The sequence below is a fragment of the Haliaeetus leucocephalus genome, unplaced genomic scaffold, assembly GCF_000737465.1.
Source record: "Haliaeetus leucocephalus isolate CR32 unplaced genomic scaffold, Haliaeetus_leucocephalus-4.0 Scaffold932, whole genome shotgun sequence".
Taxonomy (NCBI): Eukaryota; Metazoa; Chordata; class Aves; order Accipitriformes; family Accipitridae; genus Haliaeetus; species Haliaeetus leucocephalus.
This window is the reverse complement of record NW_010973368.1, coordinates 7764034-7836122: the sequence shown is the minus strand read 5'-3', so window position 1 is coordinate 7836122 and position 72089 is coordinate 7764034.

Genomic DNA, 72089 nt, shown 5'->3' with positions numbered 1-72089 from the left:
CTTTTCCGAAGTAGTAAAAATCATAAAGTAATAATATAAGCCGGAAGCTTTTACTGTGATCATGTCTGGCCTCCCACATAATACATTCTAGGAGATTTCACCAAGCCATTCTTATCAATTCCTAATGAAGTAACAGAGGCAAAATTGGCATCTTTCCTCTTACTTAGTAAGTCAGTGGCACACTTGCAAATGCAGCTCAGACTTGGACTTCCAGCACTGTTCTTAGTGCAAGAACAAATTCTTATGTGATAGGATAAATGAGGAAGAGAAGCTATCGCACCAAAGGTTTTGACACCAAGCTTTTTTTGCAGTACATTAGCTGCAATGATGAAAGTTACTTCTGGTGGAGAAAAAAAAAAAGCCCACATGAAAACAAAACCAAAAGGAGGGAGCAAGAGAAAAGAAGAAAGAATAGGCAGCTAGGAAGAGCAGTGATGGGATCTCCACACAGAATTCCTCCTCATGGTGGAAAGATGATTGAACACAAGAACAAGTTGCCCAAAGAGGTTGTGAAGTCCCCATGTTTGGAGATACTCAAAACTTAACAGGCCACGATCCTGAGTAGTCTGCTGGAGCTGATCCTGCTTTGAGCAGGGGGTTGGACTAGATCATGTCCAGAGGCCCCTTCCCATCTCAGCTACTCTGTGATTCTGCTACAAATGTTAGGGCACTGAAGGCACTGTGCAACTGATTTAGTGTGTTTCAAAGCTATCAGAAAAAATCACTGCCATTTCACTGGGAATACAGTGCAGATTAGTCATTTAAAGAGATCTCCTAAAGTGAGTTAATCTTTTCTCCCAAACTTCCTATTCATGAGACAAAGAGGCATACAAGAACACCAAATTGTATGGAAAACTCTAATAACAGGGATTCCTACTCTTGAATCTATGAAAACCCAACACTTTACTTCATTTTTGGGTGTCTTGCCTCTGCTTCTCTGCCACTACATCCCGATATGTAGCATGGTCATGTTCATCATTGTCGAATAAACCTCTGTTGTCATTACTTAACGAAAATAGCAGCTTAGCCTACAAGTAACAGTCATTACTAATCTATATAGTTATATAACTTATACCTAGATTCTTAGCTCAGTAATCAAACAATTTGAAATGTATTTAATTTCTGTGCATGTTAAGGGCACAACAAATGATCATATAGATACTGAACGGGAACTTTAGTTTCTCTTGTTATCTGCCATAACCTTTCTGCAGGTTAATGTAAACAAATCTGTTACATATAGATCAGTAGTAATCTGAGAATATTAACATTGTCCAGTTTCAGAAAGGTGTTGGAAAACTTAAGTTTGTAATGTATACAAGGTTCTTAAAAGTAATAGGAACACATTGTATTGTTTTTGAGTCACAGTAGAAAAAGGAAATTTTATTATTAGGGTTGTTATTTTACACTACTTGCAAATTTAGGTTGAATTCTGCCAACAGTTGTCCTTCCCTCTGTTCTCAGAAAAGAAGCCAGGGAGGACTCAGTTCAGAAAACTGATAGATATTCTGCCATCATGCACTATGCCAAGGCTGACAGCATGCCCTCGGCTGTACTGGTTTATTCCCCCGCTGGAGTAAATTCGCGCACACTCTTCTCACCTCTCTGGAGTGTGTGCTGTTATCGCATTGTGATAAAGCATTGGACATAAAAAAATACATGGACTTATTCTATCCTGATGAGATTCTTCATTTTATATGAGTAGTTGAACTTTCACTAGATTCATTAGAAAGTGATTAAGAAAGGACAAAAAAAGTGTTTTATACAAACAGCTCTGCCTATAGGGATTGAAAGTGACCTAAGTGTATTGCATCAGCCCAGTAATCACACGTGTTTATAATTCAGAAGCTTTCTTTGAATTCCTTACCTAAATCATGCAGAGAATGGATGTGACCATGGATATCTCATCTTGCAGGTGAATATCTGATTCACTACAAGGTATTCTGCAGGCCTTTAACCCCAAAGTATTCCTCTGAAGCTCTTCCACCTTCCATAGGCACTTGTGAGATGAATGAGAGTATGCTAGAATTTCCCCAGTTTTCAAGAGATGCTGCTGTTTGTCTTGCAGACAACTTATACATTCTAAATTCATATCATATAGATGGTTAGGTTTACAGGCGATTTAAAGCTTTGGGTTCCTTTCAGTTCTTGCTCTGTGGGAATGTATTCTTAATGGCTAATTTTCTTGAAGTTATGGTTCCCTAACACCAGTGTCCTTGTTTCAGCTGGGATAGAGTTAATTTTCTTTCTAGTAGCTGGTATAGTGCTGTGTTTTGGGTTCAGTATGAGAAGAATGTTGGTAACACACTGATGTTTTCAGTTGTTGCTGAGTAGTGTTTAGTCTAAAGTCAAGGATCTTGCTGCTTCTCATGCCCAGCCAGCAAGAAGGCTGGAGGGGCACAAGAAGTTGGGAGGTGACACAGCCAGGGCAGCTGACCCAAACTGGCCAACGGGGTATTCCGTACCATGTGATGTCACATCTGGTATATAAACTGGGGGGACTAACTGGCCTGGGATGATCACTCCTCGGAAACTAACTTGGCATCTGTTGGCAAGTGGTGAGCAATTGCATTGTACATCACTTGTTTTGTATATTGTGTTTAAAGATAATCAAGAATCATAATCTGGTTTTGTTACTAGCCTGAAGTTATGGAAAACATACTATGTGTAACAGGCCAAACTGAGATACCTTTATTTCTAATGGATTCTATTTTTCCTGGAAAATGCCTCAAACCCACGAAATTCAATGCCAGGGGACTAAAAAAATTGTCTATACAGACAAGGCATCAGTTGGTTTTGTCAATGGCTACCTGCAGCATTCCAATTCTCATAAACAGCAAACACCACAAACCTTAGAAGACATGACAGCAGCCCCAGGTGCAACTTCCTTTGCCAAATTACTCTGCTCAAATTGACAAACTACTTTAGGAAAGGATAGTAATTATCTTTAGAAACACTGCAACATGGGAGAAGCTTGATTTAATTTAATCAGTAGCACTGTAATTTAAGTTATGATGCATGCTTTAATTATTCAAAGCACAAACGTTCTTCTCAGAAAACTTTAATTAGGGATCCAGTCATTGGGAAAACCTAGTCATATATGAGTTTCCTTTCCACAGTCTCTGTGAATATTAGGTTGGGTTTTTTTCCTGAGAATTTTAACTAATTCTGTTTTGCTAATGATTAAGTCCAGCTATGTTAGAATTGTATGACTGATAGAATAATCATATACTTATAGTTAATTATACATTAAATTTACAAATTCATACAATTATATCATTACAGTTTTTGCAACTACTTTTGGCCCAGTTCCTGATATTTACTCTGTTACTCCTTCCTGTCCCAATCATGGAATTTCATATTAATATAAGACTCTTATTTGCAACACTGATTAAATCAGTTAATCACTTATCCCTACCACCTAAAAAAAGTCACATTGCATAAATGGTTCATGTAAAGTAATAAGAACAAAACTACCCCTGAAACAATATTGCTAAAAGCATGATTTTGAAGTCATTCCTAAAACCAGGCAAGATAAGTAAGCTAACAGCAGCACTAGATTAGTGATCATTACAGTGCTTCACATTTACATAACACTTCTAAATATTTCATAATATATACATGACTAAATTAAACCTCAAATGCTTCCAAGAGACAAAGGAATAAATTACACTCACCTTGGAACTGTATGTTCTAAGACAGAGAAATGTTAAATCACTGACTGAAGCTAATATTTAAAACAGGGTGCGGGGGGAATCCCAGAAGTCATGCTCTTGAGCCTTGATCAAACTAGTAGTACTGCTAGAACAATACTAAAAAGATACAAATTAAACCCCAGAGTTGAGTTTCTGTTTGATTTTGTGTAACATCTTTTAGTGGAACTGTCTTTAATTTTAGGTCATCCTATTCCTGGTAAACACCCACCCCGCACACTCTCCATGTAAAATATTACAAAAATAACCAGGCATAAAGAAGATTCCTTGCTTCAAATCCAGTCAGTTTTGAATCTTATAGAATCACTTTGCTGCTTTGGGGTTTCTTTGCTGTTGGTTTTAAGAGAGCAACTACAGTGGTTTTCATATTATAAAATACATTGCCATTATTGTTAACAAGGACACTAAGCTACACTGTGTTACATGGAAACAGTCTTTGAGTTCTGATAAAATATATCAACTCAGAACATGATCAGCGCTGTTGATCTCTGCGTACATCTGCAGCTTACAGTATGTGTACATCTGTTTCTTACAGTAATAGGCCATAGTTTCATATACTTTAAGAAGAATTGTGTCCTCTTCTCATGCTGTTCCACCTTTGTGCATAGAAGCTGTCTTAGTTACAACTAAATTTTGCTCCATCATCACCCCTCCCAGCCCCAAAAGGATGGCAAAGATTGGGATGGAGTATTTTAGCACCACTAGCTCCTTAACATGTGAGTGATCCTATGGTTTTAGTTATGAATTTCTCATTAAAATCAGTGGGAGTCTCAGCTGTCCAGAATGTCTGGGTTTTAACAAGATCTAATATAGCTTTAACAATTAAAGATATCCTGAAAAGTTTAGCACAGTGATCAATGCATGTAGAGCGTCTTTGCTGCTCACTCTTTGATGTCCTCTCTGCAGTCATTGAACATGACATTTCTTCCTCAAGGCAATCATTAAGATGATATTTAAAAGTCATTTCAAGAATCTGTCTCTTTGACTTGTTTCCCTTTGGATTTCACAAACAAAACCAGACACTATTCATATTCCATATAGGCTGATTATAACCACGGAAAATCATACTTATTCTAGGAAGCAGCCATGGTAAATACACTTAATCTGAATCACAGGCAAATTAATGTCCTTGCATGATGTTAAGCCCCAGTGCTGGAATGACACTGTCTCTTGTGTCTTACGAGATATTAGGACTGAACGTCTAGCTACTGGCTTTATAGAAAAGGATACATCTCCACCTGTAAGACCGTAATAGTGGGGTCTTGGAGGGGTTAGCTCAGGTGTCCTGGGTTACTATCATATTTAGTACTACCTTCCATCTTTCCAAGCCTCCTGTGGTTCACACATGTGAAGCATTTTGGTACACAGTGTTGCCACAAAAAAGGTTCTCTATTCACAGCCCAGCAAGTGAAATGATCTGTTTCTATAAAATGTGTCAGTCTCTTTGGATAAAATATAGTTCGTAAGTATCCTCTTCAAGTCTATTTCTGAGTGCTGGATAAATAGGGGACATTGTGATATTCCTCCTAACACTTTTGTGCAATCAACCCCTCCTGCACTGCATATTCTATCAGCACCTTGTAATGACTGGAGATATATAATCAGACCTCATAAATGAGGCATGCGGCTGCATCATCTATAATGAAACATATTCTTTCTTATAGCAAAGCAGGGTGCATCTGGCTTCTGTATTTGAGCAATAGCATCAATCCACCCAGTGTACATTCAGTCCTTGCTGATGTACATTCCTGTTAAACAACATTTCTTTTAATTCTTGGGCAAATGATGACTCAAATGAACTCAATACATCTACAAATCATTTCAATGGGTGGCTGCAAAAAGGCATAGAATGTTATGTTAACTAGAGGAAGTGTCATCTAAAATGAGAGGCTGCTGTGTAAAGTTTATTTAGTGAGTGCATGATGATCACATCAGCCAGGATATTACAATGTTGGAAGCAATTACTAATTATGGTACACAAGATTCAAAAGTAAAAGCAATTTGAACTGCACAGAGGAGGATAAAACAAGCTCATAAACAAACAGCTTTCCTAAAAATATTCTAATGTGAATTATGGTGTGGCTTTTGTTGTCCCCTCCTCCAAATATATAATTTGTGTGTTCATAAAGGACATTAAAAGTCACAAAATAATGAGTGGGTGTTAAAAATAGAGTAGAGAGACCAGGATACAAAGAATGCATATAAATTCCTGAAGACAATTAGCCAAATGTCTTGTTTTAAAGCTGTCATCTAGAAATTTGTATTATTGCTAAAAACTGAGTTTCTTTTTTTTGCAACCTCTCTCTCCAAATATGCAGTAGAAGTTATGCGTAATCAGATTTTCAAATGGTATATGTCTATGTTGTGTCACAAAGAAGATCAGCTCTTAACATTTTATAAAAATATTTTTCACTTTGGGTTCATATTACACTAGTAGAGGATGACACCATCGGCTGTGGTTGTTACAGCCTAATAATTTGTGACACACTAGGTCTGCAAACATTTGGGGGACAGGCTTATAAAGACATCTACAGTCACCCTAGATGAGCCCATCCTTAAGTCCAAACTCCTCTTATAATGCTGATGACATGAGCACCTACTTGTTATGGGTTTCAGTCACCTCCAAGGAATGTCAGGAGGAAACAACTCAGGTTTGTGCTACCTGTAGTGCAAGTGATCACCAGTTGACATGCAGTGCAAATGAAATTAGAACTCAATGCCTTGCCAGGATATATGACTGCAAAGTCCATCACAGTAAAGCCCTACCACATTTAAGGTAAAGTTAGACAGAATCTGTGGGCCAGCTGAGCTCCAGAACCAAGTTTGCATCTCCAGCAGAACCAAAGCACTAGTCACTTCATGAAGCATTATGTACAGCTATCTCACAGAAAGCTGAAATAAGGCCCAACGGATGCAGATTTACACTGTGTTATCTTAGTTTTTCTGCTCCTTAACTTAGAAGCATGTTGCTCAAATGTATATACTTTTGATAGACAAGTACTATAATATATCAGAAGACTGAGGTGACAAGCACCTGTGATTTTACCATCTTCTCCCCTAAAAAAGCTTGTGATCTTCATTCCTGTCTCCTTGTCTCTAAAGTACTAAGTATTTACGTAATATATTTATGATTTTCTTCTTCGTGTTTTTCTTCTTTCCTACCTTTGCAGCTCAGTGTCTTATTCTCAATATTTCCGTCTGGTCAGAATATTTCTGACTGATTCTTTAACATTGCATCTGTTGTATTCAAACCCTCCCCCAACTTCTCCTCTTTCTGTTTATGAAGTTAGTTTTCTGTGCTTATATGACAAAGTTCTTCGGATTTATAACCGCAAGTACAATGAAGTAAAACAGAAGTTAAAAGACTCTGAAATTATAGATAAATGACCCTGTAGGTTAAAAATTCTAGTGTCTGTAATGACCTGCCAGTCATGTACTCGCTGTGCAGGCAATGTGTGTAAAGAATATAGAGCTAAAAAGCTTTTCACATAAGCCTAAAAGAAACATAAACTTATTTTATGCATAGCTAAGATAATTTTAAACTCATCTTCTAGAAGAATAAATGTCAAAACACACCCAGCAAAATTCAAAATGTTGCCCTCTTTACCCCTGATGTATACCAAAGCCTTTGACTTTGTGTAGAAATGATCTGGGAATCCACAGATAGTCAACCCTTGCATCTTAGCTTGCAGGATACTAGCATCTGACTAGGTGGCAGTAACTTCATAACCTGCCTGAACTCAATCATCAGAGCATGTCTGGCTGTGCCCTAAGCATATGCAGGAGAGCAAAGTATTTAATGTCTGTAATTTGCAGGCAAAGCAAAGAGGCTATAAAGGCTGTGCAAGGTCAAAACAAACCTAAGCTCCTTGGAATGTTAACAGATTTTAATTTAAAATAAATAAATAATGTTGTTTATTTTCCCTGTGAGTTTTATTTTTAGTATGATGACATCTGGTTGATTTCAAGCTATTTGGACTTAATATCCAAGTCCTGAGTACTGTATATACTTATAAGATATAACACAAGGTGAAAGTTAACATGAGGAGCCCTGTAAAGCATCTTTCTCAAGGAAGGTGCTACTCTGTCAGAAGCTTATTCTCATATTACATTTTCCAAGAATTTTTAATTAAAAAAAGTTGCAAATATTTTAAACTCAATTTATATACACTTTAAATTTACCCCTACATGGGTCTTTTTTAGCTTAAAAAAGTACCTGAAATCCTTTAATCTGAAAATATTGGGACATTTAAAAAAGTTTTAATTTTGCAACAGATTGAATGGAAGTGATGTTTCAACATCTTATCCATTTTTTCTTATGTTTCAACCCACTTTTAAAAATATCTTTTAAATGTATAAGATTGAATATGCTGCAGCCATTTTACCTCACATATAGGCTTACATCTAAATGACAGTAGAAAAAAAATCTGTTATGTAGAATAAACTATTATTAAAAATCTTTCTATTGCCCAAAGAAAATGCAAACATTGCATTATGCTGAATATATTCAGTTTGATGTCAGAGGAACTGGGCTGGCAATATAACCTGACAATCTGGCAATGATTTAAAAATTGTCGGAAATAAAGTTTTGAAGCCTTGTGGAAAATCTTCAGCAAGTGCACATCATTTCAGTGAGTTGTCATGGGATTTACATTCTGAAAGTTCTCTTTCATCAGAGATTATTTATCCATATTCTGAGAAGTGGTAGGATCCATAAAAAAACAGGGATATCACCTCAACCTTCAGGTTGATGGAATGTTTTTACCAGGCTTGGACTTGGCTCTGGCATCTCTCTTTATCCAGCTAATCTGAAAGCACCTGACTTAAAATCTATGCCTCACACCCTTCTACTTAACTATTACCTCATAAACAAAAGTAAACAGACGTGAGATGCCCATTTTGCATCTTTCTGCTTAGTCTTCAGGATAACTGAAACAGACAAATGTTGCGTATTTCTGTTTCATTACTGGAGAAAATGAACTGTAGGGGTCTTTTGTTTTCAAGAATTCTCAAGGTTAAGTTCCAGTGCTGCCCAAATCAAGTATCCTTTAATTTCATCCCCTGATAGGGATTATTGCAGAAGAAGTAACAACTATGAAGGCAAATGTTAGAATAAAAGAGAACAAATAAATTATGGACTGAGAGGAACTATATAGAGAATAAAATAATATAGATTATTTTTCACTCAGAACTAAAACAGCTTCTAGAAATAAATGAATACTGAAAGACACATTTTTCTGAGAGCAATAACAGCAGAAAGGCATCCTTTCCTCCCCTGTAGACCACATACTGAGAACATTCTGGTTACTATTTTATCAGGATCCTTTGACCACATTTCTAAATACACTTAAGTAAGATGATTTCTCATTTGCACTCCCACCCACAGTCCATGGTATATGCATTTCCTCCAGACTGTTAAAATTGTCCTCAGCCATTGAGCTTCATTCACTTTGATATCCAAACACAATAAACATATCAAGAATCAGTAAATATTTTAACAGAATCTGGATTAATGTTAATAAAATAGTACATTATACCTATGTATGTAACTTTACATATTTTGTCCTTTTATGCTTCTAGTCATGCTTCTTTTCTTTAATTATTTAAATGAGTAGAGATGTAAATCTACTGTGCAAAGCCTCACCTAGGGGCTGTGCTTTGACAGCTAGTGGACCAGAGTTCAAGTACTAATTCAGTTTTTCTGTTTCCCCAAGCATTATTTTTACACAATTTCATGTTCTTACAGCAGATTCTAGTACTATAGGCTATCAAATAAGGTACTTTCTGCATGACGACAGTTAGGCCTTCTAGATAGAGAAACAAAGGGGCATAGAGATCTAATGGAGTACCTTGCCCTCTAATGAAGTGCCTTTTTGTCCACATAGAATGGCACAGCATGGTTGTAAATGGAGATTTGGATACCTCTTAGGTCTGCCAGTTAGAGGTTTAGGAAAAACAAAACCAAAACTCCCCCACCCAATATTTTTCTTTCTTTTTTTGCTGCTTAATAAGATTTAAGTGAAATTGAAATATAATGCAAATTATGTTTGCAGTGTTGGGGAGGGCACAGACAATAGAAACTCCAAGGGTCCAATAAAGACAAAGAAGATACAATTCCAAGAGCTAAGGGCAGACCCATAATATAATACTGGTTCTATTGTACATACTATTTTTAAGCTGAACAGTCAAAATAGCTGTAAATTAAATTATTGGGAAAGCAAGGAAAAAGGTTTTATAAGGATGAAAGAACTCTAGAAAACAAACACTAAAGAAATTGACACCTTCTGTGGAACTTTATTGAATTTTTCGTGGATGTCAAGGTAAAAATATAGTGTTTTCCCAAGTCAGTATTTTTGTTTATGTAGTGTGTCAACTTCTTTCTTCTCTTTCCTTAATTTTCTTCCATTTGTCTACAACAATGCTAATTCACTGATTTAAATGTGAGAGAATTCCAGATCTCACTCAAACTTGATCAAATATAATAAATGGTTCACCACAGCGCATTTGTTTAATACGCTTATGCACAGCCAATTGTCTTCACTTACAATGCAACATTATCACATTAAACTTAGCAAGGATCATATGCTTTGCCTGCTCTTTGGATAAAGTGTGCAACACTGACTTCAGTACTTTTTACACCATACAGTGTATCTAACATGTTATAATTTACTGAGCATAGAGTAGGAAATAAAGCAAGAAAAACCTCAGTATTTTTTTCTGATAGCTTTAGCTCTTGAGTGAATTGTGTGTAGACCGCATCCTGTTATGTAGATAGGGAACTCCAGCATTATTTTAAATAAGTCCATAAAAACACACTTAGATTTCTAATATGATGACTCAGAGAACTGACAAATATGGAGATTTTAAACTCTAGGTCACCTGGCTCAAATCCCACTTTGGCTGGTGGTGAGTGAAAGTCATCACTACCCATATGCAAACAGTGATGGTGGTCTTTGTCCAGTAGTCATTCCAGTAGTTATTTCTGTCACATAAAGGGGAAAATAAAAACCTCCACTGTGAAAGCTAAGGTCTAAGCATGTGGCAAGTGAGTTAGTGTTTACTCCTCAGATCATTTCTGTAGGATGCTCTAAAGTTATGCCACTGATGAATGAGTTTTCTCTTACTTCAGAAGAAAATGAAGATTCAAAAAAAACATATCCAGGTTTATCTTACCAATAGTTCTCTCTCCTATTAAATGTCTTAAAGCATATGCCTTTTCAAAATTAATTCAACCACTATTACTAAACAGAGTCTATGACTGGATTATAAAAATGCCAATCAGATAGTATACAAATATATTCTAACATCATTTTTTTTAAAAAATAAAAAATACAGAAATACGGGTACCTACCTGCTATCATGCCATGCTTGGGTTTCAGTTAGCAAATATACAGTTGAATGTTATTAGAATCAAGCAGTTGCATGGTCACAAAATGCATGCAATTATTTGGCAATTCATTAGCACAAACTAATGCAGATGTGATTAATTCAACAAGTGTAATCATTTTGTACAGGTGAAGACTTTGAAAATTTGACTGGAAGTCAGTGACACATCAGATTTGATGAGTTGTATGTCTAGGGAAAGCAGACCACTCTTGCAAATAGCCCATAGGCATATGCCACACCATGAGATTAAGAATGTTGCCACAAAAGAATCAAATTAATCAGCAAAATCTCCTAAATTTCTGTGAGGCAAACACCCATTGATGGAATATTCCTGCTTTTGCTTTTCAGTAAATGCCAGATGTAAATACAATTGTATATTAGCTAGATTTAAAGGTGTCAATGAAAAGGCAAGACAAGGCAGGGCAGAAGTTTGACCCACCGACCCAAAACATGCTCCATTGTGTCATTGTGTGCCACTTGTAAATCTGAGCTGTGTGTGTCCAGATCAGTTTACCTACAGGGTGAATGCAATAAAAGTTTAGGTGGTGTCTTAACAAAATTATGCATCTATGAAGAATTGTGACAGAAATGCCAGAAAAGTCTACCAAGAAATAGTAGGAATAACAGAGGCAATCAGAGAAAATATTGAGAATCTGATCCAAAAGGAAAGGGTAAAAAGCAAACCTTCCAAGTATGAAACATTGCATGAGAAAGCACCAGAAACAAATAAGTTTAAAAAGCCTTGTGCTGTGTGATTTCTGTTGCACTGAAATTTGACCCATTGTCCTAAAACATCTCCCATCGTGAGCTACTTCAGTCATAAATCTGAGCTGTGTGTCCAGGTAGGCTAAACTCAATTGCAAACACAAATGTAAACATTTGTATCTGACTCTTCTTAGAACTCTGTAATGAGCATGGTATGCTTAGGCAGAATTTATGTACAAAGTATTTCAGGATTCTTCACCTTTCTGAAATAGGTAATGAGTTATTTTCTATTCTATGCAAAGGAGACTGCTTTGTGGTTTCTCATCAATGCTTCAGAACAGGAAAGAACAAAACTAATCCAAATCTAAAATTTAGACAATTTATGTTGTAAACAACTATTAGCAATTTTTAATAGAAAATACAAAATACACTCCTTTATGCTCCCAATAAGTTTTTGAAAGAGTGTTAAAAACTGTAGAGGTAGTTATTTGTAGATACAAACTTCTATTTGCAAAATGAGTTGAAAATTAAAGAATTGATCATCCTCTTACAATTCAGTAATAAGGTTTTTCTTTTTTTCTTTTTTTATAATGCTTTTTATTACATGGGATATTTAATTCAGCATGTTTCATTGCATAAAAAATCAGAAAGCAATTCTGAAAACAAATATATGAGCTTTCTAAATGCCAGAGTTTGGCTAATTTTTACCTAGGGATACTAATTTTTTGTAAAAATAACTTGAAAAGATATTTTTGTCTTGTTCCTGTCACTCTTTGAAGTGTTTTGTAATCTGAGTGGTTATTAATATCTCTCATTAATCTTGGATGAATTAGGGAGCCAGGATCTTTGAGGCTGAAGTCAATTATGTATAAAAAGAGTCCATTATTTACAGCACCATTATGTCCCCAGTTCATCTATTACACAAATCTATTCCTATCATCTGGAAATTACCCATCCTTATTAACTAACATTTCTGGATAAATTAAAAAATTATGACTGAGGTAAATCTATCCCACTCTGCAGAACTAGATAGGAGTCCAGTTTATTTAATTTCTCATGCTTTTGAGTCTCTTTGAGAGGATGTGATTTTCAATAGTAGTAGAGGAAAAATCTCTACATATGAATGGCAAAAGTAGATTCAAATATTTGCTTTCATCTTGCAAAAGAAGAGGTGTCCTTGAGAGCCTTATGAGCCTATTCTGTGATGTTATTATGACTTAATAGCAAAATTTTAAAGCAGAAGAACCAGCCTAAAATTAATTTGTATAGTTTGGATAGTTATTCTGTTTATTTTTAGCCCCTGCTTGAGCTGTGAAACAACAGGACATTGATCAAAACAGTGTCATAAAATTCACAAAAGCTGCTTGGCAAATTGCCTTTATTTTAATTACTCAGCATAATAAAGACAGGAGTACTGAGCAATTCTCTTGACCAATACTTTGACTTTCTTTCATTTTCTTTTCTAGTGGAATTTTATGTTCCATTTTCTTAAATTTTAGTTTTATCTCCTAACAGCTGCAACTACAATTATCTGTTTTTATAACTATATGAAGTTACAGTATGGAAATATGGGGAAAGCAGTGGGAAGGAGAGATATGTACGTTTTTAGACGGTGATCATCTTTGGGAGGTGGGGAGCAACAAATTAGCAAATTCTTTCCTTTGGTAATTCTTAACCTTAAAATGGGTTTATCTAGCATCAGAAAAACCTGTATCAGATCAAATGAAGAATATTTTCTGCATAAAAGATGATCATGCCCCTCAAAAGATTGGACAAATTTCACATATACTTTAGCATACAGTATTCACTGATGAAAATAAAATATTATCACTTAATCTTTACGTTGTGTCTGTTCTTTGCTTTCTGTCCCAGGTTTTTTCCCCCCTTTTCAGTTCATTGAGTAGCCTTCTTTGCATTCATTGCCAGAGTCAAAGATTTCCCTAACTTTATTTTTTTTGCCACAACCAATTAGGTGAAGTTGCATTGCCTCCTCTGCTGTCTTCAATTCTGTGTCACAGACTGCAAATCAAAACACAGAGAAGATCTGCATTGGTCTGGCTTCAAGTAGAACTTGAGAGATAGACAATAAGTCAACAATCATTACAAATATAGAGACTTATCTTCTGGTGTCAGACCATCCCAGCATTTCAAAACTCTTCCTCAGTTCTTCATCTAATTAACTCTTGAAACATTAAACAATTATGAAATATGTTTTTTCTTAAGAATTTAATCTAGCTTCTTCAGAAAGGTTCTTGATCTTTGGAAATTCTGTAGATTTATGCTTTGTAATAGTACAGTGCCAGCATTGTCTATCATTTATGAAAAAAAAAACCAAACCAAAACAAACAGGATTCATTCATTGCGACTTTTGATGGGCAGCTCATTGTACGTAATGCCAGTCTTTGCTTGTAAAATAGAAAGAGTTAATTTCAGGGAACAAGAGAAATTATATTACAGGGTCTGAAGCTTGTATTTAATTTATGGTGAATTGTTCATGCAGAGAAATGGATTTTACAATGAAATGAGAGATTCCAAACCTTTCAGCTGTTTAATAAACCTTATAAATAGAAGAGATGGGTTGGGATTGAACTTCTCAGCCCACCTGCCTACTTGCACATATGGCTGAAATACTCTTGGGTAACAGAGGATAAAATAACCTCTTTCCTGTTCCTATAAACTAGGATACTCATGAACAGGAATGATAGACAGGCCAATCAACCAGGCAAATGAACACTGGTGGTGGGATATTTCAGGAGACATGTCTTTGGTGCACTTTCCAGTTCAAGTAAAACATTTTCTGAGAGACAGAACATATGACCTACAGTTTTGTATTTGTGGATTTTTATTCCTGATTCTGGCCATAATTTTTTATGGTCCTGCTCCAGTATTTAACCTATATTTGGTCTTCCATGAATGAAAAAAGATACCACACTGACAAGTTTAGGAATGAAATATGCAACAACTATCATTGCAACAAATATTCTCACCAGGTCAGTGTGCTTCTCCTCTCCTCAACCCCCAAAAGAATGGTTTGTAAGATGACAAACCAGAGTTTGGCCTTAGCCATTCCATTTTCACCCTTTGTACTATGTAGTGAATGCAACAGCTTCAACTATCAGCTGATTATAGTAAACCTTGTCCATTAATAAACAGCCTTATTAAACCATACGCTCCTGAAGATGAAAGTGTAAACTTAGGTCCCAAATCAGTCATTTGAAAGGGTTTATTAATTTCCTTTCATCCTTTTCTAGGCTTTTAAATTCTTTCTACAACCTTTTTAACTTTTCATTTTACAGTATAAAGCTTACAAAATCAGACTCAGTAGAGAGCAATTTTGAAATGTAACACAGTTTTTCTTTTGTTTTCCTACATGTTTTTCCTCTTGCCTGGGATTATTTACTCTAAACCTTTTCAAGCTATCTGGGATTTTCAACAATATAACACTGTTTGGAACTATCCTAGGTGACTGGCTACTGTGAACACTAAATATCAAAATTGTTATTATGAAATATTACCAGCCATTATTCGCATTGTTTCTTTTTTAGCAGTATACTTGGTGTTTTCTGATTTCTTCCACTCTCAAGCTAGCAACTGGATATTGAGCAGAAACTTGAAAAAGGAATTGCTGAAATTATGGAAACTGCTGATATGATAGTCACTGGTCTGTGTTTTTTCTACAGTCTCATAGTGAAGGAAAAAATATCCAGTTTCCAACAAGCAAAAAGTACTTCAGTTTGTACATTGTCCTTTGTAAAGGACAGCAAATTTTCAAGCAAAACACCTTAAGTACATATGAACTTTAAAGCTATTGGACTCTTCCCTTGGACTCTTGCTATCCTGCTGATGGATCTGAAGCACACCAACTAATTTTTCACATGAAACAAAACCACTCGTCATTATTTTTCACTATTAAAAAGAATTTTATAAACATAAGATGAATTTCAGTTACCTTATATTTGTTTCTCTAATTTCTAATTAACAAGTCCTACAATGTTAATTGATGCCATGTTACAAACAGCAAGGTAACTCCAGTGATAGTTGAATATCAAGGATACTGAATTGTAATTGTGTATTTTCAAAAAGTGTGATGAAATGTTACAGTTTTAAAATAAAATTATATAATTTTGAATATACATTATATATTTATATATAAAATCATGGCTTGGGAAAACTTTTGGGTCTCTTTCATCCAACTCCTTTAAGGACTTTGGAAAGAGACATGTAGTTATGATTTGGTTTGAAGGCCACAACCTATTTAAGTTGTCATATCCCTTTAAAAAGCTAGCACTTTCTATGTTGACCAGTGGCATTAGCATTATATTATAGTGATCCATACAAAGAGCACAGATTGTGGCCAGCTGACCTGAGGAAAGTTCATGAGAATGTTTTGACTTTCATTCTCTCTCTCTCTTGCTCTCCCTCTTTTATTACTGATTATGCAAACCAGCCTAAAAGGTCAGTCCTCCCTGACACAATTACTGGGCTCTTTTTATAGAGTCTGTCTTCTACCATCAATTAAAGAAAATGACAGGACCATACAAAGAAGTCAAAAATACATAGCTGTCATTGGCTGTTCTAGCACTTAGGATTACTTTTCATAAATAAAAGAACAGTCTACTCCCCAAAAAAGAGAAAAGGTGACTCAGTAACTAATAAGTCTTTTAGTTATATTATAAATTATTGTTGAGCCTAAAATATACACAATCTAATGTTGTTAAAAATAAATAGCTGATCTTAAAGTTAAGTGAACTCATCATTGCCACTATCTGGGATGTAATGGCACAAGAATGAGTTGGTACGTCTGGTCTTCCAAGGCTCAGCACAAAATATATGAACAAAGAGTTACTTCCTCCTTTAATAGCTGAAGTATCTTGACTTGACACTATGAGACAAACTCTCTATCTTATAAAAACCTAAATCTAATGAGACTGATATTTTTTCTCCCTGTGAAGGGTGTGTTCAATTCTCATTTTAGCATGGATAAAATAGTTTGTAGACATAGAATTTATTATGTATTCAATCACAGATATCATCCGGTTCCCCAAAGTAAAAGTAATTTAAGCATCTTTCCTAGAACATCACATTCAGGTTCATCTCAACTTCACCATGTATGAAAATGAAATACTCAGCAATTATCCAGTTCACCACAACCTTCATTGTAGATGTCCTATTTGAAACCAGAGACAATGAATATATCTTAAACGTGAAATCCATATCAACCAGTGGATAGGTAATTCAATAGCATTGTCCTTTCAGGGAACTATACAAAATACTTACTGCTAACTATAATAAGTACAGTAGTTCTCCACTGAAACCACTGCAGATTAGAAAATACATGATAAAATACTTCATAGTGATTGATAAATTTTTTGCGTGTTTGTCACATCACTTCCATGAGAAAGAAGCATCTGATCCTGACTTGCTTTGAATGCCCAGATAACAAGGAGTATACTGAGGATGTACTTGCTTGAAAAAAATGGTTTCTTTTGAGGTTGTCGTTTCATAAGCCTGTGTCTTGGCATCAGAGGGCTGTTCAGAGATGTGGTTTGTTGGAGGTTTTCTCTGTTTTTTTTGTTGGTTTTTTTTTCTTCCTAATCTTCCTCTACAGAGCAATAACTTTAATCTTTGATATGTGACATTTTAAAAGATATAGCTCTTAAAAGATGTAGATGTTCTTTGTGCTAAAGTCTCTCAAAGACATCAGGCACCAAGATTCATATATTCTGAAAAGAAAAAAGTAACAAAAGCACAGTTTTGTTTTGTTTGGAAGGTGAAGAAACTCAGATTGGAAACTACTTATTTTTTGGTTAGCAAAGTGTTGTGAGTGCTTATGTTGGCTGACTGTATGCCTTCCCTGTTCTTCTATCAACAGGAACAGTGAGAGTGGAAACAAACATCACAAAACAAAAAAAAATAAATTCAGAAAAACTGCAGGTGATGACTATCCAAGTTGCCAGTAAAAGTGAAGTGGGTAAGGTTCATGAGACACTGAAGATACTTTAAAAAAGGGGAGAGAAAAATTAAAAATGGAGCCTACTTAATAACGCAGTTGTCATTTCCTTTAGTTTCTTTCCAAGGCAGGAGTATGAAATATGTTTATGTCATAGTAGTAGCATAAGTTACCTGAACTTTTTTTCCTCAGGGATGTAAAGTAATTAAAAGTTGAAGCTGCGAAAATTGAAGGCTTGATGATCTCTATTTTGGATGCATGTACTTTTACCAAATCCTAACCACTCAGATATCTACCTAAGCCACTGCCTTGGTGGAACTATTTCAATGTAAACAAACCATTAAAAAATGTTTTAAATATTTCCATATGAAGTTCACAGTTATCCAGCTAAGAATGAGTAGTAATCTCTGAAATACTGAAATACAGTTCAAGTAGGGTTTTGTCCTGCTTCATCATATCATCTTAGATTTGATATTCTTTTCTTGGGGGGAGAAGAACCACAGGTGCCTCTTTTTCACTGCATGTTATTCTAATCTTGGGTTCTCCAAACTAGTCCTCAGCAACATGTCACTTCCTTCTTGGGTTTATCACAGCCACAGCTAATATGATTATACTTTGAAGAATGCTAATTCTAAGGAATTGGTAGTTTGGCACCTATTGGCACTGCCCTGATGGTGATGAGGAGTCCAGTTCAGGCAGGGGTGGCACAGAATTAATTTAACACTTATTTTCAAAACATCATCTGATATTTTTGTACTGTGACATTTAAATATCGCATCTGGTTCTCAGAAAACTCCCGGCACAAGCAACATGGTGCAATGCAGAAGCAACCTTCAGGTAACCAAGAATCAGATAAAAATTTATTCTCATGAAATAATGAAGATATGTACAGAGCAGCTAAAGAAAAGCTATCTAAGTTCTCGAATATGAGTCTAGTTCCTTACAGGTAAACAGGAGGCAAAATGTTGAAAAAAAGTAAAAATATTTAGAATGGAGTGAGTGTAATGTTTTATATAAGTCCGTTCTCCTAAACCAGTTCTCTGTTCTTCAGCACTATGTATGTAGTTTTTTAGCCATTCATTATCAACCAAATGAAAACTGTTCCTCTCATCAGGCTCCAGCTTTCCAACATTAAAGATGTTTTTAAAGAGGCTCCGAATTTCTTTGATAAGAACTTCCACTACACAGTGTAAGAACATCCTTTCTATTCCAAGCTTTGATAACGTACAAAACTAAGCACCACATGAGAGAGATTGAGCACCTCCATCTCCTAATAACTTCAATTAGAAAGGAGGGCACTCATCAGCTCAGTAGACCCAAGAATATGTTCCTGCATAAAAGAAAAATGAATTTTCCAGCACATTTAGTTCCAGGGGTATCACAATAGCTTCTCCTCCCATGGCATGATTCCTAGTTAAATTATGCAGTGATTATTCTATTTTGGTTTCTGCATTGAATATGTAGTTTAATTGCTCAAAAAGAAACACTTAGCTATTGAATGTTGAAAAAAAGAAAGAAAGGAGAATAATTTTTGGCTGAGTCTATCTTGCTGCTGTGAAGCTGTATGTAGGCTATAATTTTTGATGTCCAGCTTAGAGAAACAAATATCTGGTTCCTGCCTTGGTTGCAACCAGGAGAGATTAAATGTGTTTAAGAAATGAAACTTGCCCTCCTACTCCTTTGAGTAAATGCTTTCTGTCCATACTATGTTAACTTTCTAGTAGTACTGGAATGTGTTACTAGAATGACACTTGTAGTCAGGGTGACTCAATCTGGTTAGTATACCATCTGTCCTACGAATGGAAGAGTGGTAATGGCTTGTGACTAAATGGTCATCTGTCATTCCTGGCCAATGAACAGAAAAATTTCTATTCATATGTGTCTAAAAGAATAAAACACAAGAAAAAATTAAAATCAAGAGCCTTTATTATTACCCAGAGTAGGATGCTGTGAGAGTCTCAGCTGAGTAGTTGGGATGCCTTTAAAGTGGGTTCTATAATATTTTGCTTGTTGTGTTCAGAAATGGAGGAAACCACGGGAGTGAATAAGCTTTCATACTTATTTCATCAACTGTGATCATGTATGTAATTTTTTTATTATTATTGTTTTCAACGGAATAAAATAGAACATACATGACTAAAATTTCTCAGACCTTTTCACTGGTCAATATGATCCTGCAATTTCAAATATGTATAATATTAATTAGAAAGGACTAATGTCCTCTTTACTGTCTTATAGTGACTGTAAATAGCACTAGTGCTCACAGTGGTGATGTTGTTATATTTTGAGTTATTACTTTGGAATACCCTAGTATTTTTATATTTCAAGCACAACAAATTTCTTCATTTTATTTGGCACTTTATTTGACATTCTCAGGTTGGCTCCAGTCGAAATTTAGACACTCAGATCTTCAACTAAACAACTGATGCAGGGTAATGGAAGCCAATAGGGATATAATATATACTAAACGGAGATATTCTCTTTTCACTTAAAGTATGACTGACTATACCGTGCTCTACTTCCTTTGCCTGATCTTCATTGCATGTCAAGATAAATTCAAAGCTAATCCAATTTAATTTACTCCTCAATTACAAAACTTGCCTGGGGACTAACACAAAGCTGCCCAAAGGACAGTCTATTTTTAATCTGACTATCCCTTCTGTAAGTGCCATATTCTTCGGAACCTCAGAAATGCCAGCTTCCAGGCCAATGATTCCCAAAGCCTTAGGGCAAAGTCCATTGTCAAACTTTGAATTATACCATTTATTTCACTGCCTGTTACAAAAAAAAATAAATTGATGTTCTATAGTAGCTGGTAAGCATAGTTTGGAAATACTTTTTGAGGGCTAGAATTGTATATAGAAAATTACTATCTTTTCAGCTGGTCCATGATATCTCTTCCAGGAGAAGTAAAATCTTCACAGCAAAGCAAGACAACCAGGAGAAGTTGCATCAAGTTGAAGGTAAAGAAAGAATACGGACATGTATTGGCTTTGTGTGGCAAGGTTTTGGTAGCGGGAGGGGTTACAGGGGTGGCTTCTGTAAGAAGTTGCTGGAAGCTTCCCATGTCCGACAGAGCTAAAGTCAGCCGGCTCTAAGACAGACCAGCTGCTGGCCAAGGCCAATCCGATCACCGATAGTGGTAATGCCTCTGTGATAACATTTTTAAGAAGGAAAAAAGTTGCTGGGATGGGAAAATGGCAGCCGGAGAGAGGAGTGAGAACATGTGAGAGAAACAACCCTGCAGACCCCCAGGTCAGTGAAGAAGGAGGGGGAGGAGATGCTCCAGGCGCCAGAGCAGAGATTCCCCTGCAGCCCGTGGTGAAGACCATGGTGAGGCAGGCTGTGTCCCTGCAGCCCAGGGAGGTCCACGGTGGAGCAGATCTCCACCTGCAGCCCGGGGAGGACCCCACACTGGAGCAGATGGGTGCCCCAAGGAGGCTGTGACCCCGTGGGAACCCCGCGCTGGAGCAGGCTCCTGGCAGGACCTGCGGATCTGTGAAGAGAAGAGCCCACGGAGCAGGTTTTCTGGCACGACTTGTGACCCCGTGGGGGACCCACGCTGGAGCAGTGTGCTCCTGAAGGACTGCAGCCTGTGGAAAGGACCCATGCTGGAGCAGTTCGTGAAGAACTGCAGCCCGTGGGAAGGGCCCACGTTGGAGAAGTTCGTGGAGGACTGTCTCCTGTGGGAGGGACCCCATGCTGGAGCAGGGGAAGAGTGTGATGAGTCCTGCCCCTGAGGAGGATGAAGCAGCAGAAAATAACGTGTGATGAACTGACCGTAAACCCCATTCCCCATCCCCCTGTGCCACTGCGGGGGGTGGTAGAGAATCCGGGAGTGAAGTTGTGCCCAGGAAGAAGGGAGGGGTGGAGGGAAGGTGTTCTGAGATTTGGTTTTATTTCTCATTACCCTACTCTGGTTGATTGGTAATAAATTGAGTTAATTTTCCCCAAGCTGAGTCTGTTTTGCCCGTGATGGTAATTGGTGGGTGATCTCTCCTGTCCTTATCTTGACCCACAAGCTCTTTGTTATATTTTCTCTCCCCTGTCCAGCCGAGGAGGGGGAGTGATAGAACGGTTTTGGTGGGCACCTGGTGTTCAGCCAGGGTCAACCCACCACAGGATAGTAAGTAAAAAGCATAAATTATGATGAAAGTGTTATAGAACACGTCAAACTAAAATGAAGAGTAGACAGGATGTTAAAGAAATTAGGAAGCATACATGAATATGTCCTTACACAAACTATTAAAACTATAGTGTTCAATTCTGCATTTCTGAATGAAGTATTTCTTTAACCACAAGACTAGTTGATTTATGCTAGAAACCCTTTTTTTTAAAAAAGAAATCCTCACACTTGTGGGTACATTTACTCTATTTTTTCATCCCTACAAAAGAAGATAAACAGTCATGCTGTAAATCTTTTTAGGATATTTTCTTCTGTGATCACCATCATCAACAAGAAGGAAGTTCTGGAAAAATATATGAAAAAATTTCCAGATTTATGCTGGAGGCAACAACTAATTTGAAGTGCTATGATTTCTAATAAGCAGCTTAGTCTTTCATTTCATCAAATAAATGTAACTGAGGTTGGCGTTTTACCATTTGCCTCTTAATTGGAATGAAAGTTACACATACTGAGAAAGCTAAATTCACATGTCAGAAATGTAGTGCCAGGGCAGCTCTTAATGCATTGTTTTGAAAATTGTAGGGTTAATCTTAGACAAATGAAAGATAAAAACAGCACAAAAATGGATTCTTTTTTTTTTTTTTTTTCTGAGACACACACAAAAAATTGATAAAATGGGTGTGGAATTCAAATCAGGTATCTGTTTCCCAGTTTTCACTTGCTGCAAGGTCTGGCTAACTATAGATGCAAAAAGGTAAAAATCCCAAATGGTACTAAGGTAGTTGAATTGCCTTTCTTATTGTGAATAGTATTTGAGCAGTAGAGATTCTGAATGAATTTATTTATTACTGAGAAACAGTTGTATAAATATCTATTCAAGACAGAGTAATTATTGGCATTATGGTCAACAGTAAGTGACCTTCATTTTTGCCATCATCCTTGACTTGAAGGAAAAGCAAATTTCAAAAGACATCAGTCTTGGGGGGGAAAACAGCAATGATTTTTAGTACAAATTTGAAATAAATAAATAAAAAAAACCCCTCCTCTTCAATTTCAGAACTACTCTGAAGAGTAAAATGAGAAGATGGGACTATGAAGATTGCATTGTGTTAGTTTCTAAATTATCTATGATAAATAGTGGTATGTGCCAGACACTGAAATCTATTCACAAATGACCAGTTTGAAATGGATGTTTAGGTCAAGACTGTATTGGATGAGTCGAACACAGACAGTGGCAATGTAAACTTCCTTACAGACAATCCTAGAAACTAAGATGATTGCACAGAGTTACTCATGTGCAGCATGTTCCCTGATGCCTGAAAGCACCAGACATGCTGTACACGTGCAGCGCAGCTGGTCTATGCCTGTGCCATAAAACCAGTCTCTTTACAACACGCTGAATTCATCAGGTATGTGATGTACCAGGGTGTCACAGATGCACAAAAATCTACCTGATACTTCCCCAGCTGTCAGGCATGCTGTACAGGCACACAGCAACTATGCAGCTTAGGTTTATTAATCACTGCTTCTGAGAAGTAGTATATTCTCTCTAGATAACATGGTGTTAATCCACTCACACTGTCAAAAATTGGTCAGGGTTTCCAGGTTCTGGGATGTGTATCGCAGACCTGCTGCTTGATAGACATGACTAGTATTTTGGATTTCTAAACAATTGTCAGAAGTCTTAATGGATTTCCTGGATTGCCTTTTTAAATGGAAAAAAAGGATATGACCAGCAAATAGAGGTTGAGAATAGCTCAGGGAACCTTCTCAAGGTTCAAAAGAAAGATCAGATGAATCCAATCAAATTGTCCTTTAATTTTTGCTATGTCATGCACTGCTCATGGTTGTAGAGAGTTGTATCATCTGTGAACTAAACTGTCACTCAGGTGTCTCATATTAACCCCAAGCACATGTTATTCATGACAAATCTGGCCTAAGAGTTGGGAGGAAGAATGTTAAGTGTATATTTTTTCTGTTCAGTAATGTGATCACTGCCTATTCTTAGCAGTAGATACTACAGCGTATTTAAAGGTGTTTAAATAAAAATCCACATATATTTATAATTATTTGGGCCAACATATTTCTAGGACTTTTACTGATGAATTTCAATTAGATATGATAAAAAGAAAGGGGCTTTTGAATATCTCTTAGGCTCCAAACTGCTGAAAACCAGCCCCTATCAGAATAATTAGACATTTTAGGTTGTTGATGTGTTCAAGCCTCAGAGTAAATAGATACTTCAGATTTCTGATTGTCTCTCTCCAGGTAGCTATCTTCACAAGCCTGGTGAATTCCATTTGAGACGACCAGTTCTCTCCAGGCTTGCTCAATTCAGCTATGATCCTTTTAATTAAAATAAAATACTCACAATCTGTTTTACGAGTGGCCCATGCAAATTAGATTATTTTGTAATTTATTAAACAAAGAGTTTGACAGTCTTTCAATAAAAATATTAAACATAAACTCTTCATAAGATAATCACCAATAGACTCTGTGATACATTTAATAGGCATATTCATGCTGCAAATACTCATTTTGTCATATTTGAGGAAATTGTCCATTCTCCCTTAAGTTATGAGAGAGGGTGTGTTCTTTGGCTTTTGCTTCTTTTTTTGTGGCCTGCACATTAATGTTTCTGTGGCATGAATATCATCATTAAACAATCTCATTATCTCAGTTTGAATGAAAAAGCAATGGTGCAGAAGCAGCAAATTTCTGCATACAGATGGTATATTAGCTTGTATCCAGTGTAATGGTAATCATTGGACTTACTTTTATGTAAGCTTTGATGCTGAACTTCCAATTCCCGAATTATTTTGCCTCTCCTGTAGTCAATACCCTTGGGTTTCCTGCCAAAATTCCTCAGAGTTGCCACACAGATATCAGTGTCCTATAGCAATTATATCACCAATGAAGACCTCTCAATCAGACCTCTCTGTAACTGACATAGTGTTTAACGCTTCCAGTCTTCAACATTCTTGGCTAACATTAACCGACAGCATATCAGAAGGCCCTGGAACTACATATTATCATTGCTTCTGTCCTAAAACAAAAAATCTTAAGTACAGAGGTTAAGTGAAGCACAAAGCTCCAAATGGATTTTTTTCTGTAATGGGCATTGTGTAGCTATAGCAAAACTTCAAAAATTATAATGAAAAATATGGAAATTCAGAAGTTGCCTCCCATTCTCTCCTTTAAGATTTTCATTTGATACTGCCAGTGTGAATTCCAGTGCTAAAACCAATGGTTTATATTGAGGGAGCATTGTTTTCATTAATAATGACTTCTTTTTTTTACTATTTTTTTTATTAACAACAATCAAAGAAAGAGGCTTGTTAGCTCCATGCTAACGTGTGAGTTAGTAAGTCAAATACAATGAGGAAAATCTTTCCCCCTACGGACAGAACCTTTTAGATGGGGAAGTCAGCCAACTGCTTTCTTCCATCCTTGCTCTGGACTTCATAGGAAAGTCTCTGCATTTCAGTTCCAAGAGGATAATGGAAGTAAGGAAGGCACAAGAAGAATGACGGGATATCCAAACCAACCTTTATCAACATCTTACGCAACATACCACAGAACTCCCTTCCAAGCAGCACCTAGAATCAAGCACTGGCTCTTTTGCAGCATGAAATAGTCTGTTAATTCAACAATGTGCCACTTGCACACTGAAGAAAAGTACTGGTAGCTAGCTGAGTTGGAAACTTCTCTACAATAATTATAAAAGCAGCATTGGGTAGCATGATCAGCTTTAGCTGTAGACCCTATAGACACAAAATTAGTGAAATGCATCTGGTTTGGGTTTGTGTGGTGGGTTTTTGGTAGTGGGGGAGAGGCTATGGGAGTGGCTCCTGAGAAGCTGCTAGAAGCTCCCCCAGCTCCAGGTTGGACCCGCCTCTGGCCAAGGCCGAGCCCATCAGCAACAGTGGTAGCGCCTCTGGGAGAACAGATTTAAGAAGGGAAACCTGCAGCGGAGAGGGGAGTGGGATGTGAGAGGAACCCCTCTGCAGATACTGAGGTCAGTCAAGAAGGAGGGGAGGAGGTGTCCCAGAGGAGGGGATGCCCCTACAGCCCGTGGTGAGACGGCAGGCTGTCCCCCCCCAGCCCATGGAGGGGAGCGGGGGAGCAGATGCCCACCTTCAGCCCTGGGAGGAGCCCATGCCAGAGCAGGGGGATGCACCCGAAGATGGCCGTGACTCCATGGGAAAGCCCACACTGGAGCAGTCTGTGCCTGAAGGACTGCAGCCCGTGGAAAGGACCCATGCTGGAGCAGTTCATGAAGGACTGCAGCCTGTAGGAAGGACTCATGTTGGAGAAGTTCATGGATAACTGTCTCCCTTGGGTCCTCTGCCTGAGGAGGAAGGAGCGGCAGAGACAATGTGTGATGAACTGACCACAGCCCCCATTCCTGTCCCCCTGTGCTGCTGGGGGGAGGAGGGAGAGAAATCAGGAGTGGAGTTGAGCCAAGAAGGAGGGAGGGGTGGGAGGAAGGTGTTTTAAGATTTGGTTTCACTTCCCTTTATCCTTGTTTTGATTTGATTGGTAATAAATTAAATTGATTTTGTTTCTTTCCCAAGTTGAGTCTGTTTTTTTCCCGTGACCTTAAGTGGTGAGTAATCCCTCCCTGTCCTTGTCTCAGCCCACAAGCTTTTCTTTATATTTTCTCCTCCCCATCCCTCTGGGTGGGAGGAGTAAGTGAGCGGCTTTGTGGTGCTTTCTTGCCGGCTGGGCTTAAACCATGACAGCATCACAGACAATATTTTTAATACAACACTACGTAGACATTAATTAATGCATGAAATAACAAATATTTAATAACAAAAATGTGTTAAGACTTCTTTTATGAAAATAAAGCTTTAGAACTAAAAACATGTGCTCAGTGAGAGCAGAGTAAGAAGCCCTGAAAATCCTCAAAATGCTCAATGGCAAATAGATAATGACCTACTAACCTCGTCTTCTGTATACATAAGCAATAATAATTAGTCTTATAGTTGGAAAGGACTGCTGCCTAAGGAAAAAAACAACAACATATCCATGATGAAGTCATCAGTCATCTAACATAATTAGCAATTAAAACAAAACCACATGAAAACTAAAATTTAATCATTTTTCCTTCTTAATCAATTTAATAAAAGGCACCATTTACCCCTGGGGAAGGAGATAACTGAGTTGTTGCCCCAGGCTGAATTCTGAAAATTTGTTTTGAACCACAGGTAGGATTACTTTTCTTTCTGCTTTTCCTCTTTAATAGATTAAGAAGATGCCATGGACTTAAGCAGAGTTTTCTTACAAGTGAAGTCAGAAGCAACCTCATCCAACTCTAATTAGGTTTGTATCTTTTTGAGTTTTCAATTTTCAATCTGTCTTCACCTTTTCTGAGATTCTTTAGTAAGAAACATCAGCATCATGTATATCTTAACTTGCACTGGATATGATTGTGCTGGAAATCCTAAGGAAAAAACCACCCTGTTATTCAGTAGCAGAACGCACAAGGGCTCTTGGAGGCAATTTTTGTGACTTTTTTTTTCTTTCAGGTGTCCATGAAATTGAGCTGACTTATGGGCAGACTCCTCTTGCATCAATTAAAAAGGTTTTTTTATGCCAAGGTATGATATAAAACAATTTTTGTAACATATGCAATAACTATAATTGTCAGCAATAGTCTGTTTACAGCACTAAGAACTTAAACATTGACAAGCATCTTTTCAAGCTGTTATCTTCTGAAATGTTTTTGTTTCTTGAAGTTTGTTGTTTGGGTTTTTTTATAATTGCTAATGATTTTGTATTGATACAAAATGGTCATGTAAGATAAACAAAAAGTTCATCACTGAAATTGATGGAGGCCATTCAAGTAGTACGTTACAGTGTTTCTGCTACAAGTTTGGTAGTCTTTCCAAACTAGCTACTTTTTGAAAGAATAGCCGCTTCATCTATACATACTGGTCTGCAAGAAAAAGATCATGTTTGTCAAACCTCTAGAAAAGGTAACTGGGCTGATTTTGTAATAGTAGGGGTGGTATATTAGGGATCCTTCATGACAGATGGGTGAAAGACTGGTTCTTTGTGAGTAAACTCTAACACTTGAACTGTAAGAAGAAAATTTATACAAGTTATGCATATCACCAGTATATATGTAAGTGGCAGACAGAACACCTGAAGGGGAAATGGTTATATTTTCTGTGTAAACTGAAGGCATTCAATTTACAGTTGATAACAAATTTGCATTCTGCATGAATAATGGGTATTCCACCCTTTTAATAACAGGGGACTGTTTCAGTCTCATGAAAATGCTCACTGACTGCATCGTGGCAATTAAAACAGATGGTATAGGGATGGAAGGAAGTTAATGTATTAGGGAAAACATTACCCTTTTTTTTTTGAGAAAATGCAGTATTCCTTTTATAATATTTTTCTTCCAACTTCTGGGACCGAGATGGGTAAAATAGAAAGATCAAGTCCATCACATAAAAACCCAGAAGAGCATTTTGCATTTTTGCTGTTGCTATTTTCAAGATTTATGGTTCTAAATATAAGCTGGCTAATATTTTCCTCAAATGGTAACTCCACGGCCTGCTTGGCATGGGTACAATTATTCACAGCTGTATGCAAGATGTTGTTAAATGCAGAACAGCATCTCTAGCTGCCTCCTGCATACTGTCAACAAACAATATTCAGCTGATTCCTCTCTCTAAACAATTCCTCTAAATGAAAAAAACCTGTTCAGAGATATTCAGATATATCAGAAGAAAAAACAACAGATCAAAGGCAAACTGGTTTCGTTTTTATTTTAAGTTACTCGGACTAAGGTGCTTCTATGCTCTAGGTATCTTTGGTTCAGTATTCTACTGTCATCTCATTCTTCACATAGATTCAGATGAGTGTAACCTAGGCAGATTATGTATATTGAGATGGTTTTAATCATCAATTATTTAGATTAAAAATAATAGTTGGCTACTCAGTCAATTCTCTCCACACCATCTTCTCTATCACCACTGGAAGATAATTCACAAAGGTCTCTCTGTGCAGGCCCCCTCCACCCTGAAGAATCAACACTGTCCCCTAGATTTAAGAAGTTTTGTTTAAAAAACATAAAAATTAAAAAAAAAAAAAAAAAGGCAGTCCAAACTTAAACTAGCTTGTATACTTGCTTTGTTATTCAATTATCACTTCAGGTGTGTATTTCAACACTGCTATTTCAGACTGAAGGATTCACTTAGAGGAGCATCAAAACTGTAGAATATTTTTTCTAGTTTGGGGCTCTGAATCTTCTGAAATTTTGTATCTCTAATTCATTTTGTAATGATATATAGGAGTTATTTTTCCTTCTCTAAGGATGATAGGTTGATGAAGAAAATGAGGACCAAGATGTTATATCTACTGTTATATAAAACAGTATTTCTATGAATTACTGTACTAAAGGAATGACCTTAATGGAAACTTACCCCAAGTAAACTTGATATTGAGTGACTTTTTTTCCAAAATGCAGGGCATCAGTTAAAAAAAAACCACAGCAAAACCCGCAAAAAAAACCCCCAAAACAACAAAACAAAAACCCAAACCAAAACCCTTTTGTCAGAAATCACCTCTCTCCAAAGAGGTATGTGTAGTTTGTGGTTTTTTTTCTAAACACATAAACACTGCCACTGCCACCCCCCAAATGCAAACAAAGGCAATAGCAAGTATTTCTTGTAGAAGCAAGTCTGTTGTTAGAACTAATCTTTTCTATGGGTTTGGGGGAAATTCTTTATCAAGCAGAGATCTGATGGGAAAGATGGGTGTTGGCAAAAAGCATAGAAGTCTAAAACCCATCATCTTTTAATTTGAGAGCTCAGAAGAAAATGCATTAAGAATGCTGAAAAGTTCTTTCTTTTAAGACAGCACTTGAACTGAAATACTATGGAATATTAATTTCAGTGACAGGATATGTAGCCTAGCTTTTTTGAACACATCATTTTGAAGTCATACTTAAATAAAACTGTATTCCTGGCTTCCTCAATCCAACACAGGTCACTTCTTTGCAGTTGGTAGATTTTTTTTCTATTTACTCTGAATATTTGCTTTTGGGGATTTGAGGATTTCAGCACTGAAACTCCAGTTTTTTTCTAGAAGTTGGGCTAACAGTAAATGTGGTTAATGACATAAAATGAGGTATTTCATCTAGAAGTCACAAGGTTTAGCAGGATGCTTCCTTCCATTAAAATTAATTATAGCTATTCCCCAGACAGCTGTTCATTTATATGCAAAGAGGGGGTAACTGCTTGAAAAGTAGTATCTTCTCCTAAAGAAAAATGGTGAAATGGCAGCAGTTTAGACAAAGGGAGGAATTTCTGGTAAACACTGAGATACTTCCAGTTGCCTCAAGCCAACTGTGAGGCCAAAAAAAAGTTCTTTCAGAAGCTCAAGTTGTCACCATGTATCAACATGAAGCCACTTGCATTGTATTCAGTGAAACATTGAAATAAAATAGTTAATTTTGTAAAAAATTTGTTGGGATTCAATATCCGTTACCATGCAATGGATCTGCTGTGACTGTAGCTGTGCTGGTGTTGCTTAAACATATTGACACTGATGAAGGTTTTTGAACATTGGAGCATGTCCACTTTCACATAATTGCCAGAAGAGCTAAAACATTAGCTGTGGAGCTGGCAAATCATACTAATTTTAAACAGCTCTAATTTAAGTGATAACATATTTTGTGCCTTTGGAGCCAGTTTTTCAGATGCCTGCACCATCAACTAATTTCAGAAGAATCCATCTCACAATCAGGCATTAAAATTAAAAAATGTTTTAAAAATGGTCACAGCTGAGAAAATGAGACTGGTATTTATACTTCAGTAACATTTCACCAAGTATACTGCATATGCAAAAATCTTAACACATATTTAAGAGTGTGAGAAAATTAAATATTTGAATCTGTTAACTTTTTCCAGATGATTGTGCAAATATATCTATCTCTTCACCACGTATTTTATTTTGAATGCAATAGTTCTACATTTTATACCACAATATATGATATAGTTAGTTCATTCCTGACTAATTTGTCAGGAATGTACCTGGCTGCTAACTTCTTATCATCCCCATTGTTAGACCTCCAATAAAAAAAGACTGCAGAATTCATTGGGTTTTGTAGGGTTTTTGTTTTGTTTTGGCTTGCTTGGTGTTTTTTTTAAAGAAAAAAGAAATAACACAACATTTCTCAGTCAAGTACAAGAATATAAACATATAAGTGAATTTTATTTCCATTTCAATAAAAAAAGATTTTAAATATGAAGCACCATTCTACAGATGGTGAAAGTCAGAACACAAATCACCACAGCTGTGTATAATGTTCTCCACTTCTGCAGACTACACCTTCTTGAATATATGCCAGTTTAATAATACTACATTATTTTAAGGACATTTAGCAGTCTCTAAAGAAGTGGGCACTATATATTTTCCCTTTTAATACAATTTCTTTACTGGATACAGCTGGAGACTAAATTATTGTTCAAAACAGGATGAATAGAACAAAAAATACCTTACACCATTTTTTTTTACCTCAGTCTGTTCCTGGAGACGCATAATGGAGCCTGAACTACCCAGTACACTTTTGATAGAAAATCAAGAGAACCAGAACAAAACCATGGCCCTCCCAGATCCAAAAAAGAAAGAACAATTTTAGTAAAATACCTGCTAAAACAAGCAGGCCAGATCCAAAGGCCACTGAACTTGAAAGTACCTGTACAGGATATTAATTTTATATAATTTGTGTGCAAAACAGAAAAGCTGAAATAAAAATATTTTTCATCACAAGTCAGAAGTACCAAAACATGTATAGCTCACAGTATTGCGAGAATGTCAAGCACAGTTTAGTAATTTCTCAACATATTCAGTGGAGCCACTCATTTAAGAAAGACTTTTCAAAGTGACTCCACAGAGCCTGTGTTGGCAAACTCTTATTCACAGTAGTTGTTGAATAGTTTTTAGAGACATTATTCATCAGCCACAAATCCAGGATTGTAGTTACAGCCTGAAACAACTGCTATACTTTGTAGACCAGCTAGAGTAGGATTGGTTTGCACTTGTGGGTTGGTTACATGTGTTTCCACACATTCCGTATAAAGAAGTCCTATGACAGATTTCACATTTTCCCTCCAAATGCAAATATAGTATACATCCAATCTCAGTGGTTTTAGGTTAGGAAAGGTACCAATATTTTGAGAACAAAAATAACATCTCTGTAAAAATGCACACAATAACGCTTTTTCTCCTCTATCTGCAGTGAACTCAAACCAATTTTCATCTGTGCAGATTCATAAGAGATTTAAAAGTACAATACACAGAAAGTTAAGACAGTTATAAAAGTAAGTGCACTTAAGTATGTACCCGAGGTATGTAAGTCCCATTGCAATTATGAGTTAATGTGTGGTCTTTCATTTTTATGTACTCTGCCATCGGTAGAAAATATAACATGGTGTATGTCTCGTTGAATATAATGTAACATTACTTCTTTACACACTAAATAATGTTTGAGCTTTTTACATAAAGAGATGCTCCAGCAGGGGCTATACATACGTTGTCATTTAATGTACCACAAATGGTGAAACTGCATTATTTCAATAACACACCTTATCCAAGGTTTTCAAAGCATGTTCAGTATTATAATAAAAATACTATTAGTAACAGGAGGCTAGTTGACTGGCATGGAAATCATGATAAGGAATTGGTCCTTAAGAGCAGCTAAGAGAGAAGTTAAGAGTAAACAAACAGGAGTGATAAAACTATGATTTCCTGAAAATATTACTTTAACAAAACTGAAATAGGTAATGAGAATATACGGATTGCTAAAATATTTTTTGTAGACAAGTTTCCTAGTGTTGTCATTTTGTTGCAAATATTCTGGTAAAGAAATAAAAATTTAATCACATAAAACAGTTTGGTTTAAGAAGTAGAAAATTGTGAAGCATAGGTATGGGAGTGTTAAGTTTGAAATGTAGTCATAGGAACTTAGGAACTTTAGAAAATGTACTATGTGTAACCATAAGAATTCAAGTATTGTCTAAAATTAGTTATCCATGGAAACTTTGACAAAGATTTGTTGATTTGTAATGTTTTGTTTTAGGAAACTAAGGAAACCATTATGGACACCAGTTTGCTGCTTGGAAACCCCTTACCCTTCCCACCTCGATCTAATTATCGAGGATTCTAATGAGTAGAGTTAAGTGAGATTAACCAATGATTGTTTTAACATAAGAATATTAATAAGATGGTGTGACTGAAGGACCAATTATTAGAAAGGTTACATTTAAGAACAGACATAGTATGCATTTTTATGTAAATTAGTATAGATGATGGTAAGAATCGTACTGCGCAGAATCACCTAAGAGAGGTCAAGAAGCGGACAAGAGAGGAAGACTATGGAAGACCACCAGAAGGCTTCTGAAGACCACCAGAGACCTTCACTGCGCCTGCGTGAAGAGACATTTACATATGCTAATGATTTATCAGAAAGTTAATGATTATGTATAACATTTTCTAGAAATTTAGTGAATAGGTATAACAGGAGTGTATTTAACCTGCACAGTTAGACAAGACTCCACGATAGGTGGAGTGAACCCCCGTGTGCCCAGTGGTGCAATAAAGGAGTGCCTGCTTCTTAACTTCTCACTGCTGTTAAAGAGTTTTATTCCGGATTTCGGTAACAGTTTCAGCTCTTATAATGTTAACTTATTTTGATCTTGAACATGGTGTTTTTTCAAAACATTTTGAAACTCAAAAATTTACTTTCAGTCCTAAAATGCTGACCTTTTTCTCTCACTTTATATAAAAGGAATTTTGAACTAGAAGATTTTCCTACAGAGTGGGACTAGAAATTGAAATTGAAACTAGAAATTGAAACTCTAGGTTTTGTTCAGTGTTGTTGCTATCAGCATCATTACCATTATTTACTCTGCAGTAAAATCTGAAACTTGGTATAGTCTGAGACATCTAGTAAGCTCAACACCAAAAAGTACAACTCAAAAATGTAAATCTGCTGCCACTAAACATTTAATATCTAAATATAAATATGATCCTTAAAATACAGTTTCTCTAATTATATGCACTTCTCTTGCCAGTGATCAGTTCTGGAGTTTTTTACTGTGACACTTTCACAGGTATGACAAGTACAGCACGTTTTCAATTTTACTCTGGATAGGATATTATTCTTGAGACCACACTTTGGGTTCTACCATCAAAAGTTAAATCTCAATGTAATGGCATGGCAGTTTTAACAAAGCAGAGTTGCTGCATATGGCTGAGTGTCTGAAAAGGAAAAACAAAACAAAACCCTAGAGCAAGCACTTCATAGATTCACGGGGATATTTGTGTCCCTCCTCCCTGCCCCCCAGTGTTGAACAACATACATGTGCAGAGTCTTGGAAAAACTTGAGACTCAACAGAGTTCAGCAGCAGAGAATCGACAGCTGAGCTACTGTAGAGCCCTAGTAGTCTCCTGGGATTCAAAAGGTAACATTTTCTGGGATGTTTAAGAGCCACTAATGTGTGTTTTAAGACTATCAAGCACTTCCCTAAAGATTAATAGAGCACGTATCGTTAACCATGTGGAAAAGCACTGAAGTGCTATGACTTCTGTAATTCCCTTTTGTTTCCAGGCCAAGCGCAGTGCAGAGTCCTGTGGGAGCATCCCTGCTCCCTTCAGCCTGGGTTGTCACTGCTTTCTGTATGTTTTATGTCACCAATCAAATTTCCTTATACAAGACACCAAGGAGGTTAAAGCTGAAACCAAACTAACAGGCCAGCTGAGGGAATAAATCTTCTAAATGAACAAACATTTGTCGATATCTGATTTATACAAATCCACTCCAAATCTTTGAAATCCTTTAGAATTAATGTCTGATGGGAGAGGAGGCACATTTGCAACTTCATTTGGTTTTGGTGTGGAAATATACAAACCTCAATGCATCAGTTAGGTCAGGAAAAGGCACAGTTTGTAGACTAACCTGATGAAAAAATAAAGTATTGAATATCTGCAGACCCAGATTGCCAAAAGATACAATATAATGATTATCTAACCTGTGCAGTGAGTAAGCCTGATCCTCCTATACCTGTCACAAAACAGGAATACCTGCCAATGCCAGTTTATCTCACTATCAGTTTGTAAGCACGCTCAAATTAATAGCTAATGAAGAAACGCATGGCCTACTGAGAGAAGTTTAAAATATAAGATGGTTTTAAATAGGGATAGAATTATGGCATCTGCTTGGGATGGCAAATTCAAAGAGGGGACACAACATGTAAGTAGTGTAGATTAAAATTATAAACATTAAAAGGTTTACACTTTGGCTCCACTGGAAGCTTAGTCAAACCTAGCTCTGAACTACAAGGTTGAAAGCCTTATTAGAACACATTTTTTTGTGAGCTTTTGAGCTCTCTCTCATTTGATTCCAGCTGAGCAGACACAGGAAAGAAATTGTCAATGTCATAGATTTTGTTGGGATGCTTAAGATGAGATTTTAAAAAATAAAATCTACCAAAAATTACTTTGTGATATTTTTTTATTCAAACCTCTTACTCAGTTGTTCTTGTTATTTCCAATAATAGGCCAGAATGTATAGATGAAATCCAGTACATCGGAAAGAACTCTTGTAGCCCTTATTACATGTTTGTGAGTTAATGAACTATTTCAGAACGGAGGAAAATGTAATACTGGTTAAATGTTTAAGAGTCCCCTCTTAACTGCCAGATGAAATGAATCATCTAAGTACTCAGTGACTGAACATCTGCAATATTACTTTTGTTAATGAAATCTGTTGCTCAAGCACAGTTAAACTTTCTCATATTGTGGATTGTTTTTAATGGTTCTTTGCAAAATATCTATAAGGTTCAGAACTGATGGTAGAACCAGGGCTTGACAACTGAGGGAGATTTAAACATGTAACTAACTGAACAATTTTATCACTGTTTCAGAAAAGAATAAAGATAAGACACTTAAAGAAAAACTTCTCACAAAGCAGACTTTTCAACTTATTTGAATACACACTGAATCTCTTCTAGTCTTTTCTTCCTCTACAAACTTTCACTTTAATAGGATAGTGTTTGCAAAACCGATGGCACACATTTTTACAACTTGTATAATGAAACTATCTAACAATGAAACAATATTTAACAATCTCATGGCTTGGCTACAGAGACATTTATCCTCTCTTTGACTGCACATGGAAACAATATAGAGTTTAGAAAGGACTCCAGACTTTCATAAATTTAATACATAATGATATCTTTATGATTATGGATAGACATAAAAAAATTGTTTAGAGTAATAAACTGTATTGATCAACTCAATGACAAAGGTGTCTGAAATAGCACATGATCCTCCTTTCTTTTCTGAGTACAAATAAGAAATACATTTCTTGATTGGATGAAAAGGTTTATTCATCTTCATTCCAGATTCTAACTCCTTCCTCTGTATTAGTCCCTTATTTCCATTATTATATCATTTGTGATGGGATGCAGATGAACTTCCCACAGAGTTTGCAGTGATGAATATAATGGTGAGCCAGGTATCTAAGAAATGACATTGTGTTCAAATTCAGACTGGATAGACAGTAGTTATATAAACTGCATGATAACATGTAGGTGTCCAGAATGTAACATTCTGGATTATCATATTTAACCTTAATGTTACCACCAGTAATGTTCCTAAACCTTGCTATGCTAAGGGGTACAACTTTGGCTACATTTCATGGAACATAAGACTACAGTCAAAGACTCTTTGAAAGCTCTTTCTGTACTATGATGCAGTTGCTGAATACTAGAAGATCTAATTTAATTTATTCAGCTCTCCAGAGTAGTTGAATTGCTTTGGAAGCACAATATCTTACAAATTGCCTAATTATTGCATTGGAAAGTAATCACCAAACTGAGTGTGTGTGTATATATATATATATATATATATAATTTTAAAATGTCCACACTGTTGATCTAGTGTAGAACTTTGATGAATTTTAGATTATTGGACATCATGACCTTCAAAGCAGCAGGAACTGAAAGAAAGAAAAAAAAAAGGGCAAAAAAAAAAAAGAAACAAACACCTGAGTAAAATTAGCCAAATAAAGTTTTAGGTGTAAAACATTTTCTCAGACTACTTCTCAGAATTAGAACCTCTGCCATTACCAGTAGGTCTCAGGAGTTTGCTTTTCTCTAGTCACAGCAGCCAGAGGATTCTTGCTGCACACAACTTCACAGTGGTGTACTGTATGTTGTGGAGCTTTCAAATACTGTGTTTAAGTCTGACCATGTAGGTTTTCACTGGAGCTTAAACCATATTTGTAAGTGCAGGTGAAGAAAATATCCTTTGCTATGAATGGTGTTCCTAGACAAAAAAAGCAAAGAAATGAAAATTACAACTTTTTCAGTATTACATGGACCCACTCTGTTGATTTCTGACGACCTAATCTACAAATCCAAAACCAGTGTTGTTCATGTGTTACCTGCCCATTTCAACAGTGTCCATGAAACAGACTGTTTGTGAAAGGGATGACATTAAATATTTAAGTTATTTCTCCACGATATTCCCAATCACTATGAGTCAATTGGAAATACATTAATATCTGCTCTAGCACTTTAACTGAGGTTTTCAAATTAAGTGAAAAGCTCATATTTCATTTGTTTGCTTATTCATTTATTCTCAAAAGAAAAATGTTTTCAGAGAAAAAGACTGATAATATTAATCTTAAATTATGTGAAAACAGAAGTGAAATCAAATTCTGCTTTTAAAATCTTGGGTTTTTTAGATAATATTTTCACTTTTAATGCTTTGAATTTATATTTAACCATAGCAGTTGTCAAGTTTAGTACTTCCTGAAGCCCACACATGCTCTTCTATGTTTTAGTTCTGCACATATGTATGCCTGTCAATTTTCTAGAACATTTCCTCTCTTCTGTTGCTACTTATACGATATTATTGGAAAAACAGTATAGGAAGGTGGTGGAACCACAGAGGTGCATTAAACAGGCTGTCACTGGTAGTGACACTGAATTGATGCACAAGATGAACTTTTAAGGAGGATTCTGAGTGGTTTTCTTTCCAGTATGGATCATATGACATGGTTGAAAGGGAGAACAGGAGATGACATACAAGGAGGCATCTGGTCTAACAAAGAGCCAGGGCCCATTCAACCCCCATACGTGATTGCTTTCAACTCTGCCTTGGTGCTCAAGCTTCCAACAATCATTTCACCAAGCTGGATTATCACACATCTGGTAGATCAGTAATTTGTATTGTCAGCAAGTTTTTGCAGTGAGGCTGCTCCTGAATATAAAGAATATATAAGCACTAGCACTTCTACAAACGGTGTTCTCTGCAAGAGATATTTACTTCCAAATATACCTTTTTTTTTTATTCTTTTATTCCACATATTATAGTGTGCCCACACAAATAATTTATTATTGTGTGTATGAACTTTTGTGACTAACTTTTGATCAAACCTTCCTTAGAATTTGGTAGGTTATCTGACTAAAAGCTAACCACATTAAACTCACAGAGCTTTGTAAGAATCAGAAAAAAAACAATGATAGGTGCAGGAATCAGTGAAACAGAGAAGGCTGAACCAGCTACTCAAAGGTGGTCGTCAAAAGAGACCAATTGTCCCTAGTGTAAAATCCACCAAGAAGTGTCAATGAGATAAACTTGAGTCAAAAGGCCATGCAAACCAAAGCAAGATTATTGCTTGAATGTGTATAGGATTTATTATGAGATCCAGGAGGAAGAGAATTTTAGTACTGTATAAAACTTACAGTAAGTTTAGGGGAAGGACTGAGGGCAGGGCAGGAGGACAACAAGGTAGATCAGGGAGGAACAAGTGTGGGAAAACAGAGGGAAAAGGGGCTAAAAATGGACAGTGGTGTGTAGGCAGGTTGCTGGTCATTATGTTTGTCTGACTGATCCCTGGGCCCGATCACCTCAATCTGTCCTACCTTCTTATTGAACTCTATTACTGATGATTTTCCATATCAGTGCCCACTCTGCTCCACATAAGTGTGTCTTTAATGATCTGCTAGAGAATTTCAGGCCAGTTTAGGTTCTGTTTGCTCTGGCTCTGCTCTATAACCAGCTACTGGAGAGACACATATTGTGTATGTGTATTTGTGCCAGCAGAGTCCCAGCTCATAGTAGCTGAGGTGCCTTAGTGCCCAAGCCTCAGTAATATTAAGGGAATTTATTTGCTGCTCTGTAACCTTTCATCCAAGCTGCTGTGGAAGTTTTCCCTTGCATTCCCTTGCTATTATTCTGGGGCTGTTAGTCTCAGGGCCTTGCACCTGCAAAACCCTGAAATTGTGGTTATGGTAGGTTCTCATGGTTTAATGACTACCACTGGCATCAGAATCACATCTCTTTCCACCTTTCCTTTGTTACTTGTTCTGCCAAATTTAGTTTTATAGTAGGAAAAATCAAGTCTCATGCACAACAAAGTAGATAGTAATTTAAATGACTGATAAATAATATCCAATAATACACCTGTGCAGACACTTAACTGCCAATCAATGTGCAACACTGGTTAGCATGTTGCAACTAGTGCCAGAAGCAGGACCAACCAATAGGGAATTTGAGCAGATTCCAGTGAGAACTATATAGTACCACTGGAAAATCATGGAAAAACTGATGATCATCATCTTCACTACCACCACCTGTTACACTGTAGAGAACCGCACCCAGAGGAGGACATGTCTGGGACTCCTGTCCAGCCACTTGTAGAATTTTCCCTTTCCCTCCTTCCTTCTGTCTTTCTGTCTCCCTCTCTTCTCTCATCTTTATTTTGTTCTTCCACAAACATAACTTTCACTATTAGAGTTGATGTATGCCACCAGCTATACAGATTCTTCTAATAAATCTTTGTGAATATGAATTTGCCTCAACATCCCTTGTACAACAAGCAGTCTGCATGCCAGCTACTAGAGTGAGATCATTATTATGAGGGGCATAAAGGTCTGTGGACCAGCAACTGGAGGAAACCAACTAAGGTTGAGGGAACCAGCTACCAAAGGCATCGGTGTTGTTTATGTGTGTATATTCCGCTTATTCCATTTATTCTTAATCCTGACCAGCTGGAGATGAAGAGCAGGATTGGGCCATCTGTGTTGTGCACGTTTACATGAGTGCTGTTTGTGCTCATATGGGACATGCACCAATCTTCATCTGGGTGGATCTGTGTGGCTGGCTCCGAATACTCTGTGTGTGTGTGTGTGTGTGTGTGTGCACAGGCGCATGCATGATTGCTTGTGTGCATGCGTATGTGTCAGTGTGCGTGTATGGAGAGTAGCTTCTCAATGTTGCTGCTGGGTAGAGCTGGGGACACAGAACTGAAGCAGCTTCCCATCTGTGGGACTGAGGTATCACTGGGTCTTAGAGCCTACCAGTCAGTGAGAGCAGACTAGGGAGGAAAAATCTCTTGTGTCCTGAAGTCCACTAGATGCAGCAACCTCTAACAGAATTTATACTTGTAATGAAAATGCATTGTCATCTCCATCATCCAGTCCAAATTTTTCTTACCTATAAAATCCATATTATGGAGCCTGCACAAATTATTAAGATAAACTTCCTTGGCATAGGGAAGATTAACAATAACATTGCAGCAGTAAATGAAGAAACAAGCAAGCGACACAGAGGTCTCCTGGCATTAAAGGTATGATTGAAATGAATTTTGCATACTCCAGTTAGTAAATTGATGAACTGGCTATTCGGCTTCTAACCATGCATAGCTAAAACAATTTTTCTTCAATTTCAACTTTCTGTGCCCTTTGGCTCTCTTAATTTGAGTAAACAGGCAAGAATACTGTAAACATAAGCTTTGCACACTTCCCAAGACAATCGTTTTCAATTTTTCTTTATTGGAAAGACTGCCAACCTGAGTGGGAATTATTGGGAATTATATAGCTGAGGTGGAATTAGTAAGACTCAAGTGGTTTAGTCTGAAAACATGATTCAGGAGATCTGAGCAGCTGCACAGGATGTTCAGTTTGGACCCATGCAACACAAGCTCCATCATGAAACAGGAAAATATTGATCTGGTAGCATTCTTCACTGTGCAGTTGTAAAATTGTAATGTAATGAAAGCCTAATTGGAAGAAAACCTATTTAAAGGTCACAAAGCAATGAAATCCAGCAGTAATTTGAATAAAAATTTCTTTGAACAGTATGTTTTTCCCCCATCTGAAGCGACTTCAGTAAAAGATGAAACATCACACAACCTGTCACAGGCCTCATATTGTTACAGTTAGAGACTGTGCTCAAGTAATAGGCCATGTTTTTTGGAGGAGGGCAAGGCTCTTGTTTTTAAATATGTGATTATGACAGGCAAAAAAGTTATACATGTTTCAATCTTCAAGTTAGCAGAAGGCTAATTATATTTTATAATTAAACATTATTATGTCTGATAGTTAATACATCTCTGCTCCCAAAATAATCAAACGATAATGAATCAAATAAGAAAGCAGAAAGAACAAAACATCATGGTGTGTAGAAGACTAGTTTCATGTATAATAATAATCCTAACAATCTCCCTCGGGCCATAGTTTCTACACAAGCTAAGCTGATACCAGTCATCCCTTAAAAAGTAATTAGAAGAATGAACAACATTTTATAGGTGCTACTGCTAAATTGCTCAGAGCCTGGAAAATAGATCATAACTGGCAGGCTCCATTTATCTCAGTTTCTATGTCCCATATTTTTGAAGCCTAGCTTCTTCTCAATGATTACAAGGATCCTTTGCTCAGTGTCACTGCTGTACACCAGACTTACACTGCTACGGGATGAACCTCAAATTTAGTTTTGGGTAAAATCAGCTTTTTGTCGCTTACATTAATCTCCTGTCTGAAAGCTCATCATAGTTTCTTGTGAGGTGTGTGGTATTTCTTGATCCCTGACCAGATAAGGAATATAGCAAGGTCAGTATCACTAGTATTTTGGCAATAAGCAACTGAAATAAGAAAAGCTGTTACTCAGAAAAAAGTACCCTGGCCCTTCTGAAGTCTCCAGACATTCAGCTGGGACCAAAGCTTGGTTCTGTTGCTGCTTCAAAAGCTCCCGAGCATAGTGCAACCAAAAAGTGGTCTATCCAAGACTGACACAGTGAAAATTTGACAATAGCTAGCTATAAGTTCTTTGTAGCTAGATTTTAGTATGGAAGGAGCAAAATGTGCAACAGTGGCTATAGATACACTGGCAGTTTTACTGTTTACAAATTCCAAAAAGCTTCTTAATGCTACAGTATCGACCCATGAGAATCTCCAGCTAACTTAGAGTAGGAAACTGAAGGAGTCTGTGTTGACATTACAGAACGTTGGTCTTAGCTTTCATGTGTTTTATTTTAGTCAAAAGGAAAATTGATACTTTTTTTCTACATGCCTATTGGGTAGCTTAAAACATTTCCTTCTTGAACAAGTTTTCAGATGAAACATGCTAATTGCAGTGTACTGCCCAACAGGCTGCCACTGCTACCTCTAAGTTTGACTGCAATTTTTTCTGTTCTGTCCAGTACTGTTTTGCCTCAGAACCTTGGATGGCATTAGTTTTCCTTTGTAATTTAACAAGTTGGAAAAAGCTGGACAATCTACACAGTGATCTGCACATGGCTAGTTTAGCACTTGAATGCTGTATAAAAATACTTAACACTTATGTATCCCTCTAGTACTTCAGAATGCTTTACTAATATTTTTCAACTGCTTTTCCACTCTCCTTAAAAAAATATATCACAAGTACACAGTGTTCAGGCCATTTAAACAAAGAAAATAATTTTTCTCCTTTTGTCTAAAGAAGTATACATGATGTTTTCGAAATCATTTTAGGACCTCATGCTAGGCACTTATGAAAAGTGGTTTCAATAATGAAGTCTTAATAGAAGAATAATCAGTCCCTTGATCTCAGGTGAACTGGAGATTTTTAACTGTATAACTCTTCAAGCAAAAGCTGAAGCTTCACAATCCCAAAACCTAAGCTATCTGTGAACACCATAGAACATCAGAAATCTTCAACAATGTTTGTTATAAAGTTCTCTAGAAAACCAGTTTAAATTTTGAGCAGTAGAAGAGGACCATACCTCCCTTCTAGATAAGGTAGGCTCACCTTGGGAAAGGATGCTTTGAAACAAAATTATCCCAAGAAAGATACACTTCAGCTATAAACAAAACTATTACACTCTCTGGCTAGTAGTACTCTTTGTGTCCTAGGCTCATCCACAAAGATTCAAGTAAGAGTTGCTTGCTATGGAAACAATACACAAACAATACACATTGAAACCACCACCCACCAGTATCTTTAGGAAATATGTTTGCTCTTCATGTAAAATTTTGATTATAGGCAAATTTCATGTTTTTATATGCTTTTTTGGCAATTACCTCTATTAGATTCTTACAGCATTCATCTGGAGAACTTTCTACATGTTGAGAGGAATCAAAATATTGGAAAAACTGACAGACTGAGCAAAATAATCCCAGCTTTGTCAATGCTGGAGATACCATTAAAATTGGTATTTCTTGATTTTCTGATTAGTGTTTGGTTATTTAGATCTGGAAACACCATATTTTCTTTTGCCACTGTCTTCTGATATTCCCTTGTTCCTGTTGATTTTAATTTCCTTCCACAGTCCTTCCTACTAGCTACCTTGCCTTCCATGAGAAAATCCCTCCCTTAAACTGTTTGGAAATAAAAAGGATGAGATTTACTTAACAGAAGAAAGAAAGAAAAATAAGTATGTTTCTATATCTTGCTGATTAAAGCATTTCTAAGAGGGAAGGGATTTTAAAAAAAAGTAATTATGGAAGGGGAACACAAAGATATTAAAATTCTTGGAGTACTACATGGAATAGCTTTTAGATTGACTAGCATTATAAAAATTCGGATTTCACATCTTTCTGTTTGAAGCAGTCATGTAGTTCCCTGATTTTCCTCCCTGTGTGAACAATAAATAGAAGCCTAGTTATCAGCCTTAATAGAAAAAAAAAAAAGTTATTCTAAAATATGAAAAAATAGATAGGAAACAATTATTAGAGAGAGTCAATATTTATATTTTCAGGGCAAACAAACAAGGGGAAAAGAGATGCGAATGTACTATTTGTGACTTTGTCTAGGTGAAGCAAAAGGCAAATTGTTTCACAGTCAAACTGTGCTGAAGCTAACTAATACAGAAATAAGTCTACTAAAAAGGGACTTTTGGAGTAAAACTACCAAGGGGATTGCGAAAATTCAGGGTAATTTGACTGAATAGGGAAAAAGTGCATTAAAATATCTGTACTGTTATTTCTTCCAATTAAAGGAGAAGATAACACATTAAGGTAAGTAAAATTTAAAAATATTTTACATAACTGGGAGGAATTTTGCATTCTTCCTAAAGTTTTTCTAGAGAAGAAAACAATTTTTTAGGACAAAACCACTCTTTACAGTAAGGTGTGGGGGATAGTTTAGGATTTTGGGGAACTGGTAAGGGTCACTAAAATAGTCATCATATGTTGGTCATGTTTAAATAATTTCAGTGAATTACAAGATTTTGCTGCAGATTCACATGATCCTGATTCTGAAGGATATTAAGCATCTATTTACTACTCAGGAAAGTGGCAATTTTGCAGCTTTATTCTTCTTAGCAAATACATTACCCCAATTTGTAAAAACACTGGGGTTTTTATTTATATACATTTATTACATAAAAAAAAAAAATCCTAATCTGTAAAACAAGCACTTGAAAATTACAAAATGTCAAATATGTACATGTGTTTCTCCAGCTTCCACTTTACAGAGTGGACAAAGGAAGAGCCCAGGAAAAAATAAGGGCACATGCTTCTGTAACTAGCATGTGCCATGATGGTATGCAGGGAGATCAGAACTATTGTTGTATCACGAATCTACTTACTCCTATAATTTCATTCCTTGAGTTTTAGAAGTTATTAGCATTTTCATGTAATATTTGTATATAATAGCAAAGTAATATTTTCAGAGAAATTATGTTTAACACAATAGTTGATTAGGAAATAGGTTTTATTCTTAAAAAAACTTTCTTCAAAACCAGGATTTTATCTCTAAACCTTCACTGGTTTCTGGTGGGGAGATGGAGGTCTCTAACTCTATAGGTAAGGAAAAAGCTTTCAGGTGTTTAGTTTTGTGTATTGCCACACTCTTCTCTCCTGTTCAGAAGATTCCCAGCGTCTCCATAGAACACTTTACTGTTGTTTTCAAGCCAGTGTAAACCAAATCTTTTTAATATTTATGCTGTTGTTAGTTTTGCCTCTTATCAAAATGTTATTTATAGGTAGCAGGAAAAAAAAAAAGAAGACTTCCAAATTTTTAATCTTGCTTTGCAAATCATTAGGTGTAATGCTGAATGAATGATTAGATTTGAAAGTAGCAGAGCATATGTGATTCATATTGATGAAATATTTGAGTGCTCAACACATATGAAGATCATGATCATGATCATATCTAAACAATAGGACAGGGGGTTTGAAAATGTCATTTCTACATTTTCCTTTTAGAGAGTTGCATGTACTAAAACCCATAGACTTTTTTTGCTGACCAGATTAAAAGGAAGATATATACATCTACGGCAGTAACATTAACAAAAATCATATAGTGGTAGGTATTTAAAGCTTTTTAGGAGTCTTTTGTTATCAATGTACTTACCACTTTTTAAAATGTTTTATGCAGCTTTATCTAGAAAGTCTTATTTCTAACATGGGTAGGCTTTAAATTCTAAAATAAAGGCTAAACTCTAAAATAGCATAATTCCTATTAAAGTACAATTCCAAGGATTTCTCAGTATATTTCCCTTGGTGTAACCCTAGATCTCATCCTGCATCTGAATGGTGAGTTCCTTTCCCTTGGCTTCCTCAGTGAGGCTGCTAAGAAAGTTACCAATTAGCACCATTCCAGTGTTCATAAAATAGCCACCACAGTTAAGCTGTTTACTGACAGCCTAACATACTCTCATGAAGTGGGAATCTGATGTCACAATTTATAAATCAGAAACCTGTGACCATTTTAGTGAGCACAGGAATAACTTATCCATAGTTCCCAAGGTGTGAGCTATACCATGTAATTTGAAAGATTTCTGGGACAGGAGGGCAATGCTTGCTGGAAGGTGAATGCTTTCCACTTCTTACATGTTTTGCAGCAAGGACACCGTTGTGAGAAAAAATGAATACTACAATGTAAGCAAGGACTTGGTAGTATTTGTGGGTGTATCAAGTGTTTTTGCACATTGACAGAATGAGGAAGAACATTGTTACAGATAACAGGAAATATAGCTAGTGACATTTTATTTATGCAGGCATTCACAGTGTTGGGTGAGTTATTTTGGAAGAATTTCACTACTGAGGCAGATATTCTGGCTGTTTCCATTGCTGTTGTATACCTATATTATACAGTGTTCTTGGATGAAATATGCCCTAACCAGAGCTTCCTTGGAAAACTAAATACCTAAATCTGCTTGATATGGAGGTTTAAATGTACTTGCAATGGCTCCTAACACATTTGAATTTCACCATAGAAACAACTCCCAAACTAAAAGAAACAAAGCCAGACCCCAAAATCATCTTTTTCTTTTCACCAGAATCTGCCTGTATAACATCTCTATGCTGCATAAAATTTTATTTTCACAGGCAGTTTATCTTGTAGCTTTATTCAGCTGCCTCAGATTGCTGAAACTGAGACTGCATGTTGGAATTTGTTGCCCTGTGTCGTGGTTTAAGCCCAGCTGGCAAGAAAGCACTACAAAGCAGCTCATTCACTCCTCCCCCCCAGCCCTCATGGATGAGGAGAAAATATAAAGAAAAGCTCGTGGGTCAAGACAAGGACAGGGAGGGATCACTCATCACTTATGGTCACGGGCAAAAACCAGACTCAACTTGTGGAAGAAACAAAATCAATTTAATTTACTACAAATCAAAACAAAACAAGGATAATGAGAAGTAAACCCAAACCTTAGAACACCTTCCCCCCATCCTTCCCTCCTTCTCGGCTCAAGTCCACTCCTGATTCTGTCTCCCTCCTCCCTCCAGTGGTGCAGGGGGACAGGGGATGGGGGTTGGGGTCAGCTCGCCACACATTGTCTCTGACACTCCTTCCTCCTCAGGGGGAGGACTCCTCACTCATCCCCTGCTCCACCATGGGGTCCCTCCCACAGTCGACAGTCCTTCACGAACTTCTCCAACGTAAGTCCTTCCCACAGGCTGCATTTCTTCATGAACTGCTCTGGCATGGGTCCTTTCCACGGGCTGCAGTCCTTCAGGCACAGACTGCTCCAGCACGGGCTTTTCCACAGAGTCACAGCCATCTTGGGGGGCATCCCCCTGCTCTGGCGTGGGCTCCTCCCAGGGCTGAAGGTGGGCATCTGCTCCCCCGCTCCCCTCCATGGGCTGGGGGGGACAGCCTGCCGTCTCACCATGGGCTGCAGGGGCATCCCCTCCTCTGGGACACCTCCTCCCCTCCTTCTTGACTGACCTCGGTGTCTGCAGAGGGGTTTCTCTCACATCCCACTCCCCTCCTCTGCTGCAGTTTCCCTTCTTAAATCTGTTCTCCCAGAGGCGCTACCACTGTTGCTGATGGGCTCGGCCTTGGCCAGAGGCGGGTCCAACCTGGAGCTGGGGGAGCTTCTAGCAGGTTCTCACAGGAGCCACCCCTGTAGCCCCTCCCCCATTACCAAAAACTCTGCCACACAAACCCAAAACACCCTGCTATTGTAGGTTATGCATGAACTATAACAATCAGCCTAACATGTGAATATTACAACAAAAAAGTCCTACCTGAATCCTTTTGTCCTTTTTGTTGCTGTCCTCCTTTCTGTCCACACAGGGGCTTATCCTGTGATTCTCTGTGCAGGATTTTTTAGGAGACTTTACTGTCATTGGTTTCAACTGCAAGGAAATACTTCCATCACTTGTGGAAGTTGTTACAGAGATGTCTGCATTTCAGTGATTTAGCTGCTGTCTTCACTGGAAAATAAAAGCCTAAACTAAAGCAGAAGCCATGATTTGCCCCACATTATATTCTGATAAAATAACGTTGTCTTAAAACTACTCCAGACTTTAATTACAAATACTTATGAATTATAAATGGTGGTAGACTCGATTTCACCACTCCAGATTTGGGTATTGGTTATTTCCAAGAAAAAATTACACCCTATAAAACCTGAAATACACACATGAAAATGAACCTCTGTGTGTGAGTGTGTGTCGACATATGTATATTAGACTTTCATGCAATTTAAGATATTTAAAGATATCTTACTTAAGAAATGTTAGTATGGAAAATACGCCAGGACTGGTGTTTGTTTCATAGAAATGTTATAAAGCCTGAACTAGTGGTTTTAGAAATGTGGATGTGTTGTGACAGACAAATTCTCAGCTGTGATAGAAAGTTCTAAATTGTTAGAACTCCATGTCTTGGGAGGATAAGAAGGAGATGTGTTTTATTTTGAGCAATATAGGAAAATAATATTCCTTATTTGATACCTAGCGTATACCATAAATTAATGCTTGCACATTAAACTGTACATTCAGAAAGGAAAATAAAGGGGGATGCCAAATAAGGCTTCCATGTCCTTAATCCAGTCCAAAGACGAGATCTGTCTCATACTTTCAAGCAAGCTATGCTCTGTCTGGATTGCACTCTGTAGCGACATCTCCCATGGAGTAAGAAGGAGGATTTGACTATCTGTCTGAGGAATCACAACGCCTTGCTTCAGTTCATTGCTGATAATTCACCTCTAATATAGGAATAAGACAGTACAGCCTGGGTAGGAAAGTTGAATGAGAAAAAAATTTTTATAGAAGAAATGGACAAGAAAGAGTACTTGAGAAGCATGAAACCTAAGTAATTCTTCTAAATGATGTATAAAGTCATGAGTGATTGAGGAAAACTACGCTGTAGATTTTATATGTACTTCAGTCTTCTGTACTGTAGGTGCATGTATAAATAGTTAAGGGCTAGCCAGAACACAAGAACAAAACTTTCATAGCTGCTTGATCACCAAGCCATTGTTGTTAATGGCACAACAGAGCCTAAAGAAAGAGTTAAGGTAACACTTTGAAAGTAAGCTACAGATAGCCCTTAAATCCATATTTCTTCACCATCTGCCTTTGCTTGACCTCCTTGAGGATTATGGAGTGGGCCACAAAAAATGGCTGCTTTTAATTCATTGAAAAAAAGAATAGCTGTGGTGCTTGGCATCATTCACAGTCATGGTCACAGTTCACACCTACGTTGCTCTATAACCAGTTCGCATTCTTTACCACCAGGCAAATGGACTTTCAAGATGAAGACAACAAAACACACTAAAAGAATTTACCACCTAATGCGTATGAGTGAGCACTTAGATCTTCAACTTGCAGGTATTTTGAAAATATTATTTCTTATGAAATGAAATGTAGCACTGGAGGTGGTTTTATTGCTGACAAACCTTGCAAATATCTAAATCCTGGAAAGCTTTAGGTAGTGTGCTGTGGGGAAATAAAGTACTCTAACTCCCTGTAGGTAGTTTTGTATTTCTGGTCAGAGGTTGAAAAGAATGTCTGTTTAACATCTCAAGTTGTGATCAATTCTATGTTAAGAGAAATGTGGTAACAAGGTGTTGGGATATGGGAAGTAGGGTGACTACAGCTTGAAAGATGTAGGAAGCATCACTCGGCATCCCAGTACTTGAGAATTAAGTCCAGGTGTTATGTCGTCTGCTGTACATTGCTTCAAAATCTTAGAGGCAACTGATAGAAGACCTTTATTTGGTTTATCATTATTAAAAGTGTGACTTACTCACTAATTCAGCTGAACTTTGAAATAGCTGATATGAGTGCTATATTATATTTCTAAATGAAACTTATTCAGGTTATGAATTTTGCGTCCCGAGTATTAGAAGTTACACATGCAAAGAATTTCAGACATAGTTGGTTCTTGTCTCCATTCCTCATTTTGCTGCTCAAATGGGAGCAAACACCAATGTTGTAAATTGCAAACATGACTTCTGACACCTGTAATTTAAGACTGTTAATGTCCAGTGTTTGAAACTCTGTCCCATTATCAACAATTCAAAGTTCCTATTGAATGCAAGCAACAGGTCTTACTTTAAAGGCTTTAATATCATAGATTTCATTATTAACTAGTGCAAATCAAACTTGTACAAAAAAAAAGAATGGTGTTGTAAGGTAGGAAAAACCCAGAAAATCCAGCTTATGGCTGGATGTTTCATTGAGCAGATGGGTATTCTGGAGATTCTGAAATGATGGAAAAGCTGGAGTTTTATGGAAATTAAGTCAACAATTGTTCCAAACATCATCTGTGTCATGATAGAAGGTGCAAAATCTGGACTGTGTGAAGGCAGCAAATGAAACAGCCAGGAAGGGAAGAATAGAGGGTGTAGAATAGAGGTGGAATGAGGTGGTAGGTGAGATATGTATATTCATTGGGATGGACCCCCAAAGTACATTGGCCATATCATCATTTATCAAAAGAACTGCCATTCCCATTTGAAATAAAGGAAAGCTCCCTTTGGCAGAGCAGTGACAGCTGCCTCAATGACTTACTTGAGAATTGCTGAAATTTGAGGTGACAGTTTTGGCAAGTAGTCTGGGTTTTAGTCACTTCAAACAGGGCTAGCATTATGAAAATCATGTTTATAATGGGTGCAGAAGTAAAATGTGAGGCTGTAGGAATATTACCTGTCCACAGAGGCAGACAGCCATAACTCAGTTTCTCACTGGATAATACTGTTGTTAGAGCTGGAATAATAGCATATATTACTGCCAGTAAGTGTCTCACCATATGTCCATAAGATGGCTGTCATAAATACTAAGATCCCACCTGCAGTACTGCATGCAACCTAAGGGTTCCCAATACAGGAAAGATATGGACCTGTTGGAGCAGCTCCAGAGGAGGGCCATGAAAATGATCAAAGAGCTGGAACACCTTTCCTGTAAAGAAAGGCTGAGAGAGTTGGGGTAGTTCAGCCTGGAGAACAGAAGGTTCCGTAGAGACCTTATTGCATCCTTTCCATATATAAAAGGGGCTTATAAGAAAGACTTGTAAGAGAGAGACTTTTTACCAAGGCCTGTAGTGACAGAACAAGGAGTAATGGTTTTGAACTAAAAGAGGGTAGATTCAGACTAGACATAAGGAAGAATTTTTTTATGAGGGTGGTGAAACACTGGCACAGGTTGCCCAGAGAGGTGGTAGATGCTCCATCCCTGGAAACATTCAAGGTCAGGTTGAACAGGGCTCTGAGCAACCTGATCTGGTTGAAGATGTCCCTGTTCATTGCAGGGGGGGTTGGACTAGATGACCTTTAAAGGTCCCTTCCAACCCAAACCTTTCTATGATTCTGTGATTTAGTCTGTAATTTAAGAGTTAATATTAAATAAAAATTAAAAAGAATGAAGACATAGTAGTACCCCACACTGCCAATGTAGGCCCAGGCTTCCTCTATCTTTTTTTACTTCTAAAAGCCAGGGAGGTTAGAGACAGGTTTATACAGGATTAATGGCATGCATGAGACAGATATCTGTGACAGGCAGCAGGGCAGTAGTTTAATAACCTTTGTGATTAGATAGCAGGAAGAGATTAACTGGAAGTTTGCACTAATAGATAAGTATTGCCCAACAGATTAAAAAAAAAAAAAAAGGAAAAAGGAGGGAACTGATGAACAATTAAATGAAAAACTCACAAATAATATCATTACTGAAAGAAAACACTGTTTACTGAACTGAACTTTAGCTGCAAGGTTGCATTAATGGTCTGTGTATCTGTGTAAAACAAAATATGATTACATTATCAGTTCTTTATTCTGTGGATAAACATTGTTGACATTTGCAGGGCAAATTTTTGAGACAAGAATTTACAACTCCATGTTTCCTTGCTTGAGGATAATAAGGACAGAGTGATGTTTTAGAATAAAAGGAAATATCTTTGGCAAGGGAAAAAAAAAAAAAAAAAGGGAAAAATAAAATCTAGAAAACCTCCCTGGCTCAGAAATTTATAATTCTTACGTTACATAGTAATTTTCACTTATCTGTTTATTTTAAGTGGTCATAGTTTCCTATTAAAAAGTGTTATTGTTTGCAGTATTTGTATTTTTGTATTTATAATGACTGTATTATCTGTATTCTGTTAGCAACAAGAAGTTTCAACCAAAATCAGAACCAAGAACACTAGGTTCATAGGATCTGGATACTCATAAAATGCTTGCTTCATATACTGTTGAACTCAGAGTCTAAATTTTAAGGAGATGGATGGGTAATATGCTTATCTCAAAGGTCATATCCTTGAACTGAAGGTAAACAGGTTTTTGAAGGTTTAAAACCAAGATATTGCATAGCTGACAATTTACACTCAGATCTTCTGAGTCTGAATTTAGTACCTTAAACTTAAGAACAAACTCTTCTTAAGGGCTAGAACAGTTCAAAAATTGTTGATAGCACCATTAATGCACATTAAATATCCACATTATCCCAGAGTATGTATAAGGTCATACTACCTCAAAATTGTTTCCTGATTGGATCACCTGAGAAGTTTAAATAGAAAAGGAAGTAAATTAAAAACACAGCAAACAGCACTTGAGATATGTTCCCATTCACCTAATTTAGGCAGTCCAGCCTGATACAGTCACCCAGGTTACTTTATAGTCAACAGAGAGAAAAACAGAAATGGATCTCAAAAAGGAAATTCAGTCAAGTCTGAAGTATGAGTTAGGATTATCTTGAATGAATTCCAAGACAGACCAGAGTAATTGCCCCTTGGACACACCCTCACTTTACTAGAAAGGCACTTACTTGATGTGGTTAGTTTAGAACAGAAACGTATTTGATGATTTCCTTTGTAAATCCACTTTTAGATGGTTCCTGATGAGAACCCACTACTACACTGTCTAACTGTACTTCATATATTGTTATAAATAATCAGTTTGGAATATGAGATTAAGTATATTTTCCATCTGTCCTTAGACTTCACTTAGTAATTCTTGCTTTTTTTCCTCCCAAAGAAGGAATTATGTAATTTTTTTTCCCCCTTTTAATCAAAATCTGGAAAAGGGTGCTCTTATTCCTCGAAGGTTTCTATCCTTAAGTTAAAATAAAATTTTTGTTATTATTTTTAGAGAAAAAATTGTACAACTATTTAAATTTGTTTTCTGATATTTACTGTTAATATGAAAAGAAGATCTGTACTTTCTAACAGTATCAGAACTGCATAGGCTTGCACATTGAAAGTGCCAAGAAGCAGTTTCTTTTCAATCCACAGAATATGGGAACAGGCAGTTATATTCAGTAAACCTCTCAAATTCCATTTCATTCAATTCATTTTCCAATTTCTGTTTCTATGAGAACCATTTTCTACACATTCTTAGCTCCAGAAATAATTCTTGGACTCTTGAAATCTACAATGCAGATTATTTCTTCAAAAATAAAGCAAATGAAAGCATTCTGATTGGGTATTTTCAATTTCTTGTTATGATATTGAACCGCAAAGTCAATAATGTAATAAGCTAGGTAATGCATCTGAGACTGTTTTCTAGTCTTTCCCCAAAGAGGTTGCTGGATCCATTCAATGTTGCAGCATAAAATATAAATGAAGTCATTTATGAACTGCTGTAACTCAAATCCTGTTCCAGGCCAGTGCTGAAAACGAGACCTAGTCTCATGTTTTCCTTATATTGGGGGAAATAAATGAAATTGTTTTCTAGCACATGAGCAAAATATTACTAAATTCAAAAGAAGACAAAAAAAAAAAAAGAATAGAGCTATTTGTAATGGTTATATTAAAATACAAAATCATCCTGAATGTCTTTCCTTTGAAATGGCCTATGGCTGTTTACAGTAACTACATCACACAAAAGTGCAAATTGTGCTCTTTCACAGAAAACAGCCCGAACTTAGGTTACATACATCATGAATGCTACAGAGTATGGACACTGAATTTTGTTCAGAATTATTTCCGCTGAGATGCAGAAGAGCAAAAACAGGTAGTTGGACCTTGTTTTTAACCATACACCAAAAAGTAGAAATTCAGAATCATGACACAACTTTTTAATTAGATCTTATTGTTATGATACATCCAAGCAAAGTCCCCATTTCAAGGTGAAGCAGAATAGGTCTCAAATTCAGGAATAGTCTTGCAATTCAGAGCTATATTTAAGAATGATATTTAACACAGTAGTTCTTGTTTTAATTTGTATTGAAAATACTATCTGCTTCTTGAAAAATTCAGAGCACTGTAAGACCAAATAATCCTTTGTTTTTTTCCTGTATTTTATTTACATTGACCTTAGATGTGCAGGTAGCCTTTGACACTGCACAATCTACTATTAGCATGACAGCATAAAATGCTGTTTTTATTAAATTTAGTATTATCATCAAAAAGAATAAGTCTTGCACTTCAGTAAAAGAGGGATTTAATCATCTGCTGTGAAGGTGATCTTACAGGAAGAATGGAAATGGAAAGGAGTCCTTGAATAATGGAATTCTGGCCCAGTTTAGGTTGGACCTTTGGAAATCATCCAGTCCACTACCTGTTCAGAGCAGGACTATCTGCTAAGTTGAATATTCATTTGAAGTTAGATCAGGTTGCATGGGGCCTTTTCAAGTAAAGTTCTGAAGACCTCCAAGCATGGAGACTTCACAGTCTCTCTGAGCAATCTGTTCCAGTGCTTTACCGCTCTCACAGGGAAGAAACGTTTCCTTTTATCAAATCTGAGTTTCCTTTATTACATCATGTGGTTATTGCTTCTTGTCTTTTTGATGTACATCACAAAGGATAGTCTTTTCTTTATCCTTCAATTAGTCAGGTGAAGACAGACATCAGATCTCCTCTTAATCCTCTCTTCTTCAGCCTGAACAAGCTCAGCTTATATATCAGGTGCTCTGGCCCACTTAACATCTTGATGGCCTTCCACTGACTTGTTCCAGGCTGTCAATGTCTTACTCGCACTGACAACCCTAAAATTTTATACAATACTCCAAATTTGGTCTCTAAGTGCCAAAGAAGGAGAAATAATCACTCCTCTTGACCTACTGGCTGCACTCTTGAGGTTAGTCTTCACTGGTGCAAGGGTGCGTTGCTGATCTATGCACAATTTTTGTCCACCAGGACTGCTATGACTTTCATGTAAAGCTACTTTCCTGCCAGTCAACCCCAAGCCTGTATTGCTGTGTGGAGTTACTCTGCCTCTGGTGAAACAATGCATTTGTTTTTGCTGAGCTCTGTGAGGTTTCTGTTAGCCCATTTCTCCAGGCTGTTGCTGAGGATGCAGTCTATCCTACTGTCCAGGCTGCTAATGTTGATTTTAAATAGTATTGGCACCACCATCACCCCCATGAGAAATGTCATTGTAACTGGCCACCTGTACAAATTTGAACCCTTAACCCCTATCCTTTGAGTGTGATGGTCCAGACATTTCCCCCCCAACTTATAGTCTAACCATCCAGACCATGCCTCTTCAGTTTAGGCACACCTGTGTCTCTTAACCTGTAATCTTTCAAATTTCTTTTCTTATCCATGACAACTTGCACAGGAGGAAGTTTGGGTTTGTGTCTGAAAGGAATAGTTGGTCAGTCACTGAATGAATTAGAATACATCCTTGCTGTAATGCAATCCCCTGAACATACGATACAAGACAGGCAGGACTGTTTAGCATAGCCTTCTATTTCTTTCTCTGTCTATCCATTTGGCTTTCAAAAGAAAATACATGAGGCATATTTAAAGCAAACGGGCATCATGATTAATAAGGACATCACACTGAGACACATAAAACTGCCCTGTCTCCTTCATCTGTTCTTTTGGTGCAGTGATTAACCTTTGAGTTTATGAGTATTTTTGCACTTGCCTCAGATAAAATATTTTATGACTTCTTACCTCCCAGGCAACTTGGATTAAACTTATCAAGCCTGGGAAGATAGTGGCCCATAATGACTGTTCCCTCAGAAATCATATCTACCTCCTTACCACATTATCAGAACATTCTTTGCACAAAACAGATGGAAACATCAAGACAGGAGACAAGACAACTTGTTAAGGTCACATTCCACCTTCCTATACATCATTCATGCTTAATTGATTCCCAACCCCTCCTAGAGACAGATTGCCATACATTATGAGAGCTGAGAATATGAAAAGATCATTTTCTTTTCCCCATTCCCATTTGGAAAGGCTTTTGCTTTTGCTAAAGTTGCTTTGGCAGTCTGCTTGCTAATGACTGATCACTGCCTTTCAACACAGAAGTAGGGCAGAAACAAGTAGATTTATCTTTTGGCAGAAGTATCCCTCTCTGACATAGCATTTCAGGTATTCTGCTCTCAGTGTCAGAGAGGGGAAAAAAAGAGAAACCAAAGAGATCCGAAAGAAGCCACAAGACAGATCCCTGGAGATTGTGCAGGTGAGTAGTTTAAAATGGCATCTTTTTATGTACTTAGAAATTGGCTCATTACTTCTGAGGAAAGCTGCTTAGCTTCCCCCTCACACCCACCTGACATCTCCTTCTACACTGTACAAAGAGGGACTCAATCATTTTGATGCATGTCTCCTGAACAGGGTGGATGAATAATTGAGTATCAAATCTGAACTTACTGTAGACCTCCTAATAATTTAGGACATTGAAGTAACATGAAAAAAAAAAAAAAGAAAAGCATGCTGTAAACATTGTTACCACAGATCTTTCTGTCTGTTCTGAATATGCTTTCTCTTGTTAATTTAAACAAATACAATGTTCAGGAGTTGCTATCTATAAAATTGCCAATATAGTGATAAAGGAATAGCCATATCAGGGTGAAATGCTACATTTAGTCTGCACACAGGATTAAAAAGATATCTTCAAGGAACTTAAAGTCTAAGACTCCTCTGGCTGCAGCATTTAAAAAAAATAGATATTAAGCCAAAAATAGCAGGTAGCAGCACAGGTGGAGAATATCTTATTTGGAATCCATGCCATTGTAATAAAACTGCCTGTATACAATTCTTGGAAGTGGAAAACTGTTTTCTGGAAGTGGATTACTCTATCCACTGTTCCTGTCCTCAGGCTATGTGAAAAGAAGTGGACAGAGATCTCTTCTGGTTTTATAGTGTTTCAGTTTACATAAAACACAGAAAAGAGATCTAAAAAACACTGAAAATGCTATTGGCCTTCAAAATGTTTTAAGGTGCTATCCACTTGAAGTCATGAGTATGCTGACTAAATTAAAAAAAAAAAAAAAAAGTGCCTAGATATGAATGGCTCTGCATCCCAATTTACCATCAAGTACATTTTGAATTGCTGGGCCTTGAACTATCATTTCAAACCATGCTTGTGTTTTCAACTCTTATGTTAAAAGTTTGTACCAGTGCATAAGAATATACCAAAGATCCTCTTAGATCACACACAAGGGTCACTCCCTATGTTATGCATTTCCTCTTTTAGAATAGAAACCAGATGTTCCTTGGTGGGGTAATTTGGAAGTAGAATGGAGACAAGGATCTTTTTTTGTAACTGTTACTAACACCTGCTTCATTTCCTTCAGCACTCTCAGGACCCTTTCATGTGCACTGAAAAGAAGGGGAGAGGAGAGGGAGGAAAACCAGAGGCTTTGTTTGCCCTATCCATTTCAGAGAACAGCTTCATGTATCAGTTTGCTGTAGAGAGAAGTATCATCTCTGTACTGCTGTTTCTGGCAGTAATATAAAGCATAAGCTGTAAAAAGCCTTCCTTTATTTTCCCTAGAGCACAGCCATTTAGATGTAAACTCTTACAGCTTCATTGCAAGACACTCTTTGTGCAGAGGAACTGTCAGGTCAGAAGAGGAGAAAAAAAATGAAACAGATGAGTTTCCTTTGCAGTTTCCCAGTGGGAGAGCTCTGCTGAAATGCTAGTCCAGCTCTACTGGTTTCTGCATCAACAGATGGCAGACAGCATTCCTTGTGTTTGCGTCCCATTTGGTAAATCACAGGTCACATCTGGTCTGGCCTCTGTTCTTTCTGAACAGATGGGAGTACAGGTTCGTTATCGATTGCAGCAAAAAGACAGGGGGATGATAGGGAGGAGTGTACCCGAGGCGGGGAAGGAAGGTGAGAGGGAGTTAGAAATAGAAAAGGCAAAACCAAAGAAGGTTTAAAAAAGGAGAGAAGAACTTAAAATGCCCATGGACAATAAAAGAATATGATTGGTGGTAACTAAACATGGCAAAGAAACAATATATAGATAAATAGCTATTAAAAAATATTTCAAGGTGTAATGCACAATTGTGAGTATTTGCTTAGAGAATATGACGAAAGTGCATAGGTTAAATGTTTATGTGGTCTCTTACTCAAAGCTATTATATGGGAAAATAAAAACCTGTTTTCAGTCCTAATCTCTTTCCACACAAGGTATGAACTAAAAAACAGAAAACACACAGAGAAAGGTTCTTAGTCACTGTCAATCATAATCTTTGTTTTAGACAGAGAAAACAAAACAAAACTAAATCTCTTTTTGTAATTCACTTGGCACCTCATAGATAAGTATATCAAAGCTTTTTAGATATTTTTCAACTTTCTACCTGAAAATAAGATGATATTTCTTTATTATCTTTTAATTGGTTTGATTTTAATTGGATGAAAGTGTATGATTTTGTCATGTTTTTATTGGTACTTTCAAGCATTCATAACTACATGCAAAATTAAAGATTTCTAATGATTTTAAATAGATATTTTAAAATATTGTTATTAATTAGAATTTGAGTTTTAAATTAAAAAAAAAAATCAAAATTCTAATATGTTCTACTTTCAAAAAGTGTAAATAACCTAAAGCTTGACACTGCGGCTACTCTAAACCCTGCGACAGGCACTGCAGTTACTTCAATCCTGGGGACAGGCACTGCAGCTGAACCAGAGAATCAACCAGTGCCAGTGTCAGTCACCCCAATACACAAGAAGAAATGGACATGAAAGTCAGCTCCTTTAGTAAAAGAGGATGAAACAGGGCCATCACAAGAACAGGAGGAAGAGGCAGAACAAGAGGTAACCACTCGATCCTTATTCCTGAGTGAGCTGCGGTATAAGTGAAAAGATTTCAGCCATCATCCAGGTGAGCAAATTATCACCTGGCTGCTCCAATGCTGGGATAATGGGGTTAGTAGCCTGGAATTAAAGGGAAGGGAAGCCAAACAGCTGGGAACACTTTCTAGGGAAGGGGGCATTTATAAGGCAATTGGAAAAGGGACACAAGCCCTCAGTTTCTGGAGGCAACTTCTGTCAAGCATGAAGGAAAGTTATCCTTTCAAGGAAGACATTATATGTCACTGAGGCAAGTGGACCACCATGGTGAGAGGTATTCAGTACCTGAAGGAAGCAGCTGCACTAGATATGTTTTTTTATGACCCGGACAACACACAATTACCCCCAGAACTAGATGAAGTCCAACGCACACAACCCATGTGGTGGCAATTTGTATGGAGCACACCATCACTGTATGCCAACTCATTGGCAGTACTGGTCTGCAAAGATGAAGGGGCACCGAAGGTGGATGAAATGGCTTGTCAACTCTGGCAATATGAAGAAAATCTCTCTTCCTCCCTACAGCCCTGCGTCTCAGCTGTGGAAAAACTGTCTGAAAAGTCTGAAAAACTGATTGGAAAAAATGAAAACCTATTTGAAAAACCTCCAGCAACTCAAAGAGGATAGGTCCTACTCCCCACCTGTATGGACCAGTAACTCAGCTATTAAGAGTAAAAGTTCTTCTGCACAAGAGAGAGGATATAGAGGGTACACACCACAAACCATCCTGTGGTTTTTCCTGTGGACCACAGAGAGGACATGAGGAAGTGGCATGGAAAATCTTCATTGACCTTAGAGGAACGGGTAAGTGAATTGCAAGGAAAAACAATCGCAAATGGAGGTTCTTCCAGGAAAATTGCTGCTCCACTTTCCAATGGACAGTTCCCCAGACAGAGTGGAAGGTCTGATCTTACTCCTGATCCTATGGAAAGACATTCTATTCCATTTTTACAAGAAGTAAATAGAGAATCCTATGACCACTACTACAGGGGCCCTGCCTCCAGCCAGGTGGAGAAAAGGGACAACTGGGTTTATTGGACTGTGTAGATCTGACAGCCTGGCACATCAGACCCACAGGAGTATAAGGCTCTAGTAGGTACCAGCGCAGAGTGTACCATACTGCCATCAAACTATAAAGGGCCAGAACCTATTTGTATTTCTGGAGTGATAGGAGGATCTCAACAGCTATCTATATTGGAGGTTGAAGTAAGCATGGACTAGCCAGAAGGCAAAGACTCCAGAATATCACCAAAGGAGTAGGTGACACATGCTGAAGAGGCCCCACTGTATAATAATTACCAGAAAATGAGAAGCAATATGCCCTGTTTACTGATAGCTCCTACCCTGTTTTAGGAAAGCATCAGAGGTGGAAGGCAGCTGTATAGAGTCCCCTATGGCAAGTTGCAGAAACTGCTGAAGGAGAAGGTGAATTGAGTCAGTTTGCAGAGGTGAAAGCCATCCAGCTAGCTTTAAATATTGCTGAATGAGAAAAATGGCCAATACTTTATCTCTGTACTGACTGTTGGATGGTGGTAAATGCCCTGTGGTTGTGGTTGCAGCAATGGAAGCAGAGCAACTGGCAGTGCAGAGGTAAACCCATCTGGGCTGCTGCACTGTGGCAAGATATTGCTGCCTGGATAGAGCACCTGGTTGTGAAAGTACATCTCATAGATACTCATATACCTAAGAGGCAGGCCACTGAAGAACATCAGAACCACCAACAGGTGGATCAGGCTGCTAAGATTGAAGTTGCTCAGGTGGATCTGTATTGGCAACATAAGGGTGAATTATTTATGGGTCGGTGGGCCCATAACACCTCAGCCATCAGGGAAGAGATGCAACATATAGATGGGCTTGTGATTGAGGGGTGGACTTGACCATAGATACTGTCACCCAAGTTATCCATGAATGTGAAACGTGCTGCAATTGAGCAAGCCAAGAAGTTAAAGCCTCTGTGGTATGGAGGGTGATGGCTGAAATATGAATATGGGGAGGCGTGGCAGATTGACTATATCACACTCCCACAAACGCACCAAGGCAAGTGCCATGCGTTTACAATGGTGGAAGCAACCACTGGATGCCTGGAAACATATCCTGTGCCCCATGCCACGGCCCAGAACACTATCCTGGGCCTTGAAATGCAAGTCTTATGGTGACATGGCACCCCAGAAAGAATTGAGTTGGACAACGAGACTCATTTCTGAAACAACTTCATAGACATCTGGGCCAAAGAGCATGGTATTGAATGGATATACCACATCCCCTATCATGCACCAGCCTCCGGGAAAATAAAATGATACAATGGACTGTTAAAGACTACATTGAGAGCAATGTGGGGTGGAACCTTCAAACATTGGAATACATGTTTAGCAGAAGCCCCCTGGTTAGTCAACACCAAAGGATCTGCCAATCGGGCTGGCCCTGCCCAGTCAGAACTTTTACGTTCTGTAGAAAGGGATAAAGTCCCCACAGTGCACATAAAAAATATGCTAGGGAAAACAGTCTGGCTTATTCCGGCCTCAGGCAAAGGCAAACGCATTCACGCATTTTGCTCAGGGACCTGGGTGCGCTTGGTGGGTAACACAGGAGTATGGAGAAGACTAATGTGTACCTCAAAGGGATTTGATCTTGGGTGAGAATAGCCAATGAATTAAATTGTACAATGTTAATTGCTATATAACACTGTATATCATTACTTCTATGGTGGCTGTATGCCATATCAAGGGTTTTACAGTAAAAGTCACCCAGATTATAGAAGAATGAACTTTGATGAAACCAAGCAAAGTGCAGCAATGATAGAACCAGACGAGCACAGAGGTGATAGAACCAGAACTGGCTTCAGCATGCAACAGTCCAACACCATACACCATCTTTCCTGCCCTGAAAGACTGTTATGACAGATGGAGCCTAAAGTCATGGACTAAATGAACTCTATGGACATTTTATAGGGATGGCCCATAGACTAAGGGAATGATATCTGTGTGTATATATCAAAAGACAGGAAAGGTGATGGTGATTAACTGGGATGTATTGTAGAATGTGGGACCTGGACATGATGTAAATTATATAGAATAAGGGGTGGATATACTGTCCTGGTTTCAGCTGGGATAGAGTTAATTTTCTTCCTAGTAGCTGGTATAGTGTTATGTTTTGGATTGAGCATGAGAAGAATGTTGATAATAGACTGATGTTTTCAGTTGTTGCTAAGCAAGTCAGGGATTTTTCAGCTTCTCATGCCCAGCCAGCAAGAAGGCTGGAGGGACACAAGAAGTTGGGATGGGACATAGCCAGAGCCAGGACAGCTGACCCAAAGTGGCCAAAGGGGTATTCCATACCATATGACATCATGCCCAGTATATAAACTGGTGGGGAAAGCTGGTTGGGCGATGCTGTTCAGGAACTGACTGGGCATTGTTTGGCGAGTGGTAAGAAATTGCATTGTGCATCACTTGTTTTGTATATTCCAATTCTTTACTATTATGAATATTAATATTAATAATTAATTAACATTAATAATAATAATTACTACTACTACTATTACTATTATTACCAACATTATTATTTTATTCCTTTTCTGTGCTAGTAAACTGTCTTTATCTCAACCCACAAGTTTTACTTTTTTTTTCCATTCTGTCCCCCATCCCACTGGGTGGGGGAGGAGTGAGCAAGCGGCTGTGTGGTGCTTAGTTGCTGACTGGGGTTAAACCACGACACTATCAGAGCCTCAAAAGCACACAGCACAAACTACTTTAAATATAGCAAACTCTTCTTGATGTCAGTAGAGAAATGCATAAATGCAGCATAGACTTTGTAAATATACACACAAAACACAAGGACTGTTGATCCTTAGGCTAGGTGCAAACGTATTTCACACTTGCCAAATACTACCATACTAAAATAAATGCACTTTTTTGGTGTTAAGCAAGGTAGGTTTGAATGACTTGGCACAAACCAATGTCATTCAGAGCTGTCTAATTGGAGCTACATATGAAGAGTTCTGTGTCTTCCTGGAATGCAACAAGTTTAATTTAGGTAATTTCAGTTGAACAGGCTGTTTTGACTCTAGCCTCTTGGTGGTTTACACATTTCTACAGTCTTAAGGTATATTTTGACAAGTGGCATTAACTGACCACACTGTCTAATACTACCACTACTGCTAATAATATAACCATTTTGAAAATAAACTGTTCAACAGTTTTCCCATTTGACCATTCAGATGGTTCTGTTCTTCTTCAGCTCAAATAAAACATGATTTAGGGTGACTTTATAAAGCATAAGACTATCAGAAGTGCTGAAAAGGCTAGAGGCCATTCAAACTAAACTAGGCTAGAATAGAACAGGTATGCAAGCAGGTTTTTTTTGTTTGCTTTTCCCTTTCTTTTTGGTTGAATTCAATGTGAAAGTCAGCATGGACGTTTGTACATAGCTGTCATCTTAGCAGCAATTCCAAAGAAGGAAACACTTTTTGTAAGCACATGACACATCATATTTAACACATACTAACTCTATCACCCTAATATTTCCTGTTCTTGTACAAATCCCAAAGAAAGACAGAAAGTTTATTTTTGTTGTCAGCGTGTTCTTTTAAGAGCAGACACTTTTGTATACTTATACAAAATCAGAAACAACCTTCATTAGTTTTGGAGATAGCATCTCAGTTCTTGACCAGATACAATGATTTCAGTGTACTTGTAAGGGTACAAGCCTCAACTCACTTCTGTCCCAAAGTCAAAGCACATACAAAAATCACTGTATAGATAATGCCCACAGATCAAGAGTGTTGCTGAGTCTGGCTTTCTGATAGAAGTTCAATAGTAATCCCAATTATGAAGGTTTTATTTAAATATTACCATGCATTTTAAAAAAATAATCCTTTAATATGACCTTTATCTCCAAACTTTAGCTAGATGTTCAATATAGGAATAACCAAGACCTGACTTTTCATAATTTGGCCATGTTTGGAGGGGGTTGTGGGTTTCAGGGAATTTTTTTAGTTAGTTTTTCAGTACTCAGTTTGAAGAATATAGAGTAGAATTTCAGGCAGGGCTGAGCTGTGTCTCCTGGTTTTAATTGAACTGGCAAATTCTCATCAACACTGAGCACAGAGATAGTTTAAAGTAGGTGTTAAGAAAAAAAAAAAACAACCAAACAACCACTGGATATAAAACAAAGCTGGGAAGGAGAAATGCAATGTAAAATCAAAGGGACTGGTAGAACAAAGGGGCTGTGTAAGTGAGACGAAATAAAAAATTCTGAAAGTGTGGCAAGAAAAACACCATAAAATGTATGGGAGTCAAGAGAGCTTTTAAAAAAGTGTCGTGATCTGCTGCAAGCAAACCAAAGGCAGAAAATATTATACCAGAGGAGTTATAATATGGTCCTTCTGTTTCCTTCAGCTTATAAACAGGCCAGACACACCTTCTATATTGGTCCATACAACCTGAGTTGTAGTAGGGATAGCATAAGAACTAAATTTCAGGCTTAAACATGATATATAATTCAGAGCATAGAAGACTGGGCAACCTTAAATTGCATTATAAGCCAACAGCATAGTGTACTATGCAGGTTCCTTGGCACTTCCCATTATATATTCTTGAACCTTAAATGATTGCTGATACCAGAAGCCAGAGAATATCATCAACTATGGTGAAGTGGAGGTAACTAGAGGCAGAGGCAAGACACAGAGAGTTCAAAATGGAGATAAAGAACCTGTATTAGCTGATCTAAGATGTGGGGAAAGGATAGAGTTTGATATAGTGATGAAGTTTGGAGTGGTAACTTAAATTGTTCACTTGTGAACCACTCTTACTAACTGAGACTTTGTTAGTCATGGATAAACTTCCAAAGATTTAATACCATTGGCTTTAATTTATCGAAGGAAAACTCTTGTGCTTGTGAAAATAAAATGGGTTTCTGCATGAAAACAAACTCATACCTGCATGCCCAACAGCAGGATGCTGCAGAAACATTATCCTGTAAGGCCTTCGATTAATTTCTCTGTAATGGCTTACTTTGCTTTTCTCCTGTGCCCTAGTTCACTGGTTGTCCATAATACTAAATAACCCCCAGCTCTCTTCTGAATTGATTCAGACATTCCTCTTCAGATGGAAACATAGACTTGGGAGGAACAAGAGAGATCTCAACAGTTCTGATAGAAAGAACAAAGATAGAAAGAGAAAGAAATGAAGAGAAAGAAAAAGAAAGAAAGGTAGGTAGGTAGGTCACAGACTTCACGGAGCCTGGCTTTGCCTTCTCAGGAAGTCTACCAATATTGTTCAAGCAGTCCTTGTTCTTTCTAAAATTGTGTACCTGGAGCACTTCTGGATTTCCCAGCATTAACCTATATCCCAAATGCATCATGAACTCACGTTGTGATGAGACCTGACTATTCACCCAAATATGCGCTTAACTCCTCTCATCACCCTCCCATCCATTGAGTCATGTGTTTCTACATGAAGAAAAAACAAGTTGCAAGCTAGAAGAGAATCACAAAGTGTTCATATCCATCACCAGGATCAGCACTGGGGAGACCAGGAACAGAATGAGGTGCGCACATGTTTCTTAATCTGGAGAGAGTCTATGGAACAGTAGTTAATGTATACCATCTAGCTGGCCTTGATGTATCAGTTACATTGCTGCTCTTGAAAAGTTCATGAAGACTGTCTAGGGTCTACATTTTAGGCTGCTTAGGGAATAAATACACAGATTTTAATGGAGTAGCAGAGTTTAAGAAGATGAACAGAAATAATGAAAATTGCCTCAATATAAATATAAAACACATGCCACTATGCATTTCAAAGTACTTCAATGCCTGCTCTCTGCATAGGCTGATTAATTCCAAGCTGTGGCTAGGCCCTTCTACAAGGCAGCCTTCTATTTAGGAAATATAAAAGTTACAGAAGCAGGAAATGCAAGGGGAAAAAAAAAAGATTCTTTTTCTGAGACATAAGACCTTTTTCTCCCTTTTTTTCTCCTACATTTAAGAGAATCTACTAATGTTAAGATAAAAAAAGTACATACTTACGCCAACCTTTAGAGGGATTTGCTCAGCATTGTAAAAGGGTAAACATATATCACCTGACAACCTTCAAAATGAGAATCAAAGATTCTTAGTTCTGCTAGTGATGCTCCTTAGAAATATTGTAATGTACTGGTTAGGACATAGGTATCTAGCTGACCTTTACTAAATGGAATCATTGCTTTTCAATTGTTCCATAAATCCATATTATCAAGAGACAGTGGAATATCTAATTTATCCCAAGTTTAAAAGCTTTTGTTCTGAGTGCTGGAGAATCCCAGTTTTCTCTTTTTTGACAGATTTGAAGGTCTCCACAACTGCAGGTATATTACAATGCATAAACCAGAAATAAGGCAAGAACTAACCTAACGTATCTCAGTAGACTTGAGGTACTGTTAATCCAAATTTACATTATTTAATTCCCAGAGATGTCAATTTTCAAACAATTTAATTAAGTTTTCTGTTTTCCTCATAAAAAACAATAGTATTCCAGATACTCTTTATAGAAGAGTATTGTAGGAGCCTACTTTGCAGATAAATGGATACTATTGTGTTCACCTGGAACCCTTCAACTGTTTAAAACCTTTGTATGAACTATGCCTGCTCTTAATAAAAGTCATGTATCAAAACCTTAAAATAAAATGGACTGTTTGCCACTACCCTAATCAGATGTTATTTGTGTTCCGCATCCTTATAATCTTAAATATTTTTTTCGTTTCCTAAAGTTCAAAATTATTCCTACTGGTACAGGAGATTGCATAAGGGATAAACCCTTCAAATTTCATTCTGTTGTGAGATTTATCATACCAGTGTCTGAATAATGTGTCCCTCTTGTGTGCTGAAGATAGAAAGCAAAATGATCCAAACCTACTGCAATCATGTCTTAGTCGTACATGATATTTATTCTATGACATTCTAATTTGAGAATTACTGGGGTCCCTGTTCTTGAAAGGTGACAAATCTGGTATCCATTAAAAGCTGAAATGAATAAACTCTATTAAAATATGTGTCTGTTGTTTCTAAAGTAAATGAGGGAAAGCAGACTCAAAATGAAAGTCGACAGCTCTAGCACTGGCAGTTTAGATATTGTCACAGATTTTTGGACTTGGAAAAGCCAGTTCCACACTGCTTACTATATGCTAGTTTAAATGTATCACACAAATGTGAATAGAAGCATTCAGAAGGACTTTGAGTACTAAAAAAAAATTAGTTTGATCTTTAGACAAAAGTTTAGCATAGATACCTAGGGACTATATACTTTACTTCCCAGGTGTCACTTACATGTGCCATTTAACATAAGTACTGACATGTTTATACTTAATAGCTTTGATTGCAAATCAGTGGGCACCATTTTCTGAATAAAGGTAGGGGTTTTATTCTTTTCTTTCTGAATTAAGACTTTGATGTAGGCTTAGGTTCTTGCATTTGTAACAGGAATTACAAACAGGGACTTGACAGCTATCGATTACTTTTGAACTACAGCATAAGCAAGTCTATGTGATAAAGAATACAATATTTCAGGCACCCCAGAACTGGAAAGTATAATAATTAAGATTGATTGTAACACCTTATTCTGTTTTCCTTGTGTATGCACAGTACAACACAATTTCTGATTCAAAGTGCCTAAAACTTCCTCTATGCACAGTATACACAACCTTTAACTGACTCAAAGCCATTTAGATTTTGTTGGTATAAGGCCTTATGTCTCATTTACTGCACACTATTCAATGTTTTACCCATTACAGCCCTCTTAATTTCCTTATTAAGTTTTCTATGGGGCTATCGTTTCTTTTATAGAACCCTATAGTCCTTCAATATTTCTTTTTACCTTATGCATTTATTATGCATGTGAAACAATAGAGAAAAACTGTTGTTTATTTTCTGAAAAAGAATTTGATGCACAGAGAGATTGTAGTCAACAAAAGTTTAGGTAGAGATGTTTAGACATTCCGTGCCTGTGTACTTAACAATTTACAGCATACAAAGTGTCCAGAGCACAGTGTTTTTCATCTGTGGCACCAACAGCTTGTCTCTGCAGCAAATCAGACCTCCAAGTGCCCTACTGCAGAAATGAGGAACCCAATTCTGGTAAAAAACACCAAGGAAAGGTTCCATTTCAGCGATCCGTGCCAACCAAAGAAATAGTAGCTTTCCAGGATGCTTTTCAATTGCTCAGATTAGAGGTGTTAATTGGATGCTCCTAATTTCATTTTCCTGAAACCAGTTCCTCCTTAATTTCCCTCAGTTTTTAACTTCTGTAATGAATGAGTTAGTAAACTGATAGACAACAATCTCTTTTACTACACAAACCTTATTAATCTCCAGAACAGGTTTATCTTTTGCACTGAGTCAAAACACCTATGGAAAAATATTATATGACTAGGTAGTTATAGAAATGAAAGGTATATTACAATTAAAATACCTGTGCATAAAGTGATCTAATTTAAAATGGTTTAGGAAAACATATGTTTGGTAGTCTTTAATGTTTCACAGTCATTCTTGCAGGATTTCAGACAGCACAAAGATAAATTCTTTACTGGATCTTATATTTTGCAGTTAGTAGAGATGAACGGCATCTGAGGTAAAAAATATTGATATGTGATAAAGCAAGGATTACAGGTTAATGTATTTTCTGATTGCAGGCGATGTTAGGCAATCTTTGTGACAAAGTGTTTGATTTGCTGTTAGAATATCTACAGGGTAGGGTGAGGATTCATGTAATGGAGGGGTTATATGGAATCTGTTTACTTCAGTGGGCGCAGTGACTGGCTGGAAATAATTTAAGTGGAGATTAAAGACAATTTTCTGGAAAAAAAATTGTTTATTACCGGTCTATAAAGACAAAAGGTAGGAAGAAGACGGGAATGAATGGTTCATGATTACCCTATGGACAATAGGACTCATCAGGCTAGCATTAAAATTAGTTAGGTTTAGGTTCCAGGTTACATATGCTAAAAAAAACCACCTTCATTAATGGACCTTGTTTACCCTGTGCAGTTAAGATGAAGACCAGTACTATTATGGTTAAATGCATTTAGTTATAGACCAGATAGGGGTTCTGGCAAATTATCAAGGACAAGGGACAAAACAGGCTGGTTAATTGGAAGATCATATTTTGTCATCACACTGTGCTAGCAGTTTTGTAGGTTTATTTTTAATTTACAGTTTGCTTTCAGGGCTGTGAGAGGTAAAAGCCCTACTCATTTGTCTTGTCTTTCCACCATGTTCTGAAGGGATTGCTATAGTGCTCTCTTAAATGTTTCAAGTGACGGGGCATGCCTTTGGAGGCAGAGCCACAGTTTCATAGGTTGCATACTGAAAGGAAGAAAAACAACCCTAACCCTCTTTCCTGCACCCATCCACCTGGTTTTAGTTAATATTTTCCTTTGATAAATTCAAATTCAATTTGCAATTTGCACTCCCAGAGAATCTGTTCTTGTGCTGACTAGAACAACTCCTGCCTCACATTGTGAGATACAACCCAAATCATTATTCTCTCCACCAAGATCAGTGTTAACTATCAGAGTTTCTTTGTTTCCTTGCTTTCTGTAACCATCTCCTTAAACCTGATGGGTTTAGATGAAGTCTATTTCTATATTAATTGCTTAAGACACTGTAGAGTTTTGTCTCTATATTTTTTGTCAGTTCTAAGAATAACAACAATTCTTACTTGAAGTTTAAAACATAATACATATAACAGTCAGGATTTGTTTCCTACATAGAAGTTAATGTTTTACTTCTGACACTAAATAATTTTCAGTTAACTAGAAAGCTTGTCCTGGGAAAAAACAGTTCATTAATGCAAAGATATATACTAAGGACAAAACATGTCTGCAGACATACATGCTAGCCATATATACTAGTTTATGAATTTGAAACAGGCAGCAGTCTTTCATTTACAGATATGCTTCAAATCTGTAACGGTTTAGTACATAAGCTTAGTATCAGTTTAGTTATTACTTGACTGTTTGTCACATTAGAGAGTGTAGTTTGTCGATCAGTCAAGATGATAGCAGACAGCCATCCATGACTCTTGATGACTTTATCAAGCCTCACTTTTCATGGCTCCCATTAAGCAATTTTAGAAGATGATGAATTTGAAGTCACTTGGCCTGAGAAGTTGGACATGCACCCATTAAGTACTGTTTTAACCAGAGATTACACTATTTAAGAAGACTGCCTATTTTATTACATTGCAAATCTCATATACACTTCAGTGATAGAAGGACATGCTTTTCTGCATATCAAATTAACATGTAAGTTTAAAGAAAAAACTAGAAGAGGTAAGATCAATCAGTCAATAAAGCACAATTTTGCAACAAATCACAGAATCATAGAATGGTTTGGATTGATAGGGACCTTTAGAGGTCATCTAGTCCAACCGCCTTGCAACATCTTCAACTCGATCAGGTTGCTCAGAGCCCTGTCCAACATAACCTTGAATGTTTCCAGGGATGGGGCACCTGCAACATCTCTGGGCTACCTGTTGCAGTGTTTCACCACCCTCATAATAAAAAAATTTCTTCCTTGTATCTAGTTAGAATCTACCCTCTTTGCAGGTAATATTAAATTAAAATTACTGCAGATAATAGTAAATAAGTTTACTAAGCACTTTACTTACTTTGGAATCTTGGAATACCTACAGTCTAATGATAGGGCAACATCTAACCAGCATACCTTTTCACCAAAGATTTTTTTGTTGATAGCTAAGTCAATAAATTGGTAGGATAAATAAATTACATAACTCTTAAAGGTTTTGAGAAAGCCTAGCACAGAGCTCAACAGAGAAACATAAATATAAAGAACTTTTATAGCCCTAAGTAAAAGGGCAAATACTGACTCTTCCTCAGTCACTTCACGTATTTAAAAAAATTCCCAAACCTCTCTTTTACTTCAGAAAAGTATAGAAATCCTAATTAATATTTTTAAATGGCATGCTATATATAAATAATAAAGACTATCCTTCATTCCCTTTGTCCTCTCTGTCATCATTGCATGATTTTCTCCCCCTGACGGACAATTTATACCTTTCAGCTTTTATGAAAAATAATGTCTAAGGCTAAACAGTAGATCGTTCTAAAATTGATCGTAAGGTTGGAACCTTACTGCACAGCACTGAAGGAATGAAATCCTTTGTTTATGGTATCATTAAAAGATGGGTCTCTTTTCCCTCCCACAGCTAATTTATAATCTAATAGGTCTGTGTCCCTTTCTTATATTATCTTATATATCATCTTTAGGTCAGTAGTTTTGGCTTACTTAGATTCCATTTTCTGTCTGAGATGCCACAGATGGCTGTAAGTGCTCCAGGTAATGATATACTTAACCCATGTTTACATTGCTGCATGTTTCCTAATTTAAATCATCCCTTAATTGTAAGTAATACCAAACCTAGCTGAATCACCTCCAAGAAGCTGCTGTCCACACAACCACACCTCTTAAGCACACGTATTAATACTGCTTAACACTATTCCTTTCCAGCAAGTCTATAGTCTGCCCTAGTTCAGAGATCTCTATTTGAACAGTTTGTAATGAATTTAAAGTGCCAAATTATATAAAGTTCATGTGCAAAATACCCTTTGATAACACTAGTGTGCAGTGATCAAGCACCTACATAAGAAAACAAAAGTTCATACAAGTACATGTATCTTATTCGTAGGAAAATAGTGTAAAACAGTGTATAAGGAAATGTGTAAAATAGAAGCACATAAAATGAAATTATATTCCTTTGGATGGTAACTGGCCACATCTATGCAGATATGTCATCTTATATATGATGGAGCAGATAGACAATAGGTTAATAATTTAGGAATAAAAACAGTGAGTTAACTATAAAATTGTACTGATATCATTACCTTGTCTTCCAGGGAAGAACCAGGTTTCCTGTTACTGTAATGTCTTCAGAAGTGTGGCGGTTCAGGTGAGATTCAGTGCAGGTGTCCACATGTGACATAGGCATCTCAGCACCACTTATGGTCTGGGAATACCTAGACAATACAGTCAATAGCACCTAAGTGCCTCAGCTCATTCTAAAACAGATATCTAGTACTGGTTAACCAAACAGCTCTCCAGACTCCACTGAATGTATTGATTGTAACAGGAGCCTAGACACCTAAATCTCCTCTAGACACCTACACTGAGATGCTTGTCCTGGTTTCGGCTGGAATAGAGTTAATTTTCTTTCTAGTAGC